At 42.4% G+C, this 62,839-nt stretch overlaps 5 protein-coding genes and 1 pseudogene across 10 annotated transcripts; 2 read left to right on the forward strand and 4 right to left on the reverse strand.

The window, feature by feature from the left end:
• The first annotated feature begins 952 nt into the window (after nucleotides 1-952).
• On the forward strand, nucleotides 953-2,851 carry LOC131694728 (NAD-dependent protein deacetylase Sirt6-like). Its single transcript, XM_058983205.1, has 3 exons — nucleotides 953-1,161; nucleotides 1,449-2,117; nucleotides 2,175-2,851. Exons 1-3 carry the CDS (start codon nucleotides 1,066-1,068, stop codon nucleotides 2,472-2,474), a joined length of 1,065 nt encoding a protein of 354 aa, XP_058839188.1. The 5' UTR covers nucleotides 953-1,065; the 3' UTR covers nucleotides 2,475-2,851.
• Nucleotides 2,852-4,433: 1,582 nt separating this feature from the next.
• LOC131694727 (Fanconi anemia group D2 protein homolog) lies at nucleotides 4,434-9,022 on the reverse strand. Its single transcript, XM_058983204.1, has 2 exons — nucleotides 4,657-9,022; nucleotides 4,434-4,593 (listed from the first exon to the last, which is right to left on the reverse strand). The coding sequence occupies exon 1, from the start codon at nucleotides 8,903-8,905 to the stop codon at nucleotides 4,661-4,663; it is 4,245 nt and encodes a 1,414-aa protein (XP_058839187.1). The 5' UTR covers nucleotides 8,906-9,022; the 3' UTR covers nucleotides 4,434-4,593; nucleotides 4,657-4,660.
• Nucleotides 9,023-13,504: 4,482 nt separating this feature from the next.
• On the reverse strand, nucleotides 13,505-19,829 carry LOC131694730 (uncharacterized). The gene is made up of 2 exons (XM_058983206.1): nucleotides 19,570-19,829; nucleotides 13,505-19,469 (listed from the first exon to the last, which is right to left on the reverse strand). Coding segments are annotated over exons 1-2 (5,967 nt in total). The 5' UTR covers nucleotides 19,572-19,829.
• Nucleotides 19,830-21,031: 1,202 nt separating this feature from the next.
• LOC131694729 (protein asteroid-like) lies at nucleotides 21,032-23,124 on the reverse strand (annotated as a pseudogene).
• Nucleotides 23,125-24,839: 1,715 nt separating this feature from the next.
• LOC131694731 (mucin-17-like) lies at nucleotides 24,840-56,443 on the forward strand. Of its 6 annotated transcripts, none has more exons than XM_058983208.1 (9): nucleotides 24,840-24,957; nucleotides 38,262-38,527; nucleotides 38,587-38,663; nucleotides 38,726-38,911; nucleotides 38,976-39,383; nucleotides 39,463-44,355; nucleotides 53,277-53,390; nucleotides 53,461-54,748; nucleotides 55,356-56,443. In XM_058983208.1, exons 2-8 carry the CDS (start codon nucleotides 38,361-38,363, stop codon nucleotides 54,384-54,386), a joined length of 6,771 nt encoding a protein of 2,256 aa, XP_058839191.1. In that variant the 5' UTR covers nucleotides 24,840-24,957; nucleotides 38,262-38,360; the 3' UTR covers nucleotides 54,387-54,748; nucleotides 55,356-56,443. The 6 variants fall into 6 exon arrangements, with proteins under 6 accessions (XP_058839191.1, XP_058839190.1, XP_058839193.1 ...); XM_058983207.1 differs by having other exon boundaries at nucleotides 24,868-25,247; XM_058983210.1 differs by having other exon boundaries at nucleotides 24,868-25,247; nucleotides 53,461-54,452.
• A 2,265-nt stretch (nucleotides 56,444-58,708) lies between these two features.
• Nucleotides 58,709-59,468, reverse strand: LOC131694726 (mitochondrial import inner membrane translocase subunit Tim29-like). Its single transcript, XM_058983202.1, has one exon. The coding sequence runs from the start codon at nucleotides 59,350-59,352 to the stop codon at nucleotides 58,732-58,734; it is 621 nt and encodes a 206-aa protein (XP_058839185.1). The 5' UTR covers nucleotides 59,353-59,468; the 3' UTR covers nucleotides 58,709-58,731.
• Between the last annotated feature and the right edge of the window lie 3,371 nt (nucleotides 59,469-62,839).

The following is a 62,839-nucleotide window of genomic DNA, read 5'->3' on the forward strand; positions in this document are numbered from 1 at the left end:
ATTAACAACGCAATAAAGCTCTTTATTAGCATCAATAATGCATAACTGCACAGCCGACATATAGCATTATAGCTTGCTCTATATGCGTATATAAAGCTGATATAACGCGTACATGCTTCAAGGATCTTTAAAGCATGTAAGCTTTACAAGTGCATTTAATGCCATTATAGAGCCTATAAAAAGCTGATATAATGCTATTGTAATGCTGTGGGTTTATTTGTTATGCAACTCTTCTTGAAGATTATATTCGGCATATTTCATTTCAATCGAACATATGCAATATAGTCCAGGAAGCAAACGCAGCACACTTACCGTGAAGGACGAGGCAAGGTACCTCAGTTCGAGACTTACTAAAGGTAATTTTCGTAAACATTCATATCGTGTGAGAACGAAAACCCATTAAGGATATTCATTACAATGCATTAGAACAGAGTCAATTACGGTTTTAAACAGAATATTTTATTTTAAAATTTTTCCTTTTTGCTCATCATACCGAAAGGAAACATAAGAAATGGTTTTAAAACCATGGCGGACAATGACAACCAACTGAAGCTTTTTAATAGCATTAGTAGTGCCAATATAAGGCTTTGAAATTTGACATTTGTACGCTTTTGCTATATAATAGCATTAGTACTGCAGAAACGAGCTGTCAATCTCCGCACAGTAATAGCACTATATTTCGCCTTTTCTGGCATAATATCAGCATTAAATAAGTATTTAGGGCTTCACGGCTTTATAGGACAGCTTTATATGTGGATCTAAAGCTGATATTAGGCTACGTTATAATGCTTATTGGTTACTTGGGAAGTCTAGTCATATATACTATAGATTTTTTCTCAGTGCATCTTTCTCTCCATCTTGACTCTATACGTCATTGATACTGGCGCGGGCTGCTGCACAGTCGACCTAATGTTTGGTGATGATTATCGGTCAATACCTCAGCTCTCACTGCATTAACAGTGTTTTCCATGCGTATCAAAACAACACAGACTGACTTATGCGTTGCTTCGTTGGAGTTTGTTTATAATTTTTATGCTTTGAAGCGCGTTTTAGATTTATGTGTGTATGATCATTATATGCTTGTGGCTTGAGGAGATGTCCTGTAATTATGCCGACGGTTTGTCTGATTATCAGAATAAAGGAGTCCTTGGAGTACCAGAGGTAAGAACAGTTTATCAATTTGGAAGGATTCTTGGACGAAGTGTTAGGAATAAAAATGTTATTTGTAATTTAATTATTTATTAATCACACTTTAGTCTGCCATTTTTATGCTAGTTATCAGAATAAGGAAAATAGCTTAAATTTAAAGCGTTTGTACGAGTAGATTAATGTAATAATCAATATAACTCACTATTATCGTTTAGTTCACTCGAACGATTTATTGATGCTCTGAAAATAGCTAGTGTTTATCATCTTACTACTCACTGATGAATATTGATACATTGCAGGTATTTGATGACGACGATACTGTAGATCAAAAATGCGAACAACTTGCCAAAATGATTCAAGGTGCTGAACACGTCGTGGTTCACACAGGGGCAGGAATAAGTACAAGCGCTGGTATTCCTGATTTTCGGGGTCCAAAAGGAGTGTGGACGCTGGAACGAAAAGGTGAGAAACCGACAATGAATGTTGCTTTTGATGAGGCCATTCCAACTAAAACCCATATGGGACTGAAACGGTTGGTGGAAGCTGGATTTGTAAAATACATTGTAAGTCAGAACATCGATGGATTGCATTTGCGTTCTGGATTAGAACGCAAGCACCTAGCTGAATTGCACGGTAACATGTTCATTGAGCAATGTCTCAAGTGTCGACGTCAGTATGTTCGCAGTAAACCAGCTCCAACTGTGGGCAAAAAACTCACCGGTGCAGTTTGCAAGGGAACTAAAAATTCTCGAGCTTGTCGCGGTGGTAATTTGATTGATAACATACTAGATTGGGAGCATGACTTACCCGAGGACGACTTGGACTTAGCGTTTATGCATTCCGCCCTGGCAGATTTGAATATATGCCTAGGTACGACACTGCAGATAGTGCCCAGTGGTAATCTACCTCTGCGGAATAAGCGTTACGGTGGGAAATTGGTTATCTGCAATTTACAACCAACGAAGCATGTAAGTTTCACGTTTCAACAAGTACTCGAATCATGGTGCTGAAAAAGTATTTTTCAGGACAAAAAAGCTGATCTCATCATCTCCACCTACGTAGATACAGTAATTGAAAAAGTCGCAAAGAGGCTTGGAGTGGAAATTCCTCCCTATACTGAGGAACACGACCCCACAAAAGATAATCCATGTTCATTGGAGTGGACGATTCCTTCGGAGGATGTGAAGGCATTGGACAAACAGTATTCCAAAATCATACGGGAAAAGTCAAACGTTCGTAAACAGGGTTTGAACAACAGTTTTAAGGACGAAATGGAAGACTTTGTTTTAAAATCTAAGAAGTTGAAAAAGGAGGAGGTCGTTTAGAGCGCTACATGATGGAGCTGAACAGTAATTTTAAAAATATATTCGCTAATCAAACGGACATTAAATTTTGTTATTTTTTGAGTTGAACCTTTTCTCGAACGTGATGACGTGATGCAGATATCTTGAGTAATCTTGGAAGCTTTATACATATAATAGTACACTTTTTTCGACTTTCTGGCCAAGAATGGACGATTAACATGCGTCGGTAGATAAATTGTACCTTAATTTATCCAATCCGATCTTCCCGAATAAATAGAATATAAATTGAACACCGGAAGGACATTATTCTATCATATACGCCAGTTATTTATCCATTCCCGGACCCAGCTGCCACAAATACTCAGACGAACACATACACAGATAGACATACGACTAGCACATAACAATTGTACACTAGTACTAAAAACTACAAATATTATAAAACGACCACTACAGTCGTGATTCACTGGTTGGGCCACAGCCCTGTTCAACTAACGAATTTGATTCGCTAGTTGGACCGACTGACAAATGTCAAAAACTCTCCAAAGGAGATGTTGGCAGCGCAAATGCATCTGTTCACATCTCTAAATATTGTCAGATTGATTGTCAAAGTAAATTTGACATAAGATTTTGGCGTTCAGATGCAGATGGTCCAACTAGCGGAGATCCAACTAAAAAGCGGTCCAGTTAAAAAGTGTCCAACCAGCGAACCACGACTGTAGTAGTTATCCTTCCATGTTGCTCAGTGATACATTGCCCGTACACACAACTATGTATGCAGGTATACATACAAACTTATGTATGTATGTATGCAGGTATACATACAAACTTACATACATACATGTCTCTAAAGTCCGAAGCGGTTTAATCGACTATTAATGGATAAGGTAAAAATACTAGCAGTGTTAGTCCTTACTCGGGAATACTATTTCCTACAATTGTGCTGCATCACCTTCATCTTATAGCAGAATGCAATTATCCCTGTTCTATTATTATTGGTAATTATTAAGACAGGGACTAGGCAAAACCTCATCCTTTTTCTTTTATCATTATGCTGAATAACTAGACGGGTGAAGGCATTTTAAAGTTTCACAAAAATAATCTCTGCTTATAGAAGAATATATTGGCTCAAATGGCACGTTCCCCGTATGTAGTCGGGGATTTGTGCCTCAAACTGCTCGAACTGAATGTCCACCTGGTTCGACTCGAACAGATCACACTGACCCGAAAAGGCTACTCATCATTTATATAAGCCGGTGCGCGTGGTCGCAATAAGTTATTGAAACAAATCCTGTGAAATTAACTATTTCCTAGGTGCCAGTTCTGCACTCCTTAATAGCCTCATAGGATCAAAAGAATCGACAACTAGCAGGATCCACATGTCTCCCTACCCAAGCGAATTGATATATCCACTTGTAAGTAGGACCACACGTCTACCAACCAACCATGAATCATCCCAACCAATGATAATGGACCATGTCAGTCGAAGGCCACAGGTCCAGCGCCATTCCAGTATTGTATATATGAGATATATGTGTTAGTGCTACTTACAAATTTAATTGCAGTGCCTCATTGCTTCTTTCAAAACTCGCGCTGATATCTACAAAATTGCAGCCTCACGCGGCTCATTTCTTCCGGCATTTAGATACCGTCGATTGATCGTCTCATAGAATCAAAATATCTGTCATCGAATCTTCCATTTCCTGAACTAATATATAAGACTGACGCGAATATCAACTATCTAAAAAGCGAAAAAGACCTTATATGTATACATATTCCCTAATCCTTTACTCAACAAAGGCTGTCTGTCGATTCTAATGCAGAGACGCTACTAATGTAATCATCAAGAATACGGCAGACCTTTATTGACTCCATTCGAAACTAGTTAGGCCATACCACGCCGTAACTTGAGTAGCAGCGTGAAAACTGCCGAATAGAGGTTGTGATCCAAGACTGACTCCATCGAACCTAGTTTGCATACCTTACATAACTAGACTCACTGTTCTCCATTCATCGACAGAATCAGTAAGTTGAATTGTTAGTAAAAACAAAATAAATAACTAAATAAACATTTTCCATCCACTTTATTATATTTACAGTTGATCGTAAATAGTTTCACGACGCAAATCTCCTGGACCGTCTGTAAGCAAAAAAAAAAATGAAGTCAATGCATTTCAGAATAATTGAAGCTTATCAAACATACAATTCTAAAAGCATTTGCTCTGTGATGATTTCTCTCTGGAATCTGCCTTCATCAGGGCACCTTGCTGCTGTTCATCCGTTTCATCTTCGCTGAGGAAATCCTCGATATCCGACTCGCCACTCTCAGCCATGTCGATCTCGGAACCTTGCGATAGGATAAGCTCTCCCTTCAGATCTTTGTTTTTCAAGTTTCCCATCCAGAAGACCGAGGCACAACCATTGGCCACCAAGACAGCCTTCACACTGTAGATCAATGTTTCAACAGTTTCGCGAATAAACGGTATCTGGGCAGTCAGGCTGTTGTCCTTGACATTTTTCGAATGGCAGCAAATATTGTGCAAGTAGCGGGTACTGTGCTGCAGTGTGCTCAGCAAATGACTAACTCGATCGGCGGATACTTTTAGAACATCCTCCAGCACTTTGAGACCTGTCTGTTGAAACAGTTTCAGATAGGTGTGCGAATACTTCATGTAGCAGGCATACATTTTCGGATTGTCTGCCTGTTTGGCGACCTCCGAAAACTGTTTGAGAATTTCACAGGATTGCTCCCAAAGAACGAACTTTTGAACGGTGGTTTTGTTCGCTCGCGATCCGGTTTGAGCGCACTTCACGAATGCTTTGGAGAGTTCTCTGAACAGGACAGGATAGTGTCCGCGTTGCAGGCTGACAAAGTGGCGGTCGTCGGTTTTATCGGTTGCCAAGTCTTCCGCGAGCGCCACAGTGAGTTGTTTGATTTTGGGAAAATCCGCTGTTGACGTGAGGCCCTGCAACAGTAAAGTTAACTGAGCGGTAGTGCCAGATTTTGGTTGATAATTGGAGCAGAGGAACTTTTGGCAAAAGGTGGCGATTACGGCTGATGACCTGTTTGAAGCTGTCACTGTGTTATTCAAGGCAGTGGCGAATTTGTATAGGCAGCTGGCGCTGAATATATCCTTCAGAGCATTTTTGTGGGTGAGTTCTATGGCGAGAATTTCTTCAATCACATTTTCACGGGAAAATGATTCACTTGGTGAGGCAACTAGACTCTGCATTTGCCGTAAAGTAACGTCTAACAGTTCTGTGTGTTCAACTTTTACCAACTGGAGAATTGTTGTGAACAGGCGAAGTGTCCAGTTGAAGCAACAGTTCAGTGCGTTCAGTTCGGACTGGGTGTTTGATTCTTTTGCGGACTTAAGCTCAAAACGTTTAGATTTTATTCTTTTGAAGTTGTCTACGACTCTTGGCAGAATATTCAACAAATCTCTGAGTTCATAGTTACAGGTCTGTATCGAACGTTTGTTAATTTTTGATTCCGTCGCACTGACGAAGATTTCTAGCAGAAAACGATACTCAGCGAGACCAAGATTTGCCCCTACTTTATCATCCGGAAGTTTCTGGATGAGTAACAACGGCTCCCGAAACAGCTGCATCACGTGACCTTCCATTATCCGGAACCCTTGACGATGCCTTGCCAGCGCCGGTTCCGTGTCGAATTCGGAAACTTCGCGAGATCGAGATTTCACCGTGGCATCTGCTTGTGTTTTTGTTGCATTTAAAGTAATGTTCTGTTTGGAATTCGATTCTTTCGCAGATTTGGAAGGTTTCGTTTGTTCGACGGTAGAAAAGTCACAAACTGGCGGGTAGTAATCGAAGTCCACGGTTCGTAGTAAACTTGCTAGGCGATTCTCGAGATTGACCAGAGCGGACAATCGCTGAAGTACCTTCCGATGCATGAGAGGATCTTTTTGCAAGATGAACGCATTGATCAACTCACGAAACCAATTAGCTACGTAGAAATATGCATCAAGTAACTGTCGACAAATATCCTCTTCGTAGGTTTCCAGCATCGTTTTCTCGTCAGGTTCATCGTAGAAAGATGGTACAACTACGGAACAACCTAACAGAGCATTGATGGACTCTAAATTACCATCGTATCGGATTGACTGCAGTGTCTTCATCAATTTGAACATAGACAGGAAAAAGCACATCGAAGAGTATCGGCTGTTGTAGGCAAGCATATTCTCCGTTATGTTAACGGCTATCGCATACGCCTCGGCGTTTGTATTTTCAAGGTCCGTAGTATCATTGATGCAAAGTTTCTTCACACAATGTATGGGATCTCCAGCGGGTACTTCTTCGATAATGAAATAATTCTGAAACTCATTCGTAACAACGTCGCACATCCACACGGAAAACCCTTTCTCAGGCTTGCCAACTCCCCGCTCAAACTCTTGTAGCATTTCTGCAATTTCATCGTAGCACAAGGACAAAATATCGGTTGATTCGTTCGAGGATAATAACATCATGTTAATCATGTTTCCAATTTCCCGCCCTGCAACCGTCGGTATTTCGCTAGCCGATTGGATCGTCTTTTCTGAATCAAAACTACAGCTTAGTTCTGTATGTACAGCCGAATTCCTCAGCATGTGATAGATAAGACAAACCACTCCGACAACGCCCTTTTTCTTAACCTTCGTGTTGTTACTCAGTAGCTGTTTTTTAATAACAATATTTATATCATCCCACGTATCATTACTCTCGATGGGACTGTCCGGAATGCATATCGCTTCACAAATTAGATCGACAGCCGTTCGGTACTGTTGCAAGCTCAAATCCGTCGATATATCCATGATTTTTAGTAAAACGTGAGCGTTGTTTCTTATCTCATCTGGATAGCTCCGATGAATGCTCGAAAGAGCATCCATGCAAACCGCAATCATATGATCGTTTTTTCGGCCCTCATTTATTAATGCCATCTCACACATAAACCCGACCAGTTTGTTTAAAACCAATCGATTGTTCATACTGTGAGCTGAAAAAAGGCTGCTCATTGACATGATCCCAAATTCGCAAACTTCCGTTTGCTTCTCCTTCAGACATATTTCAACGAATTCAAGCACACCATCCACGTGAATTTTCAAGACACATCCAAAGTGCTTGGTTAGTTCCTTCATGTGCTGGATTGTGAAATGGCCCTTCTTAATCTTATTAATCAACAACTTTTGAATAGTACCACTGCGAATCTCGTTTACCATCAGCATCATTAATAGGACTAGTAGATCCTGTGCCGAATGCGATTCTTCGTGTGTCAGAAGACGACAAAACTTGATCCAAGCTTCATACAAAACAGCAGAAACGGTTAGAGCTTGATGGATTATTTGAAAAACTTCCTGTAAATATTTATCGTGCGAACCACTCCCGGACAGCTGCACCAGCTTGTCGATGACCTGTCGAATCTGGTCAATGTTCTCATAAAGGCCTTCTAAATCCATGCTGTTGAACTTTAGTAGGAATTTCACCAGGGACGGAAAATTCTCAACTGGACATCCACTCTCGACAAAATCCACAATCTTTTGCCGGGTCATTCGAAGAGTCGCGTTGCTTAAACACATCTCGCAAAACACCGTTACATTTGTCACTGAGAATAAATCCTCTCCTCGCTGCAGCATATCCAAAATCTTGCGAAAGGCCGTATCGTGTTTCGTGACATCAATGACATCCTGCAAAGAAGCGATAGCTTCTACTAACAGCTGCCGGTTTGAGGATCGCTCCAACATCTCAAAGTACTTATTGAACACAAACGTTCCATGAACGGTATGGTCGATAAACTTAATCTGTGACAGCACTAGTCCCGTTATATTTGCACCTTGCTCCTCCTGAGCCGATCGTTCCACATAATCAAACAATACCGTAATCAGCTCCTGCTGCATAAAGTCCACACAAAGTAGCATCTTCATCAGACTCTCCTGTATCGGTTTCACTTCCTGTGTGTTTTGATTCTGCAACAAGCAGCATTCTAGCAGCTTGCGAAACGTCTCCTTATTACGACTCGCCTGGTCTACCCCTTTCACAAAATCCTTAACATTCCTGGGAAAGTCCGGACTGGCTCTCAGCATGGTACGAAGCTGACGCACAACAGCCAACGGCTCGCAACGCAGCACAATAGACAACGGATCATCCAGTTCCAGTTGGCACTTGAGTAAGATACTTTCGAAATAATTGGTCGGCACTCGGCGGGACGTTCGCGCACTCTGCGATTTTTGCAGATTACTCCGCTGTGAAAGATACCGGCGCTGGCTGTTCATTTGGCTAGCCGGAACGGAAAATTGACTACTCGCGAAGAGATCCGGATCGTCCGTTGGCTCATCATCGTTCAACGGTCGACTCTGTTTCTGCTTACTTGGCCCGCCGAAACCTGGTTCCGATTCTACGACCGTTGCTAAATCAGATGATTTCTTTGCTAGCAGCGCGGATTTGCGATTTTTAAACATTGCTGGACGATCTTGTTTTAAAAGGACACATTAAAAGGTTTAAAAAACATGCAGTGCACAGTACTGATTCAAGAAACCAGGCAAAAACATGAAAACGAGCCGAAGATCCGAGAAGCGCGAAAGTTGACAGGGATGCCAGAATTTTTTTCGGAAATCAAAAAAATTTAACTTTTCGAGAATTTTTTTTTTTGGTAGGATTTTTTTGTGATTTTAAACCAGCCCGGGGACAGCTTGACAGATAGTGCTTGTTTCATATATGTACCACTAATTTGATGGTGGCGCTAGTATGCCTTCTCCGTACGAGTACCACGAACAACGAAACGAAATAGTTTCAAGAGAAAAGCGTGTTTCGTTACGTGTGTTACGCACGCCGTCAATGCAGCTAGAACAACATTTAGAAAAAGCGTATTCCAAAATGTGGATAAAGAAAACAATTATTAGAGAATAAATTTATCCCTAACTGGAAACTGTCAGCAAGGTACATAAATCTTATTATAAATTTAACTGGAAGTCGTTGTTTTTTTTTGTTTTATTGTTGTGTGAAGTGTGTAATCGGTAAATCATTTGTGCTTTTTGCCCGAGAAATATGAATGAAAACCATTTTGGCCAATGAAAGTAAATCACCAAGCCTAACAATTCGTGAACATATGACATCTTGTTTCAAATTAATTTAGAACGTCAAGAATTCTAGAATTTTGGGAATATAAACGAAATATGTAGGATTTTCTACACAGTTAGCAAAATTGGTTTTGGATAGAATTTGTGCGCTTTTACCAGAATTCTGGCAGCAAACCGGTAGTGCCCGGTTTTAGAATGCTGCCAGGAATTGGGCAATGCATAAATGACGTAGCATTTTGGGGGGTAGGGAGGGTATACCAAATTTGTGACGAAGTGTGACTCGGGGGAGGGTAGGGTCAGAAGTTGTGCGACGTAGCATTAAGTTTAAAACCCATTGTTTAGAGAAAACAATTTAATGATCCTCCATTATTTCCAAGAGAAATAAATTTAAATTCAAACAAGTTACTTTTGATGCGGTTTTTCATGAGGTAAATTTTACGATTCGCAAAAATACGAAAAGATTTTGTATGCGGATTTAACTTGCTACATTAGTTAGTTAATGTTGCTAACTATTAAACTTAGTTTGGAAGCTGAATTAAATTTTCACTTCGAATTCAACCAAACAAAATTTAGTAATTTAGATGAACGTATGCTTCTTAGAATTATTGGCAGCTGCAGGATTGTGAACTGAGAGAACTTCTCTTTATGCTCCCCTTGACATATAAAATTCCAAACAATACTATCAACACTATATTTGTGATGAAATGGGCTTATTTTGCACGCAATTTGCTGTTATAATGAAAATGTTGATAAAAGTCGTCAAACATTTTGAAAGGACATGTATTTAAAATAATTGAAAAAAATGTTTTTTTTTTCATCACCCGGGCGCTTTACATGGGACGAGGGGGAGGGGGTAGGTAAATGCTACATTATTTACGAGGGTTAGAATTTTGTGGCCAAATGCTACGAGGGGGGAGGGAGGGGTCAAAATCGCCAAAAAAAACCTACGTCATTTGTGTGTTAATTTTTACAGCTATAGAAAATAATAGATGGGATGCGCCTTTTTTAAATTTTGTTCCATTCGAGCCGCCATGACATCACCAAATCACCACAAAATTTGCTTATGAGTTCAATATATGGGAGCTGTTAAGTTGTCCCCGGGCTGTTTTAAACCAGCGTAACCAATAACCTTCATTTTCAATAATTTGTAGATATCTGCAAACAAAATAAACAAAAAACCGCAAATCTATACCGTTTATTCAAAACGTAATATCTAACATATGTAAACAAACTGAGTTTATTATGCCAAATAGAAGCTAAGCATTGACTCTTTATCGTCCACAAATAACAGAGAAAAATGATAACTGTTTATATGTTAATTTAATCTTAAGTCAAAATGTCACATGAAGCTTTGCTAATATTTTGTAGATGTGATGTTTTGCGTTGTGATGTTTCTCCAGGAGCGGATCCAGAAAAAAATTTCGGAGGGGGTCCAAAATTTCAACTCTGAAATGTTCATTGTGCAATACGTAATATGAAATACCCTCATTTAATTAAAATCAGGTTTGGTAATCGAATCTAGTTTTGAATGATTTTGAACTTGGAATGAATTTAAAATAGAAACAATTTTAAAATTTCTCAAGAATTTAAAAATTTTCGGGGGGGGGGGGGGGGTCCGTACCCCCAAGACCCTCCCCCTGGATCCGCCACTGTGTTTCTCCAAGTCGACTGTAGTTAGTATGTTTTTCCCAGGGGGGTGTCACTCCTGTCATCCGCTATGGAGATATACAGACTTCTCGACAAACATATGATTACGACCTAAAAGCCAACTGTCAAAATCCACTTTGAATGGAAATTCCAGACAAACCGTTACTAGTCGAACACAGTTCACAACAGTTTATGAAAGAGAAAACTTTTCTCTTTCGTTTATTATCAACCTCTGTGATTGGCGTGTAACGGTTTGTCCGGAATTTCCATTCAAAGTGGATTTTGACAGTTGGCTTTTAGGCCGTAATCATATGTTTGTCGAGACTTTGACAGTAGTCAACATATGATGGGCCTAGCCGCCTCTAGGCCCATGTCGCCCGCGCAATAGCATTGGGTTATTTTGATTTTAACAAAGGCAGATGTTGGCTAGGACAAAATGGCTGCCTAGCATGAGGCTGGTTTTTCCAATGCCAAACCTCATATACACTCTCGGTTGCAATACAGCACATGAAATATATCACAACTACAAGCCCGTTTCTCTAAACGTCACAGTAAAATGTGTCATCTACAAACGGTGTTGCCAAGACCACATATGTAAAAGAGCATAATAGCAAAAGAGATCGGCAAAATGCAATAAAATAATAGAGGTGATAGTAGAATTAATAGCCTTCTGTGTGCTTTATTTGTTAAATAAATTTGAAAGTTGCATGGAAATTTTTGCACGCGATTTTCTCCGTTTGACGTTTCTGTTAGATATGATGTAATGAAAAAACGCTCTAGAAATATGTGTGTCATCAAAAAGTCAAAATTAAATGGTTGGACATTTACGACATTTACAGACATATCTCCAAATCTGGCATCTCTGGCTGTTGGATCGAAAAATAAGTCATCTTCTTACGATACGAAGTACCCTCTGCATTTCACTTTTGGAATTCGCCAGACCCACAGGGTTACCAAAAATACAGAATAATCTGTATTTATACAGATTTTTCAGCCATTTTCAGACCAAGAATCTGTATGCAGAAATAACAGATTTTTGTGTGTATGTACAGATATACAGATTTTTGAAAAATGATGTTACAAAAACTGTTTTTACTGTATCGATTTTGTTGGCTATTTTCGGCAAATTTGAGACTAAGAGAAACGAAAGCAATGAAATTGAAAGACGGATAGGTATTCTAGAGCGAATCAGTTATAAACTTAGAACGGAAAACTAGAACTAGGCAGGCTCATATGGGCATGATCGAAAGGAAATGTGAAGAATTCTTTGCCTTATGCAGAGTAGGAGTTGGGCGTTGCACCCAAGTCTACCGCATGGTCTATGGTAGAACATAACTCATCATCATGTTTTACCGGCGTCGGCGGTGCCGAAAATAGCCAACAAAATCGATACAGTAGAACCAAATACAAATATGTTAATACGGAATGCTCTGACGATTTTTCGAGGACTCATTTTATAACCCAGGTACACCAACCAAGGTACACTGTCAGAGTGACAGCATACTTTGTTGAAATAGTGCTAAACTAGCAACACAGCTTTTGCTTTGTTGTTATGTTGGAACATTTATGACATTTAATTTCGGTTGCGTTTTTGATTTCATCCAAATCTTCCACCAGGACCAGGAGTTATTTTTATTTCGGGTACCGTAGTGAGGCTCTTGCATGGCATTTACAGATAGAATCGGCGCTGATCAATATCGATGAGATCCTGCTGGAAGGATTATGTGCTAATATTACTTCGGAATGTGGAACAGCAATATAATTATTTCGGATTTCAAGTAGCTGACAATCGTGCAAAGAACAGTGTTTTCAATCCAGCAACAATTATGGTTCGAATTGTGATAATAGATATTCGAAGAGAATCATATGAAGCAAATAGAACACATGCAAATAACGACGAAAAACTTATGCCAATCTCTTATTTGGTTTATTTGTGTTCGGATGAGTAAAAACCCTTTTTTGGAAGCAGACCGTTCTGTTTAGTGCAGCTCAAAACTAGAATTTTTATTGGATATTTTTATCAATTTTAAGCAAATAAACGATATTAAACTTACATTAATGGTTTTTCTTCTATCTCATCTGCTCTCCGAACAATGATAATCAAAGCCTTCCCTCGGCCTAAATGTTAACAAGTTAGTTTAACACATTGCTTAGAGTTCATTTGTACTTACAATTTATGAATATTTTTAGAGAAAGATGATTTGCTAAATGTAGAATAAGTATTGCTCGTAAGTATTCTGTACCTTTTACAATGACACGATGCCAACCATTTGTCACGGAACTGGAATGCTATATAGCTCTCACTCGTGCAGAGTCGCTCAGTGTCTTAACGGTTCAGTGCAGTGGTGCCAATAATCCCCCCTCCCGTAACTCTGGTCCAAGCTCGGTTCCTTGGCCAGATTTACCACCTAGCTCTAGTACCGCTAGCTTTGTCACCGCGCGACGCAGTATCCTTCTGTTCGTTCTGACCATCGCCTGGCGTACTCTCCCGTCGCGACCTCGAATCAACTGTTCCACAACACCACGAGTCCAGCATCTGCGGCTGCTTCCATCCGTTATATACACTAAATCACCTACAGCAATCGGCTCGGAATCTTCATACCACTTAGTCCGACGGTTGATGGTAGGAATATATTCTTTCACCCATCGCTGCCACAGCACATCTGCCAGTTGTTGTGATCTCTTGTACTGGTCCCTAAGAGCTTCAGCCGGGTTGACGGCTACAGGTTCCAACTTGCGTTCATCGGATGGCAGTCCACGAAGGAAATGATTAGGTGTCAAGGCCTCTTCCTCCGCTGACTCCTGAGGCATGTACGTCAACGGCCGAGAGTTGATCATTTCTTCCGATTCTGCCAAAACAGTCAACAACACTTCGTCGGTTAGTTTTCTTCCATCATCGAATGCCTTCATTGCCTCCTTTGCAGACCTCACCAGCCTTTCCCAGCTACCACCCATGTGAGGGGCCGAAGGTGGGTTGAAGTGCCACTGCGTTCGAGCATCCGTGAAAGCTTCCGCGCAATCGATGTCAATTTGTCTTCCTAGCCTTCCAAACTCTTTACTTACAGCTTGAAAATTTGTCCCATTATCCGAAAAGAATTCAAGGGGGACTCCTCTGCGACACATAAATCTACGTATGGCCATGATGCACGCCTGGCTGGTGAGACCGTGAGCAACCTCCATGTGTATGGCTCTAGTGGTCAAGCACGTCATCAATGCCACCCATCGCTTTTCGTTCCGCCGTCCGACAGTAACGTTGAGTGGCCCAAAATAGTCGATGCCCACGAAACTAAATGGTCGCATTCTCGACGTGAGCCTCTGATCGGGCAAAGGTGCCATTCTGGGAAATGTTGGAGAACATTTGTGGACTCGACACCAGATGCATTTCTTCGATACCTGTAGTACTGCTGCGCGCAATTTCGGGATATAAAAGCGCTGTCGAATCTCGTTCACTACCGTCTCACGATTAGCGTGACCAAATTTCTTGTGGTAGAAAAGTAAAAGCTTCTTAGTGACGTCATGGTCTTTAGGGAGCACAATCGGAAATCTCAGCTCGAACGAAATAAATTCAGCATGTGCAGATCGACTCTCCAACCGGATAACATTATGCTCATCCAACATCGGTGATAGTTTGAATAGAGGACTGCAACGTTCTAAAGCGTACCATCGCTCGGGAGGCAAACCGCGATTCTTGAACAAGATCTTTACTTCGTCGCCAAAGGTCTCTTGTTGAACCATTCTCCATAGGTAATTTTCAGCACTTCGATATTCCTCTCTGGTAAGTGGGGTCACTACTGCTGTCAATGGCTTGTTTATAACCTTCAAGAGCCTCGGTGAGGCAGGCAACGCTGCAATTCGTTGGTGTAATTTTTTCGTGCGACAGTTCGAAATGAACCGAAAAATACAGGCAACCGTTCTAATTAAAACGTTCCAACATGAAAAGCGGGTGGAGTCAATAAGCGTTTGAGTGGAAACTATTTCGTGAAACAAATGAACGGCTCGAAGCTCTTCCTTTGGATTTGGTGTCACAGTTTCTTCAGGAGGCCAATATTGCATCGGACGGTGCAGAAATTCGTGTCCTTTCACATATTCACCGTTTGAATCCAAAGGCTGACCGGGTTTCCATTTCGTTAATACATCAGCGCTGTTCATTTTGCTTGGGAGCCAGCGCCAATCATCGGGGCCTACCTGACTGAGAATTTCACCTATGCGGAACGCCACGAACTGTTTGTATTTCCGGTGGTCTGATTGAATCCACGCCAATACCGTCCGAGAGTCGGTCCATAGGAAGGTTCTAGTGATGGGAAAAGAGTGTCCTGTCTTAATTGACTGGGATAACCTAGCACCAATAACTGCCGCTAGTAGTTCCAATCTAGGAATAGACAGATGCTGCAACGGCGCAACTTTTGCTTTGGATGCGACTAGTGCACACCTAGGCTTACCATCAATCACGGCTCGAAAATATGCGACACAACCGTAGGCGGTTTCGCTTGCATCAACAAAAACGTGTAGCTGCAAGTTTTCGCGGTCCTGTGGGAGTGCTGAAGAGAAATAGCAACGGGGTATTCTTAATTTATCGACTGCCAGCATTGCCGCAGTCCATCGGTTCCACTTGTCAGCAGAATCGTCGTCAATTTTCTCATCCCAAGAGCACCCGCTCCGCCACAAGTCTTGGATGATCAGCTTTCCGTGAATCGTAAATGGAGCTAGGAAACCGTGAGGATCAAAGAAGCTCATGACGCAGCTGGATACTTGGCGCTTCGTTGGCCGCTTGCTTCCCGTAATGAACGGTTCAAGATCACTTCGTAGTTTAGTTGAGAACACGAAAACATCTTCCGACGCATCCCATGAAACCCCTAGAACACGCTCAGTAGTGGTAGTTTTGTCGGAACTGAAGTGAACCAGTTTGTCTGTTCTAGGCTCGCCTAGTTCTTCAAGAAAGGCAGCAGAGTTAGAGACCCAACTACGAATGCGGAATCCAGCCTTGGAATGGATCATCCTTACTTCGACTGCTCGTTTGATCGCACTCTCGACAGTATCGGTGCTGTCTAAGTAATCGTCGACGTAGTGCTTGCCAATAATCGCTTCTACCGCATCCGGAAACTGCTCAATAAACTCTCGCGCATTTTTATTTTTTATGTACTGCGCGGAGCACGGAGATGACGTTGATCCAAAGGTTGCCACGTCCATTACGTAGGTTTGTGGGGGACCGGATGGGTCGTTTCGAAAAAGAAACCGCTGTGACTGCTTATCACTCCGCCTGATCTGAATCTGGTGATACATTTCAGTGATGTCGCCCCCAAAAGCGATTGGCCGCTCACGGAAATGATACAGCACGACGGGCAGGTTAGTGAGTAGATCCGGTCCCTTGAGTAATGCTGAATTGAGCGAGATTCCTTTGACTGCTGCTGCCGCATCCCAAACCAGACGAACCTTGTTTGGTTTCTTCGAGTTGAGTACCACGTTCAATGGAAGGTACCAAAGTTTACCTGGTACCGCGTCCTCTGTATCCTGCACCGTTAATTTGTGTGCGTATCCCTTTTCCAAATACTGATTGATTTGCTGGGACACGTTCCTTTGCAATTCAGGATTCTTGGACAGCTTCTTTTCCAGATTTTGCATTCGCTTCACTGCCATGGGGTAGCTGTCCGGTAATTCAGGGTGGTCTTTCTTCCACAAAAGACCGGTTTCGTAACGGTCTCCCACCCAGACGGTAGTTTCCTCTAATATTTTGCGAGCGCGGCGATCATCGACTGATTCCGGAAGCATGGTAACTGATATTCCAGATTCCTCCAGCACGTAATGGCTCCGAAGTAGTTCATGGAGTTCAAGATCCGCCGCTCGCTGAACATCATGATGACAGGAAAATGTTGTCGAAGACTCGCCACCTTCCTGTGGACCATAAACTGTCCATCCAAGATGAGTACGCACTGCAATTGGTTCACCTGCATTTCCAATACGTGATTCCAGAGGGGCGTAAACATGTAGATGTTTCAGACCAATCAAAATTTTTGGAGTACCACTACGATAATCGGTCACAGGCAAACCTTTCAAGTGACTATATTTTGCTGCAACATGCGTGTAGTCCAACGTTTGCTTTGGTAGTTTTAGTTGATCAACTGTGTGAACATTTTTCAAAGCGAATTGCTTCATCGAATTTCGCCCCGAGATCGACAGATCAACACGTTTTGAGTCACGTTCCATACGTGTCATTCCGGCAGTCCATTTCACCAGAATTGGCTGTGACTCCCCTTCTAGCTTAATATGTTCTGCCACTTCCCTTTCCACAAGCGAATAGGATGCGCCCTCATCGAGAAAGGCGATCACGTCCACGAACCGCTTACCGTTGGTCAGCCTGACCGGAACCATTCGAAATAGAACTGGTTGATTTGACTGCAAATCATGGGCGTTGCAATCTGTTGTCACAGGTGTCAAATAGCGCTGATGGTTCGGCGGATGAAGCAATGGATGATGTCGTTCTTGGCAGGTCCCAACGGTACATTTAATCTTGAAACGACATCGCGTCTGACCATGTTCGTTCAGGCAAATGTTGCATAATTTCCACCTGTTTACCTCCCTCATTCGTTGGTCCCAGGAGAGCTTACGAAAATCTTCGCAGTAGCGAATTCGATGATCTGTCCGATTGCAGACTCGACAGAGTTTACGCTTATCCTCCAGCTCTTCTGATTTTCTGTCGTACTGCTTTTGGACAGCCGGACACCAGTCTTCCCCCTCGCCGAAATGTGTGTGCAGGAACCCTTCCGGTTGTCTGTCTCTGCGCGTATGTTCGCGTCTGTCCTTGGCATCCCGGCGGTTTTGCTCCGGCTGCATTTCGGTGAAGAGCGTCACTTCACTGGCCTCCGATACGATCTCTGACAAAAAATCCGCAAATGTTGCCAAAGTCACTATAGCTCGCTGTCGTTTGTAGCGCACCCACTCAAGCTTAGTGCTAGATGGAAGTTTATCCACAAGCTCATGAATCAGCATGGGGTTTACCAGGTGGTCCCGGAGGCCGGCTGCAGTTAGGTGGTCGCTAAGTTGCTGTACAACGACGCCGAACTTGATGAACGTCTGCAATCGGTCGATGCGTGGGGGGTCCGCTCTTTTTGCCTTTGCTACTAGTGTCTGGAGAAGTTGTTCCGGTCGACCATATAGGTTTTTAAGAGTCTCGATGACGGCTGGCACCATTTCCGGTAATAACAATCTGCTTCTCACCGCTTCGAGCGCGGCCCCTTTGATACTGTCCTGCAATCTGCCAAGATTTTCCAAATTTGACCAGTTGCAGGCTTTATTACTGTTGTGCCAACTGCTGAAGAACATTGGCCACTCTTCGGGCCTTCCCGTAAAGAATGGAAGCTTCTGAAATGGCCCTTTTCTGGCCGCTAAGTGTGCTTTCGTTAGTTTTCTCTCTGGTCGCTCCCATCGTTCTTCTACATAGCTGCCTTCGCTATCCGAATCATCGCCACACGACGAGTCACGGTTATCGTACAACGAAGGCTCACGTTGTAATACCTTTTTGGATCGTATGTGCGGATTTCGCGACGAAGTAGTGCCCAGCTTTCGTGGCGGTGGATTGCCCAGGTGGTTTTCGACAGCAGGTGTGGAGCTTTTTGGATAAGCGCCACGGTAATCAGCAGGCATTGGTTGCTGCCTTTGTTTTCCCGGGTTTCGCATCGAATCCATCCACAATGTTTCCCTTTTTGCCTCGTCCCGACTGAGTTTGTCGCCAATGTCTGTTGCCCCCGCAGTATTTCTGCTACTATACTGTATTGACAGTTCCTCCTTCATTTTCCGGAACTTTTCATCAGCTATCCGCTTCATCTCTAATATCTCGCGTTCAAGTTCAAGATCTGCCAGATGTTGCAGCTCCTGGCGCTTCAACTCCCGGCGGAAATTACTTCGCTTTATCTCCTTCATAAGTTCCAGGTCACGTTTGTGGTCCTGATCGACCTTTTCTTGCTCCTGCTCGTTGGCCAGCCACATTTCATTGCTCTTGAAACCAACGTTTGCAATGTCGAGAATGGAATCGTTCGACTCATTTCCATCTTCTATGCCAGAATTCGCATCCGGATTATTTTGACAGCCCTCGCAATTCCATGAAACGTCCTTAATTGCTTCTGTGACACCTACGCAGAAAAAGTGGAACCAGCGCTTACAGGTTTTGCAATAAACCATTTGCTTGTCGGCGTGGTTCGGCTTGTCACAAAGTGCACAGTCATAGCCTGTTGAATCTAGGTTAGATTCCTCCTGTCCAACCGTACTCATCATTAATTTTTGAGTTTTGTTCGGATGAGTAAAAACCCTTTTTTGGAAGCAGACCGTTCTGTTTAGTGCAGCTCAAAACTAGAATTTTTATTGGATATTTTTATCAATTTTAAGCAAATAAACGATATTAAACTTACATTAATGGTTTTTCTTCTATCTCATCTGCTCTCCGAACAATGATAATCAAAGCCTTCCCTCGGCCTAAATGTTAACAAGTTAGTTTAACACATTGCTTAGAGTTCATTTGTACTTACAATTTATGAATATTTTTAGAGAAAGATGATTTGCTAAATGTAGAATAAGTATTGCTCGTAAGTATTCTGTACCTTTTACAATGACACGATGCCAACCATTTGTCACGGAACTGGAATGCTATATAGCTCTCACTCGTGCAGAGTCGCTCAGTGTCTTAACGGTTCAGTGCAGTGGTGCCAATAATCCCATATATCTAATACAAATAGAATAGACCAGGTTTGCCGAGGCGTTAATCCCACTTTAAAAATTGAGCGATAATGGAGAAATCGGCTCTTCATGTTATTGCGCTAAGCTCACGTTGCCAAAGTGAAATGTTCCCTTTCAGCAGTGCTTTTTTGCCTGCCATATGCCAATCAACAAACCAAATACAAATTTACCTTGAATTACCTTTCAGTTTAAACTTTCTCCATTTTGCGGTTCAAAAACAAAATTAAAGGGATGTTTGATTGTGGCATTTTGATCGGACCAGTTAGCAGATTGGGAAGGTTATAGCCAGAGAGAAACCACAATAAACGAAACTGTAGCGCAATGAAATGTTCAATCCATGAGCTACATTTAGAACTTGTCGCTTGTTAAGACTTTTTAATAGTATGTACAGCCATGCCATACTTTCTGCACACTACATTGGTGTAATGCACGGTCACAAACGAAAATGCCATTAGTATTCGCAATTCGTATTTTTTCATAGTTCTTTGCTTCTGGGAAGCATTGCATTGCAATCCATCCAGCGGGATCATACGGAAGAAGTTTTATCCAGTATCGCGCCACCTCACTAAATACTACTAGAACCAATCGGTAAAATTATTTGGAATCAGTTCAGAATCCTGAATGGATTCTGCAATGCATAATCTATTTAGAATACCGTACCTCTGCTATATCTTTGAATCCAAACTGAACCTCATTAGGTATACTTTATAACTAGCAAAAGACTTCTGTAGATCAATAGATATTTCACTTCTTTTCAATAGTTTGTTCTCCGATGAATGTCCAAAATATAAGAATTTAATAGCGCGAAAAGTGTCTAGCAAGGTACATAGCGGAGGGCTCGGCTGCCTTCTTCTGCAACAACCAGTAGTGAATGATACATTTGACCAGACAAATTAGAGGGCTTGACGTTACATACTTCGAGACAAACAGGCGCAAAATTTTGTACTCCCGAGGACCGGTGTTCACTTGGCAGACAGCTGCCACTTTGCCCGATTTTGCAAACTTTTGTCTCACGGAACGGACAGAGATCCTCTAAGCTGTAAGCTGCAGTCCTATCAGCCCACAAAAAATAAAAGAATTTCTTCTGGGTCTCCAGGTAACATTTAAAATTTATTTAAAACACTTTAAGGTCCCGTGATTTTTTCGTTCGTTTGTTGTCCACCATTTGCAGCTGAATAATGTACATAATAACGGTATGATTACATGCAGCACAGGATGCATCGCTGCTTTTAGCAGGCCTACAAAGTATTGCTGAAGGTTAGTCAGAAGCTGATCAACCATAGTGAATATATCATCACAGAAAAGTTTTCAAGTGCTATCCTGAACAATGGTATGTTTTCTTCGTCTGGATCATGGGTAACGGCTTCAGGCAACAAAACGTTTTTGAATTTAAACCATTGATATTTTGCCATTTTTACGACCCGGGTTAAATACCAAAAATTTTTACCCCTTGCACTTTTCAAGAGAGCAAAAATGTAATCTTATTAGCAAATAGAATTGCTCTCTGGTCTAGTGATATCCTCAACCTGCGGATAATGTATGCACTGACTAGAATAATAAAGGTCCATCACGAAATATGGAGTCAGTTTCATTGTCGGTTGATTTATCATCATGATTCCTGAAGAAAATTAGTAAAAATAAAATACTACATTTAGCAAAACTCGCATCAGACCACTTACAGATTTTTCCTCGACGTTGCTTCAATTTTTCTCATCGATCACAGTACCGATGATTATCTGCTTCGGGCGTTTACAAGTACTCCAGAAACTTCTCAGAAACACAATCGGCTTTCTCCTCCTGTTGCTCCTAGTATCTAAAGTATTTATACGAGTTGCATTCCTCGTAGTTATACCCCTACATTGCACCTCGAAACTGTCGCGTCAAACCTTCACGACTCCTCTCCCGTACATGACTGAGTACAGCTCTAGTGGCTGCCTTTACGGAATGAAGCTGCAGCCACTGCAGTATCGCCTCAATCCATCGTTTTGGGGCAACATTTAATGTTACCCACCCTCATTGAAGTGTAGTACTTGGTCAGAACGCGCCTTTCGATGTAATCATTACCAAACACGGCGGCTAACAATGGTAGCGTACCCGGTTTGAGGCGTTCACTAGGACCAATCAAATTTTCGATTGTGTACAGACTGCAGTCCAGGTAGCAGTACGACTCTTTAATACAATCTATTCGGATCTCACATTCACCCTGTTTAACCAGAAATCGATGCTTACGTTTGCTCCCACGACCCACCAACTCTATCGCATAGTGGTGATCATTATCTATAACTTTTCGATAGACCGTATGTGTCACCGTTACGTACGGTATATACTTAACATTGTGAATATAGAAATCGCTATCGTAGTTCAATACATTATAATCGCGCTTCCTAGCCAAAACTGCAATCTCGTTATCCGCTTCAAAAAAGACACCACACAAAAGGAACTTTTGTCGCTCGCAGTGCATCCACAAAAACTTCCCGAATCAACAACGGAATAATTGGTCGACTTTTACATGCTTGATAATTTGAATCCTGTCCAGGAAACGTTCAAAGCGCACACGGTTTTTAGTTTGTTCTTATCATAGCCGCCGTCCAGTATCACAAACGGCCTCACGTAACACTTGGAATGCGATTCGAAAAATGCTACCACAGCGCGGAAATAGTGGTCATAATTCCCTTCGAAGGATCCGGTTCTGTCTTCCGAACGGGCAAAAAGCTGAATGCACAGGTTATCACCGTCGATTACCAGTTCACAGTCGTGTAATTCGAACGGTTGCAAATAGCGCTCTGCATTTGTACCGATTTATGTTGTCAAACCTTGGACACCCATGTTCGCTTCTGATAATAAAATAAAACCTTCGTAATATAGTTCCAATTATTAAAAATTTGAATATTTACCGAATATTGTCCAGAAGAACTATTTCCTTTGCGTAAAACAACAATATCGCGATCTTCCCCGACACACCAATCCATGGTTAATTTGCAGTTGGTTGTCCGTGAGTTTTTTTTTGATGCTTTGTAGAAACTATTATTCGCTCTAATATTACACATAAACCAGTTCTGGAAGCCAAAATGCTTTTCAATCATAGTGGTTTAATTCCGCAATTTAAGTATGAAGTACAATGCCGATACATATATTCCACTCCCTGAGGTTTGCTGCGTACAGGAGTTTACTGGTTCAAATTTTTGTTTTATTAATAGGAGCAAAAGGATACCAAGGATACCGATTGTGTATTATTGGTTCGCAAATGCACAAAAACAAGCAAATAAACAGCACACTATGATTTGGTTACGTTGCCAGTTTCATTTTTTTTCGCCATATCAAGCCTGTCAAAACGAAACAGACGAATTGGGTTGTGTAATTTGTTTGTTCGGTGAGCCAAAAATTGATGACCCGTTTGTATGGGACCTTGGCGTATTTAATTTGTATTTGGTAGAACCTTGCGGCAATTAAAACATAGTAACACAAAAACTGTTTTTAGAAATATTTTTTTCAGTTTCACTAATAATTCCTCTTTGGCTTTCTCAGCTTAGCCCTCTATATTAAAATATATCTTCATTTTACAGAGTGGTCACTCACTCTGAAAGGTAAAGGTTTGTAATACACACAGGTTAGCACCCAGCAAACGGCTGGTTGAAGTCTACTTCCAGAAACGTTAATTGTAATGCTCTGTGCTTTGTTATTTCTCAATTTTTTGTCCGCAAATTCGACATCTATATTGGTCAACTCAATGTATATAATATTATATATCAACAGAAGCCATTAAATGAAAAAGAAAATTATTTTTCCATTCCATAAACAGGTCCTTTCTTGACTGATTTAAACCACAGGAATTAATATCTTCGATAGATAATCCAATAAAAGGTTAAACGACTCAACTGATTCGATACAGATATAAACACAGATTTTTCGAGGAGTAAACACAGACTAACAGACATAACACTATGAGGGAATTCCCTCAAAAAACATCGATCCGAAAATTTTCCCAGAACACTAGCTCCACCTTTTATTTACAGTCCCAAACACTCATTTACTGGTGGGTTACCCCTCAGGTTTGGGAACAATTTTTCACTAGTGGTCTATCCCCCATATGCTTGTTCATATGTCAGTGGCGCCATAATTTCAAATGTGGTTACAGTCCCAACTACAAATATATTTAAAATGACCGTTAAAGCGGGCGAAGCTTTGTTTTTGAGTGTTATGTCTGTTAGTCTGTGGAGTAAATACAGATGAAAAGATTTTTTAGTACAAACCAAAGAGAATAGGGAAAGAGACGAATAGTGTGAAGCCAAAAATACCTTATTGAGCAGACCAATCGTGCAATGTAAATAAACATTACTCATGCCTGAGTTGGAGGAGATAAGTATTGTACATCTATCAAAAAAGAAATTTGAATTTCCGTCAGAATTTAGTGCAATCGTGATTGTAAGGTGCATTCTAGAGTATATGTATGAGTAAAAACAAGCTTTAGAATTATTTCATCTCTTTGTTTCGAAATGCACATCGTTTGATAAACAAATACAACGATCGACAAAAGGTTTGTTTTCAAAATATAATAGGAGTCATTTAAAGTGCTGCCATTAGAAGCGGTTGCCAAAATTCTAGTGTTGAAATCATGGTAAAGGGAGTGTTGCCGTTTTGACTGATTTTCACTCTGCGTCTCTTTACATATTCTCTTTGGTACAAACATACTGATTTAATTTTGGCAACCCTGCTGACCCACTGTTGGTTACAAAAGGCATGCAATGGCTTTATTATGCTCACAAAACAGTAGAAATAAAAAAAGCAAATACAACAGCTAGCGAGTGTTAAATGACTGTAACAGAAGAAACATTCGTCCAGTTTAACATCTTCAGGCGGGAAAAAACCACTTACGACCACCCACCCACACATTTACAATGCGCTACCAAACGTCACTCTGCTGCGGTTGACCTATTTAATTGCTGACCTAACGTACTCGCGACCGCATCGCCTCGCCGTCAAAATGGCAGTGCAAATTGGAAAATTCACTTCGGGTTGAGTGTCGTCAACAAAAATATTCGACGGAAAAAGGTGCAAATCCGCTGGTAAAATCGCTATAAATATGTGCAATGTGTTCAGTGGCCTCACGCGAATAAAATTCTGCTAATGTTGGAAAAGCCCGTGCCTGGAACGGGGTACAATTTGCGAATGAAAAACACCGCGTCCCTGTCAAAGTCGAGTAGGCGACAAATTTTGATTGCCCTGATGGCTGGTTAATAAAAATTCGTATGAGAAAAAATAAACGGACAGGAATACGGATTTGTTTTGTGGAAACGACGGGACATTAATAATTAGTTCCGATTACACTGCAAGGCAAGCTTAATTAGGCTATACCGTAAGTAAACTGCGATTTCAATACCCAAATGTACAAAGTTTGCAGGAATAATCGACTAGGTATCAATTTTGTTTCTTTGTTACGACGCCAGATCGTATTTGACTACCCGATTTTCAACCTGCCGGAAAGGTATGCAATACAATAAAAATAAAAAAAAAATGCTACGAAAACACGATTTGTAGATAATGACGTTTTGTGTAATGGTACTTGGTGAACAAATGTGGATTGCCAAATTAGAATTTAAATGTATTATTTGAATACACAAAATAATGTTCACAAAAATTTTGCAAGTTTCTAGAATTATATTTAAATATTAAGCTGTAATTTTTAATAGAAAAGTACGGTCTTCGTGTTAGATATTAGTTTAACTAACACCGTAGGTGCTTTTTTAGCATCTAGTGCGAATTTGTATCCTGAACCTTTTGAAATATCGACAAAGGTTCAACATCCGGCTTTCGTCCAACAACTGCTGATTAGTCCAATTCCAATGTTTAAGAAACTAGAATCGTCAAAAAATGAATAATAATTGCAAATTGTGCAGCTTGGATTAGTATAACAACGCCGACGATAAGACCAGTTGCCAGATCAGATCGACATTGTAGATCTCTGTTGATATTGTTACGAAGTTTCGGGTTCCATAAACTTTTTCTTAGTGACCTTACCGATCTTCAAAGGTCAAGCAAAGCCTGTAACTTTAATTCTAAAGACATGTAAATAAATAAAAGCAAAGCCTGTGTGTCCCGTTGTATATGCCACATGTAATGCGCCCACAGTATCTATATAGTTTTTCATGCTTCCAATATCGTGGGGTTGCCTAGATTACTAGAGAACGCATTTGTTTATAGAAATGGTTGACGACACCTACAACATTGCCTTATAAACAAGAGTTTCTTATCAATTTTGTTAGCTATAGTACTATTCGTATCTGATCTTTTAGATTAGCTAGTGATATGCCTATTATTTCAAATAGTAATATACTGCCGCTAGAAGCATAATTGTCCCATGTGCTATGGCAATCTCTATACACATGTTTCTAGCGGCAGTATACTAACTGGGAAAATATAGAATCCCTCAGGGAATTTTAGACAACCCTTACGACGTAGTTCTAGAGGTAAGCGACGATTATCACTAAAATCTAGCGCAACCATCTGGCAGCCGCTTGCTTTGTTTTACATATTTTTGTTAAAAGATATAGTGTTCTTACCTTGGTGCTACTGTGGTGTAGTGCAAAAAAAGGAATTTGATTGAGTGTAGCACCGACTACACCGGTGTAGTGCATTGTCAAAAACGAAAATGCCATTAGTTTCCGCTTTCGGAATTCCTTTTATTTATGGCAAAACGCGCCATTTTGGCAAAAAATTGGTAGAAAAAATTCCTCCTTGGAAAAGGAGGAACGATTACCCAAATATATGCCTCAACGTGTTCGGTGAAAGACGAATAAATACTTTTGGCTATACACTGCCCATGATCACATATTTGTCCCATTTTCTGTTGAATTTCCTATTTTTATGGGATTGATTTGCGATCATGTGCTGTACACAGGTTAGTATCTTTAGAGAGTTTAAAACACAGCTAAACGCTGTCACATGGTGATTTGTAAAAACCAGCATGTTGATCGAGGCTTTTGCGACTACACTCTGCTTCTACAACTTTGGTAATTGATCTGTAGGTCCGGCGATTGTGTGTCTGTTAAAAGTGCACACATTTTTGTTTCTCTAAATCTTTTTTTTAGAAATATATGCTGTTAAATATTTCCATTGCTTACTTTTTCTTTGGTCGGCGGAGTCTTACACAGTTCCACGACAGCAACCAAATCGCCACTAGACACGATTGTGTCCCTAACCCGTGTGCCACCACCACGAGTGACAAAGAACGTAAACAATGCGATCCACCGCTTCAACGTATGGCGATTTATAGACACTTCAAAAGGCCCGAGGTATACGACCCGAAAATGACTAAATAGACAGGAGATTGAAATAATCCGTTGTAGGAGTGGGACAATTATGGACAATTTAACTACACCTCGATACCTGTATCCAAACTTCTCGTAGCACTGTTTGATCAGCAGCTCTCCAGGTAATAAAAATCGAAAACATCAAATGAAAGAAGCTACTCGCGCTCTTCTCCGTTTTATGCTTACCAACCCATGGCGTTACTTCCACAACGTTGTTGGCAACTAACATCAGTTTGCTAGCTTTGTAGAAATTAAGTTCTCGCTGATCCGAAAACCTACAACAGTACAGTAGAAGTACACATTTGTACTTCATTATTTTGTTGGCTTTTGATTTATAAGCGAAATGGCCAACAACAAGTCAGAAACAATACTTAGTCTTTTGAAGGTATATCCAGCTACGGTTCCTGGTCATCGCGGAAGCTACAGGAGATAGCAATTTATCACCCAGCTTGATCTAAAAGAAGAATATTAAATCCTTCAATGAGAAGTGCATGAGGGAAATGCCACTCGAAGCGACTGCAGGTAATGAACTCGTTCAATAAAATTAGAACAACGATCCCATTAGAACAAAAAGCCCAACGTCTGGCGGAGGTACTGAAGTTGCGCAGGACTACGAGACAGCAACTCGGAGAACCGATGAGTACATTGAGCCTCCTCGATTATAATAGTCAATCAAGGATATAGCCTCTCCAGTTTTTTCAATTGAATTGCAGGGAGCGTTAAACAAGAAGTCAAGTGTAATAAAACCTTTCAATAGTATACATTACATCAGAAACCTTTCAATAGTATACATTTCGAAATATCTTCCGGATACTGCAGCCAATTTCGACATCCCAGACTTCCATATTTTCCGCAAGTATCACCAACGGAATTCAATGGGAGTTCTTGTTGCTGCCAGAGTCGAACTACATCCAACATCTCTGAACCTTTCCACGCCACAAGGAATAGAAACAGTAACATGCAAAGTCAGGACGACCAGAGACTCGCTGGTGGTAGTATCAGTGTACGTTCATCCTAATGCTACCATCTCGCAGAGTGTCACGGAATGCGAATAAGCGGACTGTATATGAGAGAGATTGCAAAGAACTTGAACCACCGATAACCGGAGCCCAAGAAAAGATGCACCGGAAGAGTTTGCAGGAAACTGTAAGAACAAATATAAACGGCCGCGTTACAAAAACTACGTCTTCATTTCTTCACGTGCGCACATCAAGCGAAAATTTTTCTTCCTTTTTTTCTGCTTCCACTTGTACTATAGTTCATTGTAGATTGACCAGCGATGCACCTTGGGGTGTACCGCTACGATTCGAGCCAGCGGTTTGATGTTTTCCTCGCCCGTTCTCCACTTTCCCCTGGTCTGCCATCGATTCCAGAATTCGGCAGCGTATCGCTGAAATCTCTGCCAGCGGTCGAGCCGATTCATTGGCACATGGTTGACGTCTGGTACGGGCAGTATATTCAAAAGCTGACCAACCATCCTGGTGTGAGAGCCTCGCAGCTATCTAATGACGATGAGATTAAGAATAACGGTCTGGAGTTGAGACATTCCTCAATCTGGCACAATACTGTGGACAATTCATTGAAGGTTAGTTTCGCGTTTTCAGCAACCGGTCGAAGCAATCCCCCGGTGCTCATTACAGCCGCTTTCTAGATACCGCCCTGGTGAGCGCTAGACGGCGGAGTGAACTTTCAATGAATCCCTGATGAATGTCGTTCTGCTCCTTTGCTGTGAGATTTTATCATTGAAAAGAGCTCCTGTATCTGTCGATCGATACCAACCAGGTTCGTGCCGTTATCCGACCAGAACCCGTAATATCCTCGGCGTGCAATTATCCGTTTCAGTGCACCCAAAAACGAATTTGATAACTGTTGCAGTTTTCCCAAAGCTTTTAGGGTGCTATCACCATCTAGAAACGGACATATTTCGGCGATTTTCGACTTCGGGAAAGTTTTGCTATGCTGCAGAAAGTAGTTGATTTCCTTCTGGTAAACCTCGAACTGAGCCATTCGTGCAAACTCTAACATCGCATCATGCAGTTCAGAGGGCGAAACACAACCTGAACGTTTGGGTCGCCCTGACTTCGTTGCCTTCAAGTTGATAATGAATCGTTTGATATACGCCAACTGTCGACAAGCTGCGCACAATACCGATCGCTGATCAAGTATCTGCTTCTCTATTCCATAGTTTGTGTATGTCCGACGAACCGGAACGTTAAGAGATTGAAACCGCTAACGAATCTCAAGCGTACTGTAGTCAAATGCTTCGTCTGGTATTTTTCGTTTTCAATTACCGCACAGAATCCTCAGCCAACCAGATGGGTCGGGACCACCACAGAGAATGGTTGACAGTTCCCAAGGGTGTTATTCCGTGAGATGCGCAATCTGCAGGGTTTTGCAGCGAGGGAACGGGACCCCATTGTCGTCGTGGTAGGATTCCCAAAATCGACACCATTGATATCACTGACATATCGAAGGTCTACAACAGCTGCGTATGCTTCTTCAGATGCATCTGAGAAACCATGGAGCTCAATACGGATGTGATAGTTGGTGCATCTGAGAATTCTTATTTGTTGGTCCATCTGAGAATTCTTGTTTGTTCGAGTTGCGATAAATTTTGCTTCATATCGACCAATAATTCTTCAACGCACTGCGGTAATTGGTCGTGCCAATTCAAATCATACTGCCAATACTGTTGGTACAGGATTTTCGCTCCAACTATCACTGACGCAAACCATCCGAACGGATCGAACAGTCTTGCCGAGTCTTACAGTATCTGATGCTTCGTATTTCGTGTGTCCTTCTGTAGATTCTCCTTGAAAATGAACACATCTTCACCAATGCGTTCCTAGTGGCTTGATTGCTGGATCAGTTGTATGGTCTCCTCCTTCGACTCCGCTCCGGATGTCAGATCATCGACATAGGGAAGATACTTGATCGAATCCATCGCAGTTGGATACTGCTGTTCGTATGCTTCTACTGCCTTCTCCAGTGCTAACATCGCAAGGAATCCAGAATTCTTCAAGCCGTAGGTCGCCGTGAGTAAACGAAAAAGTTGAATCGGTTTATCCGATGAATCTCTCCAGACAATACGCTGATAATCTGTGTCCTCGGAATGCACCAAAACTTGGCGGTACATTTTTTCAACATCCGCTGCAAATACTACTGGATATGACCTGAACCTCAATAGTGTTTCGAATAGATCAGCATTAACGTTGGGTGCATCCAGTAGTATGTCGTTGAGCGCTACTCCGGAAGTCGTGGCACAAGAACCATAAAGAACAACTCGGAGTTGGGTCGTAAGTCTAGCCTCTTTCACAATTCCGTGATGTAGCAAGTAACAAGGCTGGACAATCAGGATCCGTTTCCGCTTCTGGTATTAATTCCGTGACCCAATTTTTGAAACTCGTTCATGAACGATACGTATCTCTCCTTGAAGTTTGCATCCCTTTGAAATCAGCGTTCCACGACTATTAGGCGTTTGGTAGTTGGGTGAAGTGATTCTCCGAGCTTAAGCTTTGAATCGTCCAGTGGTAATCTGACGATAAAGTGACCCTTTTTTGAGCATGTGATAGTCGAATCGAAATGTTTGATGATCCCTTTCTCTTACTCTGCCCAAAGCTTTGAATTGGCAAGTTCTGGTCATCCCAGAATAGTCGCAGAGTGCGATCGATGTCAACATCTTGACGAAGGTTGATAACCTTGTGGTGTGTGTGTGCAGTGCACCATTGCTTCAAAATTCTTCCTGCGACCATCCAACCGTAAATGGAAGACTGTGCCACAGGAATATTGTTGTGATCCTTGACCTGTCCCGATTGCAATATGGACAGGAAGGCATCTGTTTCCAGTATGACGTCAAATGAGCTTGGTTTGTTCAATTGCGAATCAGCTAGTTTTAGACCCTCCAATGCGATGCTTTGAATTGTTGGCACGGCAGGGATTTCCCATAACGTACACTTGAGTGGCGAGCTTTCCTTTCTCGTCGAAACGTGAAGAAATCATCAGCTTGACCTTACCGGGGGCTTCCCCATTGATACCTGTGACTTCCACAGTAGCCTTTATACGCTTAAGTCCAAGGCGCTTGGTACAGGCCTCGGTGATAAGAGATGCTTGAGATCCAGAATCGATAAGAATTCTTACCTCATGCAACTTCCTCCCTTAGATCTGCCGTCACCGTGGGTAGCAGCGCGAAAACAAACGGTTCAATGTAGACGATTGTTTGCGCTGCATTCGATGAAATCGGCGTGATTTCCGCTTCTTGTTTACTTGTCTGGTTCTCACTAGGCTTTTCGGTTGCTTGCTATACTTTCGGCACAGCATCGTGTGATGTTTCTGCTTGCATTAGGCAGACTGATTTCGACGCACATCGCTTCGCTGTATGAGATGAACGTAAACAGTCGAAGCACAGTTTCGAAGCTACCACAAACTCACCACTCTTCACACTGGTATCTAGGATGATCCTTGCAACACTTCGCACATGTTGAAGTTGGTGTTCCGGCATGAAATGCTTGAATCTTTTTCTCGTACTGAACGGACTACACTGCCTTCTTTACGGTTTCGCTGATTTGCTTTTTCCCGAAAGCTGGGCATGTTTCCATTGCATCACATCATTTCTTCAGTTACTCCAAAAAATCTGTAAATTGTGGGTTTACACTGTCGATTATTTTTTGTGTCCACGGTGAGCTGGTTTATCGATCCACTTTCTCCAGCAAGAAATGAATCGACCATGGATCCCGTGTCGTACTCATTTCCCAGCGCTTTGAGCTGGCGAATGACGTCATCGGTAACAGCCACCAGTTTCTTCAACCCGGTTGCATTAGTGACTGATAGTTAATCAACGAAACACCCCGATAGTTAAGTGAACGTTTAGGGACTATCCATAAATGACGTAGCATTATATTGGGGAGGGGGGAGTTTTGTATTTTGTGATGATGTGTGACGACAGGGGGGTAGGGGGTTATGTCATGCTACGTAGCTTTTTTAAAGGGGACCAGGGGTTGACCTGATGTCACGACATTCTTACCCGTTTCATCTAACTAACATTGTTTTTGATTTTTTTGTTTTTTACGGGGATAAGGAGGGGGTGAGAGTTACCGTCAAGCTACGTAATTATCAGGGGGGTATATAGAAGTTTGTGACGAAATGCTACGATGGGGGAGGGGGGTGCTAAAAATCATTCAAAAAAAATGCTACGTCATTTATGGATCGTCTCTTAGCACTCATAAATTTACAAACGCGATTTCAAGCACAGCCCAACCGCTCACACGATCTCGAATCGGTCGTCCGGAAGTCTCTACAGTCGATCCTAGCAACCTAGACACATGCCTTTAGTTGGATCAATAAAAAAATGACGCTCAATTCATTAGACAACACATTCCATGGCGATATGACCGGGAACTCTGAAATGGGAGAACTCATTCTTCTAGCACCTGAACCGTACACTTAAAATTAAGTATCAGAGACACGGTCCGCATTATAAAATCGAATTTATACACGCGAAATCACCTAATACGACATACGCGTTAACATACAAATGCTTGAGCCCTTTGCGATCATCCACCTACACCCGCGATCTCGCAACCATGATAATATCCCAGTGATAAGCACTTATAAATTTTCAAGCGCGGTCTCAAGCGTGAACCTGCAAACTATCGCGCTCGCACGAACGTGAATCGTTCACTTCCGGAAGTCTATCCTCGATACCAACAGTCTAGGTCCATATCCTCAATTATACCGATTAAACAAAGAAAGCTCTAATATCCACTGGACAACACGTTCCGTGACGACACAAGCGGGACCTTTAGGGATATGGGGTAACTTACTCCCTGTCAGAATGTGAGCCGTACACCGAAAACTAAATACCAGAATGACGGTCCACCTGACTGTCCAAGACCACGATACAAAATCGAATTTATACACGCGAAGTCACATACACGCGACAAACACGTTAACATACGATCGCTTAAACGCTTCGTGATCATTCACGCACACCTACGCCCACGATCGCGCAAATTTGATAACACCCTGGTAATAAGGTGATCGTTTTAGTACTTACGAAGTTGCAAACGCGAACCCACAAAAGTGCGTTTTCACGCGATCATGAATCGGTTACGTTCTTAAATAATAACCCTCCGTCCTAGCAATTTGGTCCACACATCTAGTTGGACCAATCAAAAAATAACGCTGATATCCTGACAACACTTTCCATGGCGGAATGACCGGGAACTCTAGTGATATGGAAGAACTCACTTTCTTCTAGCATCTAAACTGTAAACCGGAAATTAAGTATCATATTCACGATCAGCGTACGATCGTCCAAGCTTACTTACCTTACCGTTCAGGCTAGAGCCTTATTGTCTCCTGCTGTATGCAGAAGCAGTCTCCACTCCACTCGGTCCATTGCTGCTTGTCGCCAGCCTCGCAGTCTTCGAAGGGTCCCCAGGTGGTCCTCTATCTGGTCGATCCACCGTGCTCGCTGTGCGCTCCGGCTTCTTGTTCCTGTAGGGTCGCCCTACAGAACGATCTTCACCGGGCCGTCGTCCGACATTCTTACGACGTGTCCAGCCCACCGCAAACGTCCTATTTTTGCGGTATGCGCGATGGATGGTTCTTACAGCAGCTGATCCAACTCATGGTTCATTCGCCTGCGCCACGTTCCGTCTTCCACCATAGATGGAACGCAACACCTTTCGTTCGAAAACTTCAAGAGCGAGTTGGTCCTCCACGAGCATAGTCCAGGTCTCATGGGCGTAGAGGACAACCTGTCTAATCAGCGTCTTATAGATAATCAACTTCGTGCGGAGCCGAATTTTGTTCGACCGAAGCGTTCTCCGGAGTCCTAAGTAGGCACGATGTTCCGCCAAGATCCATCTCTGAATTTCTTTGTTGGTATCATTGTCGGCGGTTACCAATAAGCCACACGAATTCGTCGACCATCTCGATTTCGTCACCGTCAATCCGAACTCGGGATGGGAGGTTCACATTGTCGTCTCTAGAACCTCTTCCTCTCATGTATTTTGTCTTCGAAACGTTGATAGCAAGTCTTCGAAACGTTGATAGCAATCCTGCTGGTTTCAGCTTCAGTCTGGTAACAATACCTCAAAGTTCCGTGCCATTATGTCAATGTTGTCGGCGAAGCCAAGAAGCTGGACGGATTTCCTGAAGATCGTGCCACTCGTGTATATCCCCGCTCTCCTTATTACACCTTCCAACGCAACGTTGAACAGCAGGCACGATAGACCATCACCTTGCCGTAACCCTATTCGGGATTCAAAGAGACTCGAGAGTGTCCCTGATACTCGAACAACGCCCATCACCCGATCCATCGTCGCTTTGACTAATCGTGTTAGCTTATCCGGGAAACCGTACTCGTGCATTATCTGCAATAGCTGATCTCGATCGATTGTGTCATACGCCGATTTGAAATCGATGAACATCTGATGTGTGGGCACGTTGTATTGCGGCACTTCTGCATAACCTGCCGATTCGCGAATATTTGGTCCGTGGTGGCGCGGGAACCCATGAATCCCGCTTGGTAGTGTCCCACGAACTCCCTTGCAAATGGTGACCTTGTAGGCAGCGCTAAGTAGTGTGATCGCGCGGTAGTTGCAGCCAGTGCTGTGCAATCTCACGATGGTCTTTGAATTGTAACGGTAAATATGAAGTGACCGTATCACCACAAAAATGACCGTTATTTCATTTCCATTTTCCTCGGATAGTGTATCAGTTAACTATCTCTCACAGAAGCCGTGCGAGAGAGAACGCATTGAACTGATAGACAGATTGAGTACCATTTATTGTGTATTGGTATTCCAATGAGTGAGAGATTCAGAAGAGAACCGTCTGACAGTTGTCATTTCATTGGAATGAGAACCGTAACTCAATAAGCATCGCTTACTGTTTTAACCAGGGATGCCAACGGTACCGATAAACTACATTTTTTTCGGTATATTTACATTTGTACAAGCCGTACAGCCCGCTACAGCGACGCATCACTACAGCTCTTGCCAGAACGGTAGCCAAACCGATTACATTTTCCCGTACAGCAGTAGAATACATTTTTGTTTTGCTGCTGTACTCCGACTGCTCGGTGAGAGTGTGGCGTAGTAAAGTTTGTTCTCTCGCTTTGTACATTTTTCTCTGCATAATCAAAGGGAGAGGTCTGCACACGAAAGCGTTGATGCCAGCCGTGGCGTAAATGAGCCGCATTCATTGTCGTAATTTTTGAATGAAAATATTAAAAAGATTGAAAATATTAAAAAATGTAAAATAAGGAAACAGAAGCTGTACCGCTCGCGTCTGGTGGCTGTACTGGAGACAGTAGTTTTTTGTCATGTTACTGCTTTGCACACAGGCAGCCGTACAGCGCTGGGCGTCCTGCACCAGCGAATGACAGCAGCATCGAGAGAGAAATGAGAATGTAGGCAGAAAAATTACAGCCGCAGAAAAGGTAGGCATTTTGCATCCTTGGTTTTAACTGCAAACTGTTTCATGCTCTTTTGTCTAGCAGGTTTGCAATCAGTACCGTGATGGAGCTCAGCACTGGTTGCAGCAATCCAACTTGTCACCCTTTTTGTAGATTGGGCAAACGACACCCTCCATCCACTCCCAAATTTTGGCGATTATCCAGTGCAGCGCTCTAACCAGTGTTTCACCACCGTATTTTAATAGCTCGCTGGGTAGTTGATCTACACCGGCAGCTTTGTTGTTTTTCAGCCGACCGATCTCCTCCTTGACTTCTTGGAGATCAGGGGCCAGCAGCCTATCGTTTTCTGCGCGTGCTCCAAGATCCGTTGCCATACCGCCTTCGTCCTCTGCTGCTTCGCTGTTGAGGTGCTCGTCATAGTATTGCTTCCATCTCTCAATCACCTCACACTCGTTCGTAAGAAGGTTGCCGTCTAAGTACCTGCACATATGGGCTTGCGGAACGTAACCTTTTCGCGAACTGTTCGGCTTCTCGTAGAACTTCCGTGTGTTGTTTACGCGGTACAGTTGTTTCATCGCTTCGCGATCTCGTTCCTCATGTTGGCGCTTCTTTCTCTTTGTTGCATTCTTCTCCTCTTCTAACTGCTTACATTCGTCATCGAACCAGTCGTTTCATCGATTCGGAATCGCTGTACCTAGTCCCGCTATAGTAGTACATCCTATGGCGGAAAGGATCTCCCCCCAGCCATCTTCAAGAGTAGCTGCGGTAGGTACGAACGTTAATGATATCAGAGAAGAATCGCCCGTCGATTAGAACGTGATCGATTCGATTTTCGGTGCGTTGGTCAGGTGATCTCCAGGTGGCTTTGTGGATATCTTTGCGGGGGAAGAATGCCACGGGAGGCTGCGAAGTTCACGCATCGTTGGCCGTTGTCATTCGATACGGTGTGCAAGCTGTTTGGCCCGATTACCGGTCTTAATATTACCTCCCGTCCTACCTGAGCATCCTACGATCGTCCAAGAACAAAGGCAAATATGCGAAAGGATATACAGCTATAAAATAGAATTTATACACGCAAAGTTACATACACGTTAGCACACGCACTCGCGATCGAACACATTAACGTACAAACGCTCAATCTCTTCGCCATGATATATGGATCGCGAATTCCCTACGCCCGCACATATCTGAACCGTACAATGAATATCACATACAGAATCGGATTCTGAATGTGATTCACGACCCGCTGCAATTGGCCTTAAGCAGTGTTTTAGTGGATGACATTGACCTTCCGAGAACCTCGCTTTACAGCTCCAGTAGGGCAACTCTCTAAAAAACGATTTTCGCGGATGTCGCGATTTTGCGGATTTGGCGAGTTTTTTGTTCTCAATTTAATGCATCACGCGGATTTGGCGCGAATTCGAGATTGGACCGTGTTTTATTTATCGGAGTCTCTTAACATTCCCATTTATCATTTTGTTTAAGATGTATACTAATAACTTTCACTTCAATCGCTGGGAACACTAATCCCTCAGAGTGGATGTTATAAAAATTAACCTTAGACTCCATTATGCCGCTTTATAAATATTTTGAGGTGATTACGAATAATATGAACAGTTATGATTTTTGAAGTTTCATTTAAAAATGTTGAAACACGAATTGCAATATATTTGTGCATACAATGTTCTGCGTTTTCTTTTCATTTGGATTCAACTATAAAGTTCTGCATATTTAAAATCGGTCCGCTGTTTTTGACTGGGAAGTGGTCCTAGTGGTCGGTTGGTGTTTACTCGAGTTCCCACGTGATGGAAAAAGGAGTAAATTAGTTCTACCTAGAAGTACTGAAATCACGACAGGGTCGGGTACGTGGATCGCACGGGAATTGAAAATAGCGAAATACCACCGTCTGCGCAGTTCTGAAAAATTTCAAGGAACGTCTGGTTCCCGGAAGATGCAATCAAGGCGCCGGACGTTGTTGTGCTCAGTAAACTCTGTGCTGCACAGTTCGAAATATGCGCATTCGGAAAAGTTTCAGAGCCGGATCGTAAAGCAAAGCAGTACGGCAAAAATGCGGGTTGGAAAGCAGTATGCTCAGGATGCTGACCAAATCAAACGGATGCATCCTTATGGACGATGAAACGTGTATCTAATTGGATTTCGAATAGAAACAGAAACTTTATATTGCCAGGGGTCGCTAAGATGTTCGCAAGAAATACAAGTTTGTTTTTGCGGGTAATGTTGCCGGTAAATTGTTGATCTGGCAGGGAATCTGCAACTGTAGCTGAAAGACTTCGATTTTCATGGCAGTTAACCAGAAAAGGAAGGCTAGATTCTTAGAAATGTGGCATTTTCAAGTGCGTATATATGGCAAATATTCTAGAATCAGCAACAGACACATATCCAACAACAGCAAGCTCAATTAAGTAGTATTCGAAGCAAGAATCGAAGTTTGTTTCGTCAAACACTTGTATTAGTATTTGGTTTTGTTTAACGTATTTTTGAATAGCCAGTTAACCAATTTTTCAACTGGTCCGGAATGTAGTAGGCACTGAGCACATTAAATTTCGTTATTTCTTTTTGTCTTTTGTACAGTACAAGTCAAACAGATTATTGAACACGAAATATTTTCAATCCGCAGTGACGAAGCAAGCATCGGGGACATTGGAGATAAGAACGCTATTCAATCCGTACCAATTTGAGGGAAATCCTTGAAGTTGAAACAGGAGTCACCTAAGCAATGGATGACGACAATGAATACAAAGATGGAGACACAGTATGGGTTAAACTCAGTTATTGCTGGTGGCCCGGGGAAGTACTCGCTGGTGAACGTCTGACGGAGGAGTTTCTGTCCACGCTCAAACGCCGACCGCTTGTTGTGGTAAAATTCTTCGATGAAGATTCATAGTAAGTTGCGTATCTTAACCATTCGACAGGAAGTATCTAAATGTTACATTTTATTCCAGCGAATTTGTAAAAAACACAAATTTCATCTATAAATATAACTGTGCCCGAAAACATGAATTTCTTCGGAAGGGATTGGGTAACATTTTGGTCTGATACATACTATTTCCTAAAGACTGAATTTTATCCTTGTGACTTTAGAACAATATCGCACCAAGAACAAACATATGGAAAAATTTCCATCTGACGTTATGCATGCCGAGCGAGCGACCGGAGGCGACCCGAATATTGTCAATTCTACCGATTATTTGCCTCAGAAACGGGAAAACTATGCTGCTCTTTTCCAGCCGGACAAATCTAAGGGAAAAGGAAAAATTGGTAACACAGGTACGAATTTAAATATGGTGTCTAAGTAATTTAATTTAATTTCGAATTTGTCAAATTTTCATAGTAACGACACCGCGCCCAGGCAAGAAAACCGGATCACCGAGCAAAATTATACCGGTTATTCCGGTACGTAAGCATGAAGTTCGTATTCTGGCCCAGGCTTCATCATCCACCGGTATCGGAACCAGTCGCCGAAGTGTACCGTCCGCTTCGTCAACACCATCTTTAAGCCAGCCATCGTCCCTGGCGTCTACTCCAAGACTGCCTACCCCGTACCAGTCTCTTAATTCATCTACAGATCTAGGAACGCCTATTGGCTCTGCGACGGCGCTGAATAGTTCTGCTTCACCGGCACATACCTATAACTGTCATAAATGTGGATTCTCAAGTGGCCGCCAGAATGTGATTTTGGTACATATCAAGTACTGTCGGGCTGTTCCGATGGTACCTTTGAGTGTTCCACCGCCTAGAGGTAATATTTGCTTGCTACACTTTCCAATTGCGCAAGTTTGTTTTAAATCCAGTTGATCTAATTGTAACATGTTTTACAGCACCGAAAGCCGTTGCTCTCACTCCCGACAAGAAAATCCATGAGCAGAGCCCCGTCAAAACGCCAACTCCAGTAGATGCACAGGAACTTGTTACTGAAGTCGAAATCATTCAAGACCCGGAAGAGCTGGTAGAAGTTATCCAGGTGATAGAACTTCCACGTGGCCGAACTAGCCGTACTTCTAGGGTGGCTGCAACGACAGTCACCCCGAAAACATCTGACCGTCGAAGGAATCGTGGTCGCGGAAAGGCAGTTACTTCAATGACTCTAGAAAACGATGGTAAGATGGACGTTTCAACGGAAGTGGCCGAGGAATCGATCGTTGAGGAAGTATCCAACGTGGAATTGAAGCATGTTTCAGTATCTCCTGGAGACAAATCCGAGAAAGATTTTAAAAGCAAACCGGATGTGGAGCTGAAGAATGAACTTCTGGCAGATTGGAGCGAGGATGAGCAGGATGACCAAGAAGGCGACTTGTCAAAAGAAGATAAGAGTTCAAAAAAAGGTACACCTACATTTGAAGGGAGTCGTTCTGCCATCGCTGAGGCAGTCGCTCTGAATTCGAATACAACGGATAACAGTTTGGATAAATCTACAGAGTCTTCTCCACAACTATCGTCACCTGTTTCGTCCGGAGCTACAATCAAATATCGCAATATTCCGAAGAAACAAAAACGAGAATTCATCGAAGTAACAAATGATCAACCGGTTATCACACCCGGAGGCGCGATCGAAAAGTCCTCCAGTGAGAGTAGTATCAGCACGGCAGCGACTTGTGGTGAATCTCTCAGTGCTCCGGACAAAACGCCGACGTCAAGTGAAAGTATAGCTGTGGAACGTCCCATCAGTGCTAAGCAAAGAATTTTAGACCGAGCTACCCGTGGTTCCAGCAAATCTGTCAGCAGTGATGAGCTTAAGCCGGAATCACCAACAAAGGTTGTAGCTATGGAATCTCAACCCATAGCGGCGGAGGAATCTAGAAAGGAAATTTCCTGTTTTGATTTTAAGGAAGAGGAGGATGAGGAAGTGGTCCTCAGCAAATCCCCCAGGAGATCTCTTTCCAACAAGCGTGATACTTCTCTAGAGCTCAGCACCAGCGTAATGCTAGATGACGAGAAGGAAAGAGCAAAAAAGGATGCCCAATTGAAAAATGAAATTGATTCGCTTTTGTGTGAAGCCATTGTTCCTACATTACCAGAATTACCGGGGGGCACAAAAATGCCTTCCCCGGGACCATCTTCCTCTTCAACGGAAGTAACTCCACAATCAAAGGAAGATCGTACTCTTCCACCGAAGGAACGTGGTAAGCGAATCTTCAAGACACGAAATAAAATAATCGAAAATGAAGCCATAGCCTTGGAACAGTCTAAGGCGATTGTGATGGATTTTGTCAAAAAATCACACGAGCAAGAACTAGCGGAACTCCGCGAGCAGCAGGAAGCTGAAGCGAAACTAACCTCAGAGTCTCCAACCACAACCAACGACGACTCTCAGGAATCGATTGTCTCGATCGAACCAACTAGATTTGAGAACTCACAGTTTGCAGCTATCAAAGCCAAACGAGCAAAACTTCAGCAGGCGCAAAAATTCTCAGTGTCCACACCCACAAAGGTTGACACGCCTCAAGAATCAGCGGTCAGCTCTAGTAACGAAACAAAAGCCACAGAGACAGACTCTCTACCGGTATCGATAAGTAAGAACCAGGTAGCTTTGGAATCATTACAAAAGACCCCGAGTGTTTCTCCACCGATCAGCAAGGGCCGTAAAGGCAAACAACGAAAGTCTGGCACCCCTGTCGTGGAAGAAGAGAAGCCTATAGAGCAGACGAAGCCAGAGACGGTATCGCCTCTTGTCGATGAAGCAACTCCCAAAATACGAAAGAAGAGAGCTGGAGAGCTGGAAAATCTCGATTTGGCGTCTCTCGATACTCCGCGTTCGCGTAGAGGTAGAGGAGTAAAAACCGATGAGCCAGTGTTTCTAGCTGAACAGGAACCTGTTGCACTGAAAGATGAGCCGGTAGTTGCAGTTGCGGCCGAGAAGCACCGAAGAACTAAGCGAGCCAAAACAGACGAAGAAGAGATTGATGTGTCAGAGATGAAAGTCGCCGGCGAACAGCAAACGATTGAGTCAGCTTGTGCGCCTGAAGAACTAAAAGAAGAAACTAAGACCAGTAGCAGGTCTAGGCGATCAAAACAGCTGCAACAGCAATCAGCAGATTCTACAGCCGATATGCCAATTGAGCCTGAAACAGCCGCTGTTGAGACTGTTGAGAAAGAACCGGAAGCAGAAATTCTTTCCATCACCAAACAGCAGCCCATTAAAATGATTATAAAATCAAAGGGCAGAAAATCAAACTCCGAGCTTGTTTATGATCCGGTCGTTGTATCGCCTGAGCCAAACGATGAGGTTAAGGATAAATTGCCAAAGTCTCCGAAAAGTTCGAAGAGGAAAAAGACCCCAGTGGAAGAAGACCAGCCAATGTCCGAGGTTGTGCTTAACAGTGATAAACTTGTGGGAACTAAACCGCTGAAATTGAAACGACCCAAATTCAGAAATGATCTTTCCATTACCGCAGATGAGCTCCCCAAAATGCCTGCGGGTCCCAGTGCAACTGATCTACAAATTGCTGAGGCTTTGATACATCTTCCCGAAGCTGCTCCACCCAAGCTCATCGTTCTGGACCAGGAAATGGCTGAAACGAAAGCCAATAGTAGTTCTCCGGTACAATCAACTGCAAAGAGCATCAACCCTCGGAAACGACATCTACAGACTCACCTTCTGAGTGCTGTTGAAACGCAAGACCTGTCCAAAACCGGTGATAATGTTGGCATTCCAGATAAAAAGAAGCGAGATACAATCGAAGTAGTCAATGTTGCTGCCATCGTTGTTGCCGAACCGGTCGTGGTCAAGCCGATCAATGATAGACAATCGACAGATGATGATAAATTCGACATTGATAACATCCCCATTGTAATGGATGACAGTGAGTTGTTAGACGATACAACCATTTCAACTACAACCAACGCAAACAGCATGAAATTAACGACCCCAGTTGCAGTCGATAACGAAGACGACGATGATATTAAGTTGATCTCTACGACGAAGCCCATGACGAAAAAGATTGTGATCGTTAAAAGCAGCAACGGTTCAGCGAAAGTTATTCCAGCTCGTGAAAAGCCAAGCGATCTTGTTTCGGCGGTTCCTAGAAAAAGTCACGCTATAAAATCCACCACCGTTACTATCAGTCCTCCGGTGGATCGACTGTCGCCGAAAGCTGTGCGATCACCTACCCATTCACCCCCGATACGATCAGCTCAGCTAGTCCAATCTAGCAGTGGAGGCCAGATTGTGATTACTAGTAAAGGAACCGTGTTGACCACGCAATCTCCAGCCACTTCTTCAGCCAAGAGTCATGCAGCGGTTACACCTCAAACACAGATCACGCATTCAACATCTAAAAGCCCAATTGTTTCATCAGTTTGTAGCGTGAGCACCATCAGTAGCTCAACATCTAAGTCGCTTCCGGTGTCATCCAGTTCTGCTAGTCCACGAAGCAGTAGCAATCTTACGAGTTCTATAAAAGTGAAATCCCCTATCAGAATCTGTGTGCAATCCCAAGAAATCATTCATCCACCAACAAAGCCACGGATTTTGGCTAAATCTAGTGATGTTTTGCCAGTTACTCAAAAAGTAGACTTGTCGCAACCGCGGAAAACTTCACCTAGTATCGCTCCACCAAAGAAAGCACTGATTAAGAAGCTCTCAGAGGGTGGTTCGTCCGTTGGTAAACCACTGTTTTCAACTTCCAAAGGGGCACCTATAACACCCCAAACAGCAACTACCTCGGCTGTGAGTCCCGGGAAGAAGGGTCATCGAGTGATTAAGATATCTCCCCAGAAACTGAAAGAGTTCACGCGTCTTGGGATGGTTGAAGATAAGGGCCAAGGCAAAGTACTGACAGCAAGCGGTATGAAAAAATTCCGACAAGAGCAGCACCTGCTTCAACAACAGCAGCAGCAACAACAACATCAGTCGATATCTAAATCAGTTAAAACGGACAAAGTTTCTCGAGCAGATTCGATCGATGAGGAACCATCAACATCCACCCCGACACCTCCCCCACCAAGTGACAACCAAGCGGAAGTGGTTGTTGCAGCAGCAGCAGATTCATCAGTAAAAGAAATTCCTACGATACAATCGGAAACCGAAGAATCCCCCGAAGTGACGCCTGCTGAATCGTGCACACAATCACCAGCGAAACCAGCATCTCCCACAGCCGAAGCAACTTCCGAACCAGTATCCACTGAAGAAAACGAAGCCGACGCTGCCGTTATCGATGAACCAGAACCAGACAGTGAATATGTAGATACAGCTACGGGAGAACTAGCTCCCGCAGAAATAGAAACGTCGGAAGCAAGTGAATCCATCCCAGCAACTGCGGTTGCAACGGAAGCACCAGTTGAGGCGGCAGAATCCGGTTCCAATGTACAAGAATCATCCCAACTGATAGCCGTCCCGGCCGAAAACTTTGGAGGCCCTGCCAATCTTTTCTATCTGTGTTCGGTTCGAGAAGAAGGCTTCGTCCCCGTCAATAACGAGCTGCTGTATTTGGATTCCTCCAATCAATTGGTCGCTCTACCGGAGCAAGCCTCGGTGGAGGATATTGTCAATCAAGCCGAGGTGCTAGAGATTCCAGTCGGCAGCGATCAGGCAACGATGGTGGCAGCCGCTGCAGGTGATATTGAAGGCGCGATGGAAGGCCAACAGAATATCCTCCTCAACACCCAGGATGGGCAACAAATCATTTTAGATCAGCAAAGTCTGATGGCACTGGCAGCCGGTGGGGATACCTCACAGCTGCTCACTCCCGATGGTCAACAGATTCTATTGCAAGGTATGTAGCGGCAATTTTATTACTTTATCGCGCATGTCGAGTTAGATTCACTTTCAGTTGCATGTGTTAGCTTTGGGCGCATTTCCGGTTTGTACTTTTTTCTTAGTTAGTTATTTCAACGCACAATCAGAACAGACTTTCTGAGACAGATTTTTTTTTCTCTTCTCGTTTTGTGTTCTCTTGTATATAGGTAACATATTGATTGATGAAATTGATCCGGAAACGGATTCATAACCAGCACAAACACGCTTGCATTCTTGTTTTCTCATTGGTGTTAGTTGCACTAAACTCACAGATTCTCTCATTTGGTGGATGATGGCATAACGTACAGATGGCGTTGACATTATTATACTATAACAATAGATGTATATTTATATTTTATTGATCGCGTGTTCACATTTGTTTTCAAAATATGTATTTGTCTGATCAGAATCGAAAGTACGTTTATATCAATGTTTATTGTTAATTTAGGCTTATACATGTTTCGAGTAGTGTTATATCTTAAAAAAAAAACAAATTATTATTTGACATTAGTAAATGCGATGCAAACGGAGAGCTTTTTTTTCTTCCTACTGAACAGGATACAAACTGTTACTATTATCCTTGTTCTACAATTTTGAATAACAGAGATCCTCATAACACCAGCATCTCCTCAACTAACTGCTGACAGTCCTCTCAAACCAGTCATTTATTCAATTTTATACTCTCATATGGGTCATTACGTAGAACGCCATTAGATAAGATGCTTTTTAGGGTCATCAGCTTGAATGGACATTTGCTAGTTTAGCATGGTTTGGTTCGAAAGTACGTTGCAGTGGCACCGTAGCTTCGTGGTTAAATTTTTCCTTCAATAGAGAGAAGAGTTGCGAAGGTTGGGTTCGATTTCCGTTCATATCATTCACGGTGCATATCACAATATTTTCGTTCGATAGTCTATTTTGCGACCAAGTTCTACCTGTACATCAATTCTATAGCGATCAAGCTATGTTATATGAGCTTAGGTAGACCGTAGATTGCAGCTTTCAACTACTGCACGTATTCTTAACATCTTTGGTTGTCGTTTCGATTGGGCTGGGTATGTTTATGATGGGATAATTGAAGAAATGATGGTAATCCGCTTTCGAATACATGGCGAATTGCTAAGCATAAAAACTAGTAAGATTAAATTTCGCTTCAAATGAGGGTATTGTAACTTGACGCTATCTCTTACGCTTCCGCATACAAAGATATCAAGAATGGCTACACAGCTGTATTTGAAATCATCGTACACAAAATTTACACGGACGATTTCTGGAGTCGAATCAGCGTGTGTTCACCAAAAATAGTTCTCGTCAAACGATGGGCTTCGATTTTAGTACATCTGCAACGAAAATAATCCCGACGATATAATTTCCCGTGGCTAGTTGTCATAAATTAATAATATAATACACAAGTTGGTAATACGGTTCTGTCATTTTCGCCAGCCGCAGTAGCCATTCCGTGTGATGATTTGTTAGGGATGAGTTGTCATCGCCGCATCCATTGTGAGACTCACTTCCACTCCTCTCTAGATATATAATTCAACGGTCACTGCGGAATTACGGAGAAAACTTCAGTTTCTATGTGCAGTGCAGCCAAAGTCTAGGTTGCTGCTGAAGGATACGACGAATGCATGTAACGGTTGGAAATGCAGTTGACGACTCGTGGCATACATGAGATGATTACAGCGGATGTACCTATACCTGCTGATGCGTAGAAAGGCATCTGCAATACCTCCACTTCAAAAATATTACAAAGGAGATGTGGAACTCCCTAGCGAAAAAGTTTGCGCAGAAAAGTTTTGCAACGTAAAGCAATATTCGCGGATCACTCGCAACGATAAAGATGGTTTTGGATTTTGACGCCATGTCATTAAGTACATTGCCGTAAAGGTATATTTTTTCTTGGTGAAGAACAATTTAGGTAAAAACTGTTTTTCTCCATTAGGGAGAAAATTGTGTAAAACCATCTTTGCACGTGAAGAACACAAAACCTAGTTCTGGAATTTGCGTTTCATCTTAATCCCACACCAACTTAGTGACTTCGAGCTTTTTCGAGCGAGCGTCAATCCGGCGCTAGCTTAGTCCAGTGCACTGAAACAGCAGTGCAACCTGGGCGAGGTGCACATGACGATCCGGTTATGGAAGGGGAACTCTGACAGCGATGATTTGTTTACCGGTACCCGCTGCTGACAAGGCGCTGGAGGTGGGCAAAGTTACGGTTGGATGGTCGAGATGCCCATTGAGAGCTGCCCCTCGAGTGAATAAGCAGGCGGAGAAATACTTCAAGTGTTTGGCCTTTGGCTTGCACAGCCCCGAATAGATCCAGAATGTGCTGGAGACGGGCCATCTTGCGAGACACGGCACCCAAAGATCGAAGTGCATGCTTTGCACTCCAGCGGACGGAAATGACCATCAGACGGGTGACTTCAAATGGCCCGCCTAGGAGAGGTAGACTGCGGCCCAACGGTAATAGAGATAACCAAGATAAATCTGAATCACTCTGACACCGCACATCAACTGTTATGGCAGTCTACGACAGAAGCAATGTGTGACGTCGCTGTGATCCAAGATCTGTATCAAATCTCCCTTGATAACGGTTACTTAGTGGTGGATAGATTGGGAACGGCTACGATACAAGTTATGGGCAGATCACACATTCAAGAAGTGGTAGAACACCCATACGAAGGCTTCGTGATCGCCAAAATCAGCGTCATTTTCGTGTGCAGCTGTTGCGCTCCTCTAAGGTTGACAGTGGAGCAGTTCAAACTAATTATCCGATCAATTGATTAGCCGAAAGCCGGTAGTCATTGTTGATGACTTCAACGCCTGGGCTGTCCACTCCACAACCCAGGCTCTCTAACTAACACAAGAGCGTATATCCTGCAGGAATCTCTAGCGATGTAAGTCGTACGATTGTGCAATGAAGGTTCCGTTAGCACATTTCGGAGAGACGGGAGGTAGTCTCATCGACGTCACGTCACGTTCTGTAGCCCTTCACTGACGGTGAGCATGTATTGAAGAGTATGCGAGGAATATACAGGGAGCACCATCTGGATGTATCCTATTTCAACATTGAAAAGCTCCGCCATTTCCACCCCATTTTGACAGATAAACACAATTATGAAATGTTATTTAGTACCTTTTTAGCTATGAGTCGATTTACCCCAAAAGAACGCGCTCGCTGAAATCGTAGCGCTTTACATTGAAAACGATCGTTCAATAGTGAAAACTGTACGTGCTTATCGTAAAAAATATGGCAGGCATTCGGCGCTTACAAACAAGACAATGCGTAATTTGGCGTGGAATTTCTTTAAGTACGGGTCTGTAGCAACTCCCCAGATTCCTATTTTCAACAAGACGGGTACCTGGCCATACCGCAGCCGCTGCAATCAAGTTCTTGCAGTGCAAATTGCCAGGACACGTTGTCTAAAGAAATGGTGATCTGGAATGGCCTCCTCGTTCTCCAGATTTAACGGTACCAGACTTTTTTCTGTGGGGTTACTTGAAAAGTAAAGTTTATTCTAGCAAACCTAAGAATCTTGACGAACTCAAGGCTAATATACCTAATATACGAGCTGAAATTGCGATTAAGCCCGAAATGCTGTCCAATAAGTCCGAAATGCTGTTCAATGTCATGCAAAAAACCCGCAAAAAAGCTGCTTTTGTGTATCAAATGAGGGTGGTCATTTAATCGATGTTGTATTCTAAACTTGGTTTATAATAGATGGCATAAAATATCCTAAAAACTTGCTTGCTTGTGAAAATCGGCTGAAAAATGGCAGCACATCCAGCTGGCACACCCTGTACACATAGCTAGACGAAAGCCTTCAACAAAGACCTCATCGTTGAGGCATTGCAGCCGAACGGCGGAACCGAGAACATGGATGCGGCTGATCTAACAAGGATTGTGACAGTTTTGACGTTACGCGAAAACTGTAGCCAAGCAATAGACGGCGTCTAGCTTGCTAACAGAACGAGACTGTCAGTACGCTACGAGTTGCTTGTCACAGTGCCAGAAGGCCGACTCCGAGAGCAGTATCGAAGCCAGAGAGAGAAAGAGCTATGGCCGCGTTTCGGAAAACTAGGGTTGCTTTAAAACAGGAGATCAAGCAGCTCCTTGTGCGGAGACGTAGACGTCAATCCCTGGGGCGACGCGTACTGAGTCGTGATGGCGAAAACGGAGGGCACGTCGGCGCTAGTTGCAATGTGCTCGGGTAAGCTGAAGATAATAGTTGAGGGTCTCTTCCCGAAGCACGATTCAACTACCCGGAAGAAGGAGCAAGCAGACGCTCGGCAAGTGACTAACGATGAGATGCCGAAGTATCGAAGCAACAACAAAGAAAGCTCCCGGTCCTGATGGAATACCAAATGTGGTGCTGAAAGCTGCGACTCTGGCATATCCGGACATGTTCAGGATAGTGCTGCAAAAGTGTCTAGATGAAGGCAACCTACCTGAAATGTGGGAAAGTACGGAAGCTGGTGTTATTGTCAAAGCCAGGGCAGCCACCAGGCAATGGTACAGGCCTATATGTTTGCTTGGGTACACTTGGAAAACTCCTGGAAAGAATCATGCTTAACAGGCTAACGAAATGCACGGAGGGCGAGCAGTTCGGATTTCGCAAAGGAGCATCAAGAGTGGATGCAATTCGGACAGTGCTCGAGAGTACGGAACGAACAGGAGATAAATACTGTGTTGTGATCACGATAGATGTGAAGACTGCATTTAGACAGCTGGGTAGAGGCCGGACGTGGGTTGGTGGAGGCAACGTTAATGTGCGCGACCAAGGAGGAAGGTTCGATGAGTAACTCCCCAGCATGAAAATTGCCGTTGTTCCGCAGGAGCTAGAGGCGTCGCTGTAAGGAAAGATGATTGTAGAAGAATAGGGAAGTGCGAAACGGAAAAGGAGTGAAACTGAAAAATGCGGTACTGAAAAGTAGTTTGTGGCTAGAAAAGGCAAGTTCGAAACGTAAAAGAAGGAAACGAGAAAGTGCACCTCGGAAAAGAAGATTGTAGTGAGAGAAGGGAAGTGCGAAGTGCTACAATGTGGGAACGGTGCGAAGGAAAGAAGAAAAGGAAGAGAGGTGACCTTGTTGCACGGTGCAACATTACCGCCATTCGCCCGGTGCCCAACATTCGTGATCGTGTGCCGCGGGCGATCAGAAACGCACAATCTGCGGCATTAGAACCCCGTCGCGTTTAGTGATCTGAGTGGAACACGGCCGAGCAGAATCGAGGCAGAAATCGTAGGAAGGAACGACAGAACAGCAAAAGTCTCTTTGTAAAGAACCATTTTGTGTTTTCGGCAATTTCAGCCTAGATTTGGGTGAAGTCCAAATTATATTGTACAAGAGTGCTGCTGTACGAGACGAACGAAGGGCAGAAGTTATTGCAAGTACAGAGGGTGTTCCTCAGCGTTCGATTCCATTCTTGGTCCAACTCTTTGGAACGGGATGTACGATGGGGATTTGACACTGCGGTTCTTCAGGCAAGTGAAAATCGTGGGTTTCGTGGACGACATGTCACTAACGGTGATGGGTGAGGTATTTGAAGAATTGGAGGTGTCTATGACGGCGACAATAGACGCGATCGAGGACTGAGTGAACGGAGTCAAGTTGCAGATAGCTCACCACAAGACGGAGGTGTTGTTGATCAGCAACTGCAAAGCGGTTCAGCGGATGCAGATCACCGTCGAAGGGCACGTGATTGCATCGAAGCGTGCACTGAAGCAATTGGTAGTGATAATCGACGACCGGTTGAACTTCAACAACCACGTCGACTACACCTGCGAAATTCGGCGAAGGCAACAAACGCAATAGTAAGGGTGACGTCAAACGTCGGCGGCCCGAAAAGGAGCCCTAGACGTGTGCTATCTAGTGTTTTGTCATCGATGCTGTGATATGGGGTTCCCGCCCGGGGTGCGATGCTGAAAACCACGCGGAACCGCAAATAGCTGAACAAGACGTTAGGGCTGATGGTGAGCGCGTACAGAACAATATCGACGGAGGCGGTATGTGTTATCGCCGGGATGATCTCTATCCGCACCATACTGGCATACTGCTCCATATCGACTACTACAATAGAAGAAATACCATAAACGGGAGAAAAATGGTAAGACTTGATTCGATGGCGTGGTGGCAGCAGGCATGAGATAGTGAAGAAAAAGAAAGGTAGACCTACCGGCTCATCCCAAACCTATTGACGTGGATCAATAGAAAGCTCGGACAGGTGGATATCTGCCTGACACAGCTTCTGTTGGGCAATAGCTGCTTCAGGAAGTATCTTCATCGGTTCGAGCACGAAACGTCACCGTTGTGCCTGTAGTGTGAGAACGCTGAGCAGCACGCGCAGATAAATGCTTGAAACGGAAGGACCGGACACAAACCCGGATGTCGTCTAAAGGACGACATACGCCGTAAACACGTGGAACGCGGTTGGCAGAGTTGTGACGCAGATCATGACCGACTTACAACGGAAATGGCGTAATGAACAGCGAGCAACGGTTTGGGGAGAGCAATCACCACCAGGAAACTCTCCGCCGGAGTAGGCTAGATCCACTGCCGGGAACTAGTCGAGTAGACTGTGACAGAGCACCGGGTAGTAGTCGTTAGGGCGCCAGCGAACCGAACGCACGTTCCACCCGGAAGCGATAGATAGAAATGTAGACAGAAATTCTTCCGCCAGGGAACTCACCATCGGCGTAAGTTAGATTCATCGCTGGGGACTAGACTGAGTAGACCGCGACGAGACACCACCAGTCACGGGTCATCGGAGCACCAGCGAATCGGACGCGCTGCTTCACTGGAATCACCGACTGACCTCGGCACCTGGCTGGTAGGCTCGGTTTCGGGAGAACTTCTCTCGCCGGACAACTCTCCGTCGGAGTAAGCTAGGTCCATCGTCGGGGACTAGACCGAGTAGCTCGCGAACAACTCGGAAGCTTAACAAGGAAGTGGTACTACATAGCACAAGGGAGCCGAAGGGCTCAGTAAATTAGACAGTGTGAAGTTTGCCGCCCAGATTCTTCTCTTTTGCATAAACGTGACAGTCCATCATTTGCTCTGGTTTAAATCACACCACGTACTGAAGCTCAAAGAAATTCGACATCGGTTGAGTTCCGTATCTTTATGTCGTCGGCGAAGAAGAGGCGGGGTCCCTGTAATTTGATATTGACGACATTGAAATAGAGGAGAAATATTGGGTCGAGGTGGCTTTCTTGCGGGACGCTGGATGTACTCCAATTTAATTTAAAAAGAAACGCTCATGTTTAAAAGAATGCAAAAGCACCTATAACATGTATTCGGCAGCAGGCCAGTTGGCATAAAGTTATTTGGCATAAGGTGATTTGGCATAATGGACATTTCGCATAACGGTTATTTGGCATAATGGTCATTTGGCATAATGTTGAGAATTTATCACGCTGAAGGTCATTTGGCATAACGGACATTTGGCATAACGGTCATTAGGCATAATGGTCACTTGGCATAATTTTGAGAGCTGATTACAATGAAGTGACCTTCATTGGCATAACGGTCATTTGGCAGACCTTCAGCAGTAGCACGGCTCAAAATTATGCCGAATTACCTTACTTCTGACACAGTCTTAAATTGTGTGTTACCCTGTAGTTAAAAAAATGACAAATGACCAAAATTATGCCAAATGTCCGATATGCCAAATGTGCGTTATACCAAATGACCGTTATGTCAAATGTCCGGTATGCCAAATGACCTTCAGTGTGATCAATTCTCAAAATTATGCCAAATGTACGTTGTGCCAAATGTCCATTATGCCAAATGACCTTAAGTGTGATCAATTTTCAAAATTATGCCAAATGACCATTATGCCAAATAACCGTTATGCGAAATGTCCGTTATGCTAAATGATCTTATGCCAAATGATCTTATGCCAAATGACTTTATGCCAATTGACCCAGACCCTCAGCGCAAAAAGCAAAATCGTCACTCAGATTAAAATGCAAAGTTGATAAAAAATATTGCATCTGCAAAAATATTTTTGGCGTTCTGAGAATTTAATCCAAACGTATGAGTTACAACGATCCTTGTATTTCAAAATAATAACGAATTTTGTCGAATATCCCTCAATTTTAGTTCAGCTCCAAACCATGCCAATTATGTATTATCAAGGGACCCCAATTCCAGCACGGTTCAAAATTATTCCAAATGACCATTTCTACGCTAAATGGTATTATGCCAAGTGTCCCGCTTTTAAAGCCGTGATGGTCGTGAGCAACATAATGCTTGCGATAAAAGAAAATTCCAACATTCCAACGAGAGGAAAATATTCCAGTTGTTGAAGATTAATTGAATATTTGTCGGAGTAGTTCGAGAAATCCGCTGAATAGACTTGGACGTTTGCGTTTCGCTGGAAATTGCGATGACGGATTGCTTTTTAAAACGAACTTCATTTGCATTCGCGATAACGACAGCAACATCAAATAGAAGTCGGATTTGATCGAATCTGATTGAATATTAGAGGACTGACGATTGTTCTTGAGTACGACAACTGCATCACAAAACTACACTGACGTGATCCGCATAACAGTCCCATTTGCTTGGGTTTCCTATGCAGGTGGGACTGTTATATGTATTACGGCAGTACACCTTACCTGTAATATGAGCAATGGATAGGACAGGATCCTATCATTTGTCGTTTGTCTTGAAAAGCAGATAAACTTAAATACTAATGCTTAAGCTAGCGATTCATTTGCTTGAATGTGATACGGCTACAGTAAGAATTACAATAATATTCATCGATATGCTGTTGTGTTGAATCGGGTAAGATAATCGCTTTTAATCTATTCTTGTTTTTCATCAACGAATATAACTATTTCTATCAGTCGTAGATGATAAATTTATTCCCTTGTTTTCTTTTCTTCTCGACAGGTTCGGCTCAAGAGCTGCTGGCAGCACTTGCAGTTAGTCAACCAGGCCTGGGAATCGTGGCCGCCGAGGGCACTCAGATTATTGTGGCACCAGAATCGTTGATCGATCTGCAAGGTTTGCAATAATGCCATCAGCCGCGACTATTCGGTCCCTAATGTGCGCACTGTCTATCACTTATTTCCAGATACACCACTACCAGGGGAAATAATCCAGGTCAACCCGAACACTACCGTCGAAACAAATGCAGTCCTCACGAAGCCACCGATCATGTCGACCGTTGAGGTTCCTACTAAGAACGGCGGCAGCGGAGAATCGTCCTCCCATTCGCCAGAGCAGAAGGTGCTGGAAACTGTTTCGACGAATCTAGACGAAAGTCTTGCCGCTGTGATTGGCGTCTCGACAAATTCTCACGTGCCCACCTCACTAGAACTACCAATCACTGTAACAAATCCGGTCATTGCCAAAACGACGACCAGCAAAATCAATCCGATTTTCCCTCCGACTACGGCAATTTCTGCGATTGGAATAGATCCTGCAGCGATGGCAGCGGCGGTGATTGAACTCCCAACGGTAGCACAAACAGGTACAGATAGCTCACACGTTGATACACTCGAGAATAGATCTTATAGCGATGTAAAGATTGACCTAGATCGGCTGTCAATCAGGACGGGTCAATCCGAACAGCTGGTAGAGACTAATGGTAAAACTACAGACGAAGACGATGATGAGAATCGTGAAGTCGATAACGAGAACGATCTTGACGAGATCATTCCTAATACTCCGGAATCTCAAATGAACAGTCACGCTGAGATATCGTCTCAATTTAGTGATGACGAGTCCGAGGCACCGGTGCCAATTCCAACCGTTGCCGAAGACGATGAGGATGATAACGTCTCTAATTGTAGTGAAATCATTCCCATACAACCGAATGTTGTAATTTTGAGGAATGTTAATAATGAACTGATCAACAATAACGATAACAGTAGTGATATGGAAATAGAACACACTAATCCCACTTCAGGGGATGAGGAGAATAATCCTGTTCAAACATCGAATCCAGAAGTCGCTGTATTCGATGGCACTAACAGCAGTGCCGTAGTCGAGAGATAATATCTGGCAGGCAGCAGTGGAACGTTTCTAGATTTCACCTCATTAGCACAGGCTGAGTTGGTTAGCGTAAGTCACTATGCTGTCCCGTCAGTAGAGCTGCCATTTTTGCCAATACCAATCACCTCTGGCCAAGGTCGACAACAACGACCAAAGATGGCACCACCAGCTAGTTGGGTTGGCAGTACTCCTTCCACGCATTCATTCTCATCTTCATCAACTTTTTTGTCCGAACGTTGTGTCACCACAACCACGACTACCACCACCTCCACCAATAACAACGGTAGCAGCAACAATACCATTTTCTTGTCATCACCAGAGCATCCGTTCTTCTAAAATGCGTCATCGCCGAGCATTTTCTATAGGTACTAGTAAAAAAACTGAAATCAATGGTAATGGTTCTTGCGTTCGTTAGGCTCGTTTCCTGGATTAATTATAGGTGGAAGTTATTACGTGTTTAGTAACGCTATTGCATGCTATTTTTATATTGTGTTCGAGTTTTTCCAACATTTTTTTTGTATTCAGTCAGATTCAAAGTCGATTCAATGATATATCGACAATGATAACAGCAACATGCTGGTTTGACTTTTCACAGCGAAAATGTTTGATAATCAGTTCAAACCTTTTTGTACTTTTTTTTTGCTTCCTAAAAGTCTAAAGATGACAATATACAGAACGTGATTCAATGGTGTAGGTGTGATGCTTGAAGGAAATGATCCCAACTGCTCGGAAGCGAAAATTCCTGAATCAGCGGATTTTTCTAGCCAGATCCGGAACTCGTGAGTGCGTGGATGATGTTACAACAAACAATCACCAGTGACAAAAGCAGCAAACTTTTTGTTTCTTCGCTAGGTTTTGACTTATTGGTAGTTTGTCCACATTCTGTTATAAGCATTTTCCGCACATAAGTTTACATTTTACTGGTTAATTAACTTCTAATCACTTTTATTTTTGTATTTATTTTATTTGCAGAGCACCTTACACCCATCAAATCAATTTGGGATTAAACTGCACGTTACATGGAAATCGAAGATGAGTTGCTGTTCGTGCTCCCGTGATAGCGTCGGGAAAAACTTGTACATACTGAAGAAGGCATTATCGATAAGGAAACTTAGTTTTGTTAGTTGATATTATCACTATGAATGCTTATCTTTTTTGTTGATGCTGGTCCCCTATTCTTCCTTTTTATCCATTTTGTGTTACTAGTATGCGTGTGTTCATATTTTTCGTTGCACTCTACATACTATGTACTTTCGTGAACTTCCTACGGCTTGTATAGAAACTTTAGCAGCGTATGAGTTTTATCTTATCAATTGTGCGAATTAAACTGTATGCTTCTTAAAATGCAAAACGATTATTCATTAAAGTGCTGGAATGGACTGCATAATTTCGCAACTCGGAAACAATAAAACAGACACGTAAGAAAATCAACGGTTCTGAATCAATTTAGATTTGTGGCGAAGTTTTACCAGTTGTTGAAATTTAAAATTCACAAAAATAGGATATAAGACAATTGTAAAATAAGTTTCTAAACTATACTGTGTAAGCAGCGAGAGATTGAAAATCTCTTCTAATATGTATTATGTGTATTTCTCACCCCCATCTCGACCTGGAGAGGGGCAGACATTTAATATCGTTTTTAGTGGGACGCTTCGCTCCGCAGAGAAGAAATGTTGGCTTGCAAGCATAGATTAAATAATGGTATATAGTTATACTTTCCAAACCGTACATAAAGAAATTATTCGTAAAAACTCATACTACTGTAGCGCGTTCAGACGTTGACAAGTCTTCGAAGCCTCATCAGACGGATATCTTGTGTAAGATATCTATACGGTGGCATTAGTTTGGAGTGAAGCTAGTGACTTCCAGCGATGCTTTGTTCGGAAGCGTTTTCGAAACGCCAGCTCGACGAATAGAAATGGAGTGATGTTTTTGTCGCGTCTACTATCGTAACGATACATACAAACACTACACTTACTATTACTGATATGTATTTATAAGTAAATTGTAATAGTGATTGCAAAGTAATAAATGTTTAGCGAATACATTATGAAATCAAATGTAAATGTTTGTTTTATAGCACGCAAAAGAAAGATCATGCGGGGTAAAAATTTTAGGTTCAGCAATTATAATCTGACAAAAGACATCTTTTTTAATTACGTTTTGTTTATATTGAAGCACGTTTACGTTTAGCGTAACGAACATTTGGCATAATTTTGAAATGTGACTACGGGCTATTTGGCATAATTAGCTTAAACCTCTGGAAAACGGTCATTTGGTATAATTTTGAAAAGTGATTACATTGAAGGCACATTTTTATATATAAACGGTGGTTTCTCCAGAGAATGGGCTCCCGTTGTACGCAAACGTATCACTTTTCCAGACCATTAAAACTGCTGGCTTGTGAAATTTCTCCATTCGTCCGGAATTAACGTGTTTTCAGTTTCGGTTACTAAAATCATTTACTTATCCTTTTTTATATCATGAGCTGTTCTTTTTATTTATATAATGTTAAAAATATAATTCCACCAGCCCGTTACGGTACCCTTTATCCAAGACAATAATTAGTTTTATTTGGTTTCCGGCAAATTTTAATTTTTTTAAGTATTTATACGTACTAAACCATCGGTTTATATACTACTCCACACCCTTATTCTTGTTTACGACGAATGCGAGATTTGTTCGAAAGTGGTTTGTATTCCCGTTTACGACGGCAAAATCAAATGGGCTTACTATTCGTTCGAATTGCTTTCGATTTCGAACGAATCTCGCATTCGTCGTAAACAAGAATAAGGGTGCCAGTGTTTGAGATGTATAACCGAGAACAAGGGCGACGTTGCCGTTGACCCGCTATCTGCTCAATCATAGGAGCTATCGCTCAATCATAGGATCTATGAATTAGCCTGTCGGACAGCTCGCAACTTAGTGATGAGATTTAGCCACATTTGAGACAAGTTTTATCATTCATTTAAATATGCAACAAAGAAACCGAAGCGGCGCACAGTCTCTAAGAATCCACCGGACGAGGAGACGGGTAAGCCGCACTCGCAAACGCAAGCAAATCTACATATGATCCACTCTTTAGTCCGTTATGCTTAAACATATGGGCTTTTTTGTTAGCTGCCTACATGCATCATCTCGTGTTTTTTTTAAAGCGCCAATAAACATACTGTCAAAATTCACTTTGAGGGAAAGTTCCGAACAAACCATTACTCGCCAATTGTAAATCACAGCTGCAGTAAACGAAAGAGGAAAGTTTCATTTGATTAAATGGCCTGCGTTAAGCCAAACCGAGCTAAGCGCCATAATTTTTTTCGTGTATTTTTCGTACCAAAATTCATTTTTCGATAACTTACCACTTACGTAGAAAGTCAAAGAACACTTGCTTGCTTTCGTTTGCTATTTGAGCTCCCAAAACATAATAGATATTAGAGTTCCTGGTGTTACATTGGATGTTAAAGCGATTTAGGATAAAGTACCTCAAAATGGCGCTTGGTTCTCTTTGGCTTAACACAGGCCAAATGTTAACAACCTTCCTCGGCGAGCTATGGTTTGTCCGAAATTTTCCTTCAAAGAGAATTTCGTCAGCATGCTTATTGGCATTTTTTAAAAACCACACGAGATGTGTAACAATTTCCGGCAGCACCAAAATACACACAGGAAAGTATTTTCCAAAGAAACACCCTGGTAACTAATAACTTTTGTCAATAAACAAACGACCTTCATGCAAAAGTAGTGTTTTCCTGAACATAATAATATAGTTATACCAAAAGATCTTTAGCAGTAACACGGCTCAAAGTTTGCAAAGTATGCCAAATGACCTTACTTCTAGCAAAGTTTGAGATTATGCTTATTTCCTTGAAGATAAGGGAATTATGTCAAATGGTCTTCAGTGTGAACACTTTTCAAAATTATGCCAAATGGCTCACTTAACATACAATTAAAAATTATGCCAAATGACCATTAGCCTAGAGAAAAAAAAATATGCTACATGCAAAATGTTATACCAAATGACCTTCACTGTGCCAAATGTTCTTTATGACAAATAACCCAGATCCTTTGCGAATAACAAGGTTCAAGCATGCTGACACCAAGACCCGCAGCGCGGGGTTGTCCCCGAAAAGTAGGCTAGCTTTAGGGCTTTATAAAATTAAGCAGGCTCATAAGTGCGAATTCCGAAATCGATTTTGATTCGGGCCGGTTTGAGACAGGTGACAGGTACAATCAATCCTTAAAATTACATACCATATTGGGGATATCTTGAGCTATATTTATTCTTATATACGACATCAATACAGGTTATCATCAAATTAAAGCTACAGAAACATGTTTTAAAATTTATTTAACTTTAAATGTTCTCTTCGTTGACATCATAATCCACCATCTTCTTCTTTAGCATCCACCACTCGTTGTTGAACCCCACATCGATGATTCGCTCCCAGAACGTCAAGTACCGTGGCTGCAGGTACGGACAAATAGCCTTATATATCGCTACACCTCTATCGAAATTGTCCAACCAGATGAAGGACACAACTCCGAGTGATATCCGCCGAATGATTCCTTCGTTGAACGCTCGTTGCAGGAACAAAATGTGGGCGACAGTTTCCGGATTCTGGCAGATGGTATGAACCAGTGATAACTCGTTTTCGCAATTACGAAAACGTTGCAGAAAATCACTTTCGTCCGGATTATTGGCACAGCAATAATAACCGGAACCTAGTAGGGTAAGATAGATTCCACTGCGAACAGGACGCTGGTGCATGGTTCTTCCGGTGTCAATTACAACCTCTTTGTAATCGATGAACAGATTCTTCCAGTATTTGGCCCATTTTTCCCAGATGGTTCCTTTGTACTTTTCAGGGAACTCGAGGGCGTCAAGCCGATTTTGAAGGGCAGCTCGCTTTTCCTTCAGAGACTCCAAATTGTTCCGAGCGAATGATGACGCAAATCGTATTTTACGATATGCCATAATTATTAATGATTAACTGTTCTACTTTTAACTTGAAATACAAAAATTTATATAACTTTTGTGCAATATGAACGATATGAACTGCGCTCGCCTTGTTTACATATTCTATTTTGACATTTCACACACCTACACATAGAAATGTTATACATAAACAAGACATAAAAGCACGTGCGTACAAGATGCATGATATAGACAGGTGGGAACATTCGTCGTTTTTGAGTCGCGTGGCCTCCGATTGTTAGCTTGATCCCGCTTGGAATAAAATCGGACAGCTAGCAGAAATCCGTCAGTTTCTCTTAAGTTAAGCTAAACCTTCATGAGATGGTGTAAATTCATGAAACTCTCCAGATCACGCGAGGAAAGAATATATCCGGCTAATAGGAAAGTGTCAGCTTTGTATCATACACAGCCGATCCTTCTCTCTGATAGTCTTCACTGAATCTCCTACGTAGTCCAAAATATGAAAGAGCTTGACATTAGTACTGATTGGGTGTGGGCGTAGCGTATTGGTAAATCGATTGCCTTGTACGCAGCGCACCTGGGTTCGAGTCCCGACCCCGCACATAGAGTTAGAAACTTTTCATAAATGATTTTTCTAACCCGAAGAGGCGAATGACCTTAAGGTTAAAACCTCTATAATAGAAATAATAAAAAAATAGTACTGATTGGGTCTCGGTTTCGAGTTGGAACTTTATTTATGGAACGATTTTTTATAACCACCATAATACCCCTAATGGAAAATGGCGGTAATTTCAGAATAATTGCAAATAAAACAAATTTTTTTACTCGTTTCATTCATATTTTGGCATATTTTGTTGCGGATTTTGACGAAAAATATATCAGTCATCAGACTAGTTTACTAATTAATTATCAATTGCAAACACTTATTTTAGACACATCAACTAATAACCGAACGATAAAAGTTTATTTTTCGGCTTAAAATGTATTGTTATTTTAGTAATAGCTGGTTGTCAGGAATACGGCGCAAAGATCGCGCGTTGTGTCCTTTATTGTAAATCTTCGCTTCAGTTGTGAACCGAATTCATCGAGGGGTTGCATTTAGGTGGTACATGGGAAACCTTCGACTAGAAAAACTCTAGAAAGAGAACTGCGGAGACTCCATTTTGGATCGATTGGATTCGCGTTTAACTGTCAAAAAACGAATCCAATCGAACATTGCCAATCCTCTTAACATTGGACGTGTTGCCATACAATGCCGGGGCATACGTTGCCAAAAATACTGTTTTCCCTCCGCAGTTCTCTTACTAGAGTTTTTCTACCTTCGACCACTCTATCTTGAGTTTATCTTTGTTGTTAAGTCGACCTGAAACTTATCGATTGCAAACAAACTTCATTTTGATGTGCTTAATTGGAACTCAGGTGATAAAAGCGTTCGGATTTTGTGGAGAAGAAGAAGCGATGCAAGAGAAAGCGTGATTTTTCTTATATTGTTAATAATTACTTGTTTTGAGTCCAACTTTTAAACAGTGTTATACTGTACAATGTGAACAGACCTTGAACATTTGAGACGTAGCTAGCGTTAAGGCTAGTTTACAGTTCGGAAAACGTGTCACGGGATTTGGGTCCCTGTGTATTTTAAATGGAGCTCGGGATTTCAAATCCCGTGACGGGAAATGAGTCTACACAAAAATGACAGTTTTCCTGAAGTGTAAACCCAACCGCGGGAAACATCACGGGATTTTAAAACTCTCCACACAGAAATCCGGCCGGGAACAATTCAACACAAATTGTTTCCGACGGGGAAAATAGTATTTTTAGAAGGTTTGCGATTTGCTGCAAGTTGGATACTGTTTGTATTTTTAAGAAGCAGCAGAGTTTTTGGTTTGACAGTTTGGAGAGATCTCGGCGGGAAATTTTCCCTGATCAAATCCCGACGCAAATCCCGTGCGAAATCCCGTGATCCATTTCCCAAACTGTAAACTAGCCTTTACTGGCATTTGGTGGCCGCTTCAGGCAACAAACAGTTTTCACGGAGCTGGTATTAACTCAATTTTAATTTAATATCTACTCAATTTCGTTAAAGGTAGAACAAGTCATAGAATGAGCACAGACTAACAGACATAACACTATGAGAGAATTCGCCCAAAAAACATCGATCCAGCAATTTTCCCAGAACCCTAGTTTCACCTTTTATTCACGGTCCCAAACACTCATTTGCTGATGGGTTACCCCTCAGGTTTGGGAACAATTCTCGACAAACGTATGATTACGGCTTAAAAGCCAACTGTCAAAAATCTCTTTGAAAGGAAATTCCAGACAAACCGCTACTCGCCAATCACAGGTGTTGGTGGTAAACAAAAGAGAAAAGTTTTCTCTTTCATTAACTGCTATGAAATGTGTTTAGCTAGTAGCGGTTTGTCTGGAATTTCCTTTCAAAGAGAATTTTGACAGTTGGCTTTTAAGCTCATACATGCTTGCTCATATGTCAATTGCGCCATATTTGCAAATGTGGTCACAATCCCAACTACAAATATATTTTAAAAAATCGTTAAAGCGTGCGAAGCATTGTTTTCGAGTGTTATGTCTGTTAGTCTGTGGAATGAGTAGCATGTAGGATGTATTGGCATTTGTCAAATGTCCCGAACAATGATCAGACATTGGTCAGTACAATTTTTCTGATTTTCACTACCAAGTTTCTGAGTATCTGCGGTTTTTATTTGCTGAGTTATATTATATGAGCGTGTACGCAAGTCTCGTCCCAGGAACTCTCGACAAACATATGATTACGGCTTAAAAGACAACTGTCAAAATTCTCTTTGAAAGGAAATTACGGACAAACCGTTACTGGCTAAACCTAGGGCAGATCACTTGCGATGCATTTTTAAAAATCAGCGAAATTAAATGCATTTATTTCCATCAAAATAGAAATTCATAATGTATTTTGCGTTGCGTGCAATGTTGTTTGCGTTTCGTGTAAGACGTCAAAACCCTACAGAAAAATTAGCTCTACATTTAACAAAACGTCGAATAAAGTGGATCAGCGTAGGACGTTTGTTAAACAAACTTTTCTGCGAGGTAGTGCAAAGCTGATGCAAAAATGGAAATTAAATGCATTTTTTTCAATTTGATGCAAATTTGTTATACATTCTTAGAGTGATCTGCCCCTAGGGCTAAACACTGTTCATAGCAGTTAACGAAAGAGAAAACTTTTCTCTTTTCTATACTACCAACATCTGTGATTGGCGAGTAACGGTTTGTCCGAAATTTCCTTTCAAAGATAATTTTGACAGTTGGCTTTTAAGCCGTAATCATATGTTTGTCGAGAACTATTAAAAAAAATCCATTTCATTCAGAGATCATCCCATAATCCCCTAGATGCAACCCCTTCCTTCACCACGATTAGGGAGAAACCCATTCCACGCCTAGTCGGACTCTCTTGTGACCGAATGATATGACGATAATTTTCTTGTAATTTGGCACTGACAATACAAACCGGAAGTTGTTGAGAAATACTAACATGACAGCT

The sequence above is a fragment of the Topomyia yanbarensis genome, unplaced genomic scaffold (genome assembly GCF_030247195.1).
Source record: "Topomyia yanbarensis strain Yona2022 unplaced genomic scaffold, ASM3024719v1 HiC_scaffold_127, whole genome shotgun sequence".
Lineage (NCBI taxonomy): Eukaryota > Metazoa > Arthropoda > Insecta > Diptera > Culicidae > Topomyia > Topomyia yanbarensis.

What these genes read in the sequence shown, in the direction of transcription:
- LOC131694728 (XM_058983205.1), top strand. Translation starts at nt 1,066, where the DNA reads ATGATCATTATATGCTTGTGGCTTGAGGAGATGTCCTGTAATTATGCC. An exon ending in GAGTCCTTGGAGTACCAGAG is followed by an intron (nt 1,162 to 1,448) that starts GTAAGAACAGTT and finishes GATACATTGCAG; the next exon opens with GTATTTGATGACGACGATAC. An exon ending in ATTTACAACCAACGAAGCAT is followed by an intron (nt 2,118 to 2,174) that starts GTAAGTTTCACG and finishes AGTATTTTTCAG; the next exon opens with GACAAAAAAGCTGATCTCAT.
- LOC131694727 (XM_058983204.1), bottom strand. Translation starts at nt 8,905, where the DNA reads ATGTTTAAAAATCGCAAATCCGCGCTGCTAGCAAAGAAATCATCTGAT.
- LOC131694731 (XM_058983208.1), top strand. Translation starts at nt 38,361, where the DNA reads ATGGATGACGACAATGAATACAAAGATGGAGACACAGTATGGGTTAAA. An exon ending in TTCTTCGATGAAGATTCATA is followed by an intron (nt 38,528 to 38,586) that starts GTAAGTTGCGTA and finishes ATTTTATTCCAG; the next exon opens with CGAATTTGTAAAAAACACAA. An exon ending in GAGTGTTCCACCGCCTAGAG is followed by an intron (nt 39,384 to 39,462) that starts GTAATATTTGCT and finishes CATGTTTTACAG; the next exon opens with CACCGAAAGCCGTTGCTCTC.
- LOC131694726 (XM_058983202.1), bottom strand. Translation starts at nt 59,352, where the DNA reads ATGGCATATCGTAAAATACGATTTGCGTCATCATTCGCTCGGAACAAT.